The sequence below is a fragment of the Cupressus sempervirens genome, chromosome 5, assembly GCF_028749045.1.
Source record: "Cupressus sempervirens isolate cs-2001-9-10 chromosome 5, ASM2874904v1, whole genome shotgun sequence".
Taxonomy (NCBI): domain Eukaryota; kingdom Viridiplantae; phylum Streptophyta; class Pinopsida; order Cupressales; family Cupressaceae; genus Cupressus; species Cupressus sempervirens.
In genome coordinates, this window is record NC_143122.1 from 872,827,901 (window position 1) to 872,899,989 (window position 72,089).

General features: G+C 36.6%; 1 protein-coding gene across 3 annotated transcripts; it reads left to right on the plus strand.

The window, feature by feature from the left end:
* Positions 1 to 8,061: 8,061 nt before the first annotated feature.
* Positions 8,062 to 59,332, plus strand: LOC149558706 (GCN5-related N-acetyltransferase 5, chloroplastic-like). 3 transcript variants are annotated; one of them, XM_089832805.1, is made up of 3 exons: positions 8,062 to 8,860; positions 9,421 to 9,574; positions 58,915 to 59,332. In XM_089832805.1, the coding sequence occupies exons 1-3, from the start codon at positions 8,152 to 8,154 to the stop codon at positions 59,138 to 59,140; spliced, it is 1,089 nt and encodes a 362-aa protein (XP_089688931.1). In that variant the 5' UTR covers positions 8,062 to 8,151; the 3' UTR covers positions 59,141 to 59,332. The 3 variants fall into 3 exon arrangements, with proteins under 3 accessions (XP_089688931.1, XP_089688932.1, XP_089688933.1); XM_089832806.1 differs by lacking the exon at positions 58,915 to 59,332 and adding an exon at positions 14,360 to 15,100 and having other exon boundaries at positions 8,065 to 8,860; XM_089832807.1 differs by lacking the exon at positions 58,915 to 59,332 and adding an exon at positions 57,812 to 58,754 and having other exon boundaries at positions 8,066 to 8,860.
* Positions 59,333 to 72,089: the final 12,757 nt, after the last annotated feature.

The following is a 72,089-nucleotide window of genomic DNA, read 5'->3' on the forward strand; positions in this document are numbered from 1 at the left end:
AGCATTGATGCTCAATCTACTCAGCAGGGAAGAGAGATAAGGACAGTTGTCCTTAGAAGTTTGATGAGCCATAGGATTGAAATTTTAAAAAATATTTCACAATAGGCTCATAATTTTTACATTGCTTTACAAAGTGCTAAGCAATTTTGCAATGAGGCACTATCATGGCTATCACCCACATTTAATCTTTGGGTCCTATACATACAATTTTTTGAGAGGCTCATTGTACTAATGGAAAAAAAGCCAATTTGCCTAATCGAAAATAATTATAGTGAAGTAGGCTTTGGAAATTTTCAAAGAGTTGATTGGTTTCTTCACTGGAAAGTTACAAATTATACAAGGAAAGTTAAAGCTTTTATCTCAGGGAATATAGCCCTGTATACCATCAATTTTGGATGTTGCTAGCACAATCATAGATTGGCAAGAATGGTCCAATTCCTTTGGTGCCATTTTAACTCAGGAGGCTACAGTGTCAATTTTTGAAGATACTTCTGATATCCCATATTATAACTTAATTGATTCCCTTTTTAAGGCAGAAACAAATTTGAATAAATTTATTGTTGAATTGAAAGAAGTTATGGATGCCAAGTGGACCAAAGCAACTCAAGACTTACAAGAGGTCAAAACTACAGAGTGGCCCACAAAAAGGGAAATTTATGTTTGGGAGGCAGTAGAAGAGATTAAAGCTCTGTTGGTAGGAGATAGTTGAGATATATCTCATAAAGGACAAGTGAAGGACAATATGGAGAAAAATCAAAAGCATGATATAAATGTTCCTTTACTATCTCAACTACTTTTCTTTTGTTGATCGATATTTTGGAGGAATGTTCTATATACCTTTTTGTTCCCATCTTCCAAAGTTTTTTGTATCCATTCTTATTTTGACATGTGTCCTCCTCTCATCTGTAGCTTGTTGCAATCCTATATATGGATTTCCAAGATGGAGAGTAGAGGTCGGTTATCTATAGATTTTTCTCTTTGTCATGTATTATTTTGTAGTATGTTTAGATATTTTGTGGTTATGTGAATGAGTTTAGTTATTGTATACTTGAATACAAAAAGTGAACATTTGTTTCCCATGGCTTGTCTTTGAGTTATATTATGAGTTTTTTTTAGCATCATAAAAATCTTAAGAAGAAGGATTTCTATTAATTATCATTATATTTGAGTTTTGTCTCCTTTCTCACAAATTCATAATCTTCGAACTAATAAGAACAAGTTTCATTCAGTTTAATTCAATTTACACAGATTGTATATCTCTTATTGATTTGTTGCTAATTCAAAGAGTCAGATAAATGATTTCTATAATGGATAAGCTTTAGGGTTTATGAAAGGGATATGACAAGAATGAGACTTGAAGTTAAATGTTGACAGTTTTAATCACAAGTTGATTAAAAAGGTCCAAATATGCTCATCTTTGACTCTATATCCCATTGGATAAGACACTAGTCCATTTGAAAGTTCAAGAATATACTAATGATTCACTTAATTGTATAATATTTGCAATAACAAAGCAATTTACCATTTCATGTATCAAGAGATGAAAGTGCTGGTCATTACTTATTTGCATCTACTTTTTGGTCATAAGTTAGCTACTATGCTCAAGAGGTTTATTGGCAAATCATAGAAGAATGTTGACCATTTTTGCTATAGGGAACAATCTTTTAAGAAAATAGTATCAAGTTAGCAAGATAGATCGCTAAGGTGTGCTCACCTTGGCCCTGTAGAGCCTAAAGTGAAGTGAGTTTTGCTAACTTTGTTAATGTTGGTCCAGAACTAAGATATAGCCTTGCTAAATTTAAGATTTAGCTCATCCTTAGGCTTGTCCCTATCTTATGCTTCCTGGTATTAGGTTTAAACCCACCTAATATGTTCCTTACTAAAAAGAACTCCAACAATGTCCAATAATGGAAATGAATCAAATATAAATACTGTAGTGCGACATCGTGCATGCGTACTATAGCAACCAAAATCTATTCTCCAATTTAAGCACAAATAGAACTCCAGAGTGAAACTCTCTTGAATACCAAATTTAGTGGATATTCCACCACCTCAAATGGTTTCAACACTGAAGAGTTGACATTCTCCAATGGCTGCCTAAAATTAGAAACCTTAGTTTTTTCTCCCAAGTTCTTATCAAATGCAATTCACAATAATCAAATGATAAACAATGAAGCTCTCCCCTCTACTTATTCTTTTCTTTCACCCTTCTAGAAAGAAATAAAATATTATTTAATTGCATTCTCTAGAAGTTTCCCCCTTTCCAATAATTAATGCACTCTCTAGAAGCTTCTCCCTTGCAATACAATAATTAATTGTGTTTCTAGAAAATTAAATTACTAGAAACTTCCCCCTTCCAATAATTAATGCACCCTCTAGAAGCTTCTCCCTTGCAATATAATAATTAATTGTGCTTCTAAAAAATTAAATTACTATAGGCTTCCCCCTTTCCAATAATTAATGCACTCTCTAGAAGCTTGTCCCTCGCCATACAATAATTAATTGTGCTTCTAGAAAATTAATTACTAGAGGGTTCCCCCTTTCCAATAATTAATGCACTCTCTAGAAGTTTCTCCCTTGCAATATAATAATAAATTATACTTCTAGAAAATTAAATTAATTTAATATAAAGTCACCTTTTAATTTTAATTTATTTAATGACTTTATAAGAAATTAATTTAATCAATTTCTCCTTATTTCTCCACTTAGCCTTCGGAGAACGTAAAGGCTAAAAACTCCACTAAGTTGCTAAAAAGATAGGGACATTACAGCCCGCCCTCCCTAAAATTGTTTGTCCTCAAGAAATCAAGCAACACAATGAACTCCAACCTCCACCTAGATCCCAAATGAAGTAGTATGTGACATCCCTGTGGACATTAAACCAACTACAAACCAACATCATCAGGACCAACCGCATGTCCTATAGCCTAGCACCCAAAACTTGTATTGATGATGCATAAGTCAAAATGTTACCAGAAGACAACTCCATAGAAGATCTATGAAACCTCTTCTTCCTTGTATCCACCCACATAAGATATATTGGACAAAAATCCTGATCATCACCAACATGCATTGAAAAAGATGTAGCAATAGATGAACCATATGCACTTATGCCAATTGTATCAACAATAGGTGTAGCCACATCAAAATATATGGACATTGAAACATTACCAACTACTACAACACAAAACTAAATCTTTGTAGATGGTGAAAACTGAGCCCAACTCCACTCAAGTGAGTGATCAACATCAATATCAAACATTAGATTTTTATAAGACAATGTTGCATCCATGTTGAACATAGTACTACCCAAGAAGTGAACATCAACACTTTTTTGATCGATAGTATAACATGACTCTATCACTATATCACTCACGTCATCAACAATAACAAGTGCACTATCATTAGAGCACGCATCTACAACTGCATGCATACTACTAAACTCCTCATTAGATGGTTCAACTAACACAGAAGTGGCTATTGATATGAAATCATCATCGCATGCTCCTACTTCCACTATTGTTGCCTCACCATCAAATACATGATTTGGGGAACTCATGCCAACAACTGTATCATCTGACTTAACCTGACATGAACTCTTATCACCTTCCACCTTAATTGTGCCCAACTCATGGAGTACCTTATCATAAATGTTCTGCAAATATGAAGCCACAACTATGTCATCACATTTCACTCTTTGAAAAAATGATATCACACTTTGCTCAAATTTTAGATTCAAAATTAGATGGGTCATCCGTTTGTGATTTTGATTCATCTCATTCACTAGCACATCCAACTATTTCACAATACCTTTTTATCTCAAAACTTCAACCCTTGACAGAGAAGTATGCCCTCTACGGGCATAATGAATGCCAAACCTTCTATCACCATCCATAACACTAAAAACCAGGTACTCTAGCTGTGGGTCAAAAGAAAAGTGATGAGCACTCCTCATAGTGTAATCTTGATAAAAAATCTTGATCTTATCATCATCAAACTGGGAATTAGAAGATGGCTCCACTTTCTAACTCTGAACTATTGGTTGGGCAAGATCCTGAGCAACCCTCTCAACCACAAAATCCCTATTGGGAAGCATTGTAGCCAAGGTCTCTACAATCTTTTTCACCAATCATCATATAGCATGAGAGCCTCAAATGAGAGTTCCCTCAAATATACTGTATGAAACCTCCAACAAATCCAAGCTCTCAAGCAAATACTCCATGAATGACTAAGTACAGTAGAAATTATATGTGGACGTATCAATCTGCTCCCCTGCAATCCATAGTTGATCCCTCTTAAAATGTGACAATGCCAACTATACAATGCTACCAGTTGTATGAAAAGAAGAAATAGATTCACTTCCAATAGAAGGAAACAAACCGCCATGAGATCTCATCTCCACTGATGCTCTCACCTCCTCTATACATACTACACTCATATCCTGGATGAATGTGTTTGTCACATCATCACATCCCTCATCCTCAACTGTAGAAGCAAACTCACCACCAACACAATATGCAATTAAATAAGATCTGGGGCTGGTGTCGACTTTACTCATTCTAACTCTATGGTAACCTTATCCAACTGTGACTATGACTCCCAAAGAACCAATTGAGTATATTGGAGAGAGAGAGTCCACCATCACATCAAGCTCCTGGGTGAGCTCAACCACCTCCTCCTCTTTTCCTAACAACATCTCATAATAGGTTCTACCCCACTCTAGAAGGTAATCCCTATCAGCAACTAACTAAGAGTAACTATGCTTCAAGATCCTAACAGCCTCTCGAAGCGCATGAACCTCTGCTAGAGAAAGAGTATTATCACCATGCTCATCAAACATAGGAGCACCCCAACTAGATGTAGCTAACATCTGACAGATATTTTCATAATGCTCAAGAGCTAAAGAAATATTACTATCGCTCACCTTTAGCTAACAAGTCACGTGATACCTCTGTAATCCCTGACTCCTATGCAAGCTCTCCATCTCACTAACTACACTGAGATAGGAGATTGAATCGAGCCTCTCCACCACAAGATTTCTCATACATGTGTTATCTTCCTTGTACAATTCTGCATCTGGCATACAACTTCCATGTATCTCAACCAACTCCTTATCCAAAGAAATGGAAACCCTTTTCGTATCAATCTCGTCGCATGTCTCAACTTCCACCTCAATAGTAAGATCCTATAAGCATCGATCTTGGGACCCATCCAAAACCTCCTCAGAGTCATCACCCAATATCAAATAAGGGGTGTCATACCCAGTACATCTCATAGCATCATCAAATGGATCATCAAATGTGTCCATACTAACTGCATTGACATCTCTTGACAAAGCCTCAATCATGGACTCCTGACTCTGCACACATGACTCAACACCAAGTTGTGAATCAATAATACTAGAGCATAAACCCATATCTACCGACTCTGCTGAAACACCCACATCACCAACATCATAGCTGAGTGACTCTATACATGCCTCTATCCCACCTGAGGAAGCAACTGCCTCCAACACTATAGCAACACCTTGAGATCTCACATACAAATCTTCAATAATAATCCTATCCTTGAGAGAGCCGAAAGTATCAGTGGTAACAACTGCATCAACTGTCTTTGCACTAACTATAACGACAGCTCTAGGAGCATTAACCTGTTGAAGCTTGGTGATGCTAAGTCCATCATCAACACTACAAATAGGACTAGTAGGTGTCATACCAAACATAGGTACATCTGCATTAGGGACTCCTGTCGGAGAAAACTCAAGCTTCCTTCCATGCAACCTCGATGTTGGCCTTCTAAAGGCAGAAACCATACACATTGCTGCCCTTTCAATTGTCTTTGGATTTGATAAGCTCTCCCTCAATCTCTATCGATGAAACTTAAGTTTCTCCATACTCTCTTGCAAAGCATTCATCTTCACGCTAACTTTCTCATTACTCAACCGACTTCTAGAACTGTCAGTCCTCCTATGTCTATCCATGGCTAGAAAATGTTGAAGTGTTGGTTGCTCCAAATGCAATAGCAAATCTGATAATAATTAACATTTTCCTACCCTACAGGATGACAGGAAATCGCTATGATACCAATGTAGTAACCCCAACCGATTATAACTTCGACAAATACCAAATTCTTTACTAATTCAATTGTTTGACATTTTTGTCAAACACTTTGCAAGCAAGCTCTGATATCAATTTAATAACCGAACTAGTTATAACTTCAACAAATACCAAATTCTTTACTAATTCAATTGTTTGACATTTTGTCAAACACTTTGCAAGCAAACTCTAATACCAATGTAATATCCCTTGCCCAAACTAACCGAATTTAGCTCAAGGAGTATTGTCAACACTTGTATACTACTTCTCTAAGCTAAGAAATTTAGAATGATATTACAATGCCTCTTCCAATGAACTAATATGCAAGTGTAGTTCTTTTGGTATTTTCAATGCATATACATGGAAACTAGATATTGAATGCATACCTACAATCAACTGACATTTTGACAAACAATTGACATACAACTATTATGCTAATCATATATGCTATTAGATGGACATTTCGTCAAACAAATGGCATGCAACATGTATCTCCATTATTGAATTCATTCTTATGGGCTTGCAATAATGACTACAATAATGCCAAAATTTGATTCTGAATTATCATAGCAAAATCATATGTCTAAAAATTACAATGCTAACTACTAATAGTTGCAAGAGGAACCTGATAATAGTGATGCCAAATAATGGAAATGAATCAAACATAAATACTATAGCACAACATCATGCATGCGTACTGTAGCAGCCAAAATCTATTCTCTAATTTAAGCACAAATAGAACTCCAAAATGAAGCTCTCCCAAATAACAAATTTAGTGGATATTTCACCACCTCAAATGGTTGAAACGCTGAAGAGTTGACGTTCTCCAATGGTTGAATGAAATTAGAAACCTTGGTTTCTTCTCCCAAGTTCTTATCAAATGCAATTCATAATAATTGGATGATGAACAATGAAGCTATCCCTTCTATTTATTATTTTCCTTCATCCTTCTAGAAAGAAATAACATATTATTTAATTGCATTCTCTAGAAGTTTCCGCTTTTCCAATAATTAATGCACTCTCTAGAAGCTTCTCCCTTGCAATACAATAATTAATTATGCTTCCAGAAAATTAAATTACTAGAGGCTCCCCCCTTTCCAATAATTAATGCACTCTCTAGAAGCTTCTCCCTTACAATACAATAATTAATTGTGATTCTAGAAAATTAAATTAGTTAAATATAAAGTCACCTTTTAATTTTAATTTATTTAATAACTTTATAAGAAATTAATTTAATCAATTTCTCTTTATTTCTCCACTTAGCCTTCGAAGAACATAAAGGCTAAAAACTCCACTGAGTTGCTAAAAAGATGGGGACATTACAACGCAATGCCACCACACTAACTGTTACCTTTCCCCCCAATAACCACCCAAAAAACCCTCGGTACATGCACACAAACAAGTCAAAACAAATCACCATGAACACCAATCATCATTTTTATTTTTTTCATTTTCTTGATTTGTGAATTGTTCATATGTCCAAAAGTACTATAACGACTATTAGGGGAATCTTAGTGACAGTTATTGGGCAAACGTCTTAAAATGACACTCTACGAATTCTACAAAGAGCTCTGTAAATGCGAGAAAATCGAAAGATTAGCTTTAAGCTCTTTCCTCACCTACAGAAGTTCATCGAAAAAATTGAAAAATTTTGATTTTTGAATTTAAAGTTGTAGATGCACAAAATTAGCCTAAACTCTTTTTTGATGAATAGTTGTCTTATCTACTGCTCTATTGCGTACTGACCGAGTGAACTTGCGAACCCTATTTTTATGAATATGTATCTTTAATAATTAAATAATAAGAAAAGTCTATTCATAAATTATTATTTAATAAAACAAAACAAAACAAAACAAATCTGATAGTGGGTCGTTACCCTGTATATTACTTTGGGCATGAGTTTCGCACCTCTCTTTGGTGCAAATGGAAGTATTAATATTAATCAAGTTCGTACACTACAAGGGTATCTTTAAAACAGCGAGTAAAAGAGGGTGGTAGAAGTGCAGGGTATGTACTATTCAACCTTCGAAAGGATTAGAGAAGCTTGAAATTGCCCATGCTCAAACAAGATGAAATAGCGCTTCCTCTAGACAAGAAGAAGGGGGAGAACTTCCGCCCCTCATTTCCCCCAGTAATTTCGATGATGAGCTCCCTAAAAGTTAATTCACATCCTTCAGCTACATTCGCCTTCACGATGTTCTCAGATTGTTGCTTTGGACTGACTTCCCATGCACATTCCTTTGTTGTTGCTGGCGCTAAATTGCGGGCGAATATCTTGAAAAATGGGGTCCTCAAAAGCAGCAACAGAACCAGATTACACTTCAACAGCTGCAGTAGTTCTGATGAAAACGGTACAGCTTGCATTGAAATTGGAAATGGGTATGCGTTAAACGAAGGAATACGAAGCTCGTCTGAGAATAATACTGAAAAGGTTCCATCATTCAACGAAGTAATTGGAAAAGCATTGAGTTCATCCAGCTTTGATTCAGTCAAGCTCAAGGAGGACAAAGAGTTGCTAGACGATGAAGAGCTAGAACAGTTGAAATATTTGGAAAATTTTGTTTACGAGCATAGGTTTGATCATGGTTGTTTGGTAATTAAAGCTATGGGTAATGAACACTTGGAGGATACATCAGAACTTCTGACAGATTGCTTAGCAGAAATTGTGTGGAGACCTCTGAAATATAGGCCTTTGTTGAAGTTTTCAATCAGGGAGTATATGAGGGAGAGGACGGCTCGTATTCCTCATGTTGTCACACTTATAGGTAGGCTATGATACAGTTATTCGTATAATTAGAATTCCTTCATTTCAATTGAAAGAGTGCAATGAATTATATTTTAATTCAATTTTAGCATTTAATTATGTTTTCTTGGGATTTGCATTTGAACATCGTTATTGGATTAGAACTTTCATATTAGTTTGTTGTATAATTTAATCACGTCATAATATATAATCATGTTTCACTGGGATTTAAATCTCGAGTCTATTTTTGCAGTTGAAGTTTGGATTAAGAATTGCTTTTTGGAATGGAATCTTTATATTTACACTACTGGGTTGTCATAATAGACTTCAAAATTTCAGTCCGTAAAAATAAAAGACGAACAAAATTTTCGAAAAGCTACATCAAACAAATTTATAGAGTTCTTATATTATTAAGATTACTTTTACTGAAGAAAAATGGTTGAGATATTTGCTTCAAGGAAGAGAGATGGATTCTCATTTCCTAAGCATATATTTCCAGTCTTGCCCCATTTTTTTTTCATTTTATATTTTTCTTTATTTTTGAGTTTCTAATTCGTTATATATTTCTTTGTGTATATTAAGGCCTGTATTCGGAAAGAGAGGGAGAGTGGACCTTTGGGGGCACTGCAGAGGTTACCTTCAATTCTAAGGGAGTTTCTGAGTTTCAAGCCACACCGGCTCCTCCAAAGGATTCTCCATATCTCTGCAACATGGCAGTGAGTAGAGATCTTCGCAGGTACTATATGAAATCTTTTAAAGATCACAGTTCTCTAATTTCTTTTAAAAGTTCTTTCCGTTTAAGAATTGGATCGTTTATTACGTAACAGGACAACAGAGAGACCTATCTAACAATAGGGTTACAACCAAAGTCTCTTCACAGAAAAGCTACAAGTGGCTGCGCCCCTATAGGCATTATTAGTAACTCTACCGCTATATAGAAACACTTAAAGTTAGCTTTGACAAGTACCACTTCCTCATTGAGCATTCATACTTCCTTATAAGTCCTCGACTGAAGCAGTCTCACACCTTTTACTTCCCAAAGAATTCAATGTTAACCAAACCTAGCTGTGAGCCATAAAACCTTTTCAATGTCCTCGATCATATCAATATATTTCCAAAGAGAGTGTTTTCATGAAAGAGTGGCACCTAAGCAATATAAGCTCAGCTCGAAATTATGTTCAAAAACGTCTCAGCAGAAGAGAATCTTCAAATAATATGAACACCAGTTCCCTTTCTACACCAGCCCATAATATGATTTGATTCCTATGATTGTTGAAAATCTTCAGTAAACATTTTAATTCCGTAAAAGTTACACCAGTTTATACATTATAATGCTCCAACACTTCTCTCATTTTAGGAGGCGTTAGCCACCTTACCTTAAACTTATCAGGCTTGATTACATTATGGCCATTATATTTTAACTGTCTTGATTGGAAGTTCATTCTTTGGAAATGTTTGTCATGCCAGTACATCTGTTATTTTTGCATCACTTCTGTTGCCCGTTGTGCCAGTATTCTTCTATCTTGTTTTCCCCTCAGGAGGATGTTTTTGTCTTCCCTTTCTGTATCCACTGCTCGATTGGAAGCATTGACATAGGTCGAGGGTGGCATTACTTTCATCTTTTTCCTTAGCCACTGTTATGCTCCTAGGGTTTATGTTTTTCCCTAAAGAGTCTAAAGAGGAATGCAATCTTCACAAGACAATTACAAAAAGAAATATGCAGTGATAAACTTTACTAGTTTCAAATTAATAGTTAGTTCCAAAAGAGATTCTCAAACACAGGAACATGCACACTTGCAAATCTGACAAAATGTATGATTCAGATTTGAGCTCAAACAACTTAATCCTTAGGAAAAAATTACAGTTGCTGGTTACGAATTGGTGATCTGATCTGATTTCTGTTCCTGAAAATGCCTGTTTATAACGGGTTTTGGGAGGCAGTTGGATAACCTCCAGTGCCAAACCTAGGTCTTGATCTCTTGATTTTTTTGCCAGGGACTATTTGGAGTTCTTAATTCATGGTTAATCTTTCTGATTTCATTTCCATCCAGTTGATGGTAGCAGCACTAGGATCATATTTCTAGTGCCCAGTTGAGGATTGGCTGTAGTCTTCAGGCAAGGATGACTCCCGCCTTCTCTCCATTTTGGATTATTTTTTAGGTTTGAGGTCCGCTGTCCCTTAATTCAGTGCCCAGGTTGATAAAATTTTACTCTTATGAAGAGTACAGGAATAATAGTAACTTCTGGCCTTGATGTGCACTGCAGACTACCTTTCAAGTTTGTTAATGTAGGCAGGAATTAAGTGTAGGGTATCCGAGATCAACAAAAAATAGTCTAGATCCAATTTTCCACCCTTCAATAAGCCCTATGCTGATTGCTGCAGGTTGTAGGGCTCGGTGTAGTGCTCAATCTTGTGTACTTGGCAGGCTATAAATGTTCCTTTTACCAGATTTATTGGATGATAGTAAGGCCTACAATGGCAGACTACAAAATCAGTGAACCTTGAAGCCCAGCTTTGTGTAATAGACAGAAAATGCAGGTGGAGGGAGTTCGTCCTCTCCCAACAAACTCTTGAATAGAGGTTTCCGTCCTTGTCTGAGCACTGAATTCAGTCGTCGCAACAGCTAAAAACAGTAATCCAAAAACATACCCAAAATGTACCTCCAACACTCTTCTATAGCTACTTGTGGAAGTTAAAAAGGCGTAGATTAGCCTAGTAATAAAAACAGACCAAGAGGGCCTAGAATAGATTTGTTGCTTTTAAAAAACTGAATATTGTTATTATTGAACTAATCAATATGTCAATAATAGTACTAATATGGAGGGGACATGGTAGTGAAGGAGGTAGCCCTTCACTGAACCATCACTTTTTTAAACCATTGACTGGTTGATTTTCCAATTTCACTAGGAGTTCTTTGAGCCTAGGAATTTAAGCTTATCATTTTCATGCTTACCCTACTTTTATTGTAGATTTCTACTACGATCTCATTCTCATTCCAGAAAATGTTTGAAATTTTCTTTTTATGCTCTCCTTAACTAGTCCGATGTAGCTTCAGAGGTTGCTTCGAGGTATGTATATCAATCTATTGCTATTTCCCTCAAGGTTGCTGAAAAGTAAGATCTATTGTCCTGGCCATTAGCTATCCATATGGTTTCACATGTTTTTCAATATTGAATAAGATCCTCAAATCAGTTAGTTATGAATTTCGGGGGTTTCATCCTCTGCACGTTTTAACTTGCTAAGGGTAGTTGTTGTGAGGTTTTCACACCATTGCCTCATTGCAAATGGGGACCCCTTCTTTTTGCTTTAGCAATAGTAGTTGTCTTAGGTGGTTTTAGTTGGTAATTTCAAGTCTCCTAGCCAAGGAAGTGAGTTTCTGCAATTTGTGTCTCCTAGGAAGTAATTTATGTCTGGGGTGTGAGCAAGAATTGAGCTAAGTTTGTTAGGAATATAGAGTTGAAACCAAGGGATTTGGGATGAAGTGAGTTAGAATCATTAGAGAATCCTTGTTCCAGCTTCATTTGACCTTAGAAGGCTAAGCTAGAGTATGGGAAGTAACACTGCCAAAGGCATGTTGAATCCTAAAATTTGGCGAGGTCTAGAATTTTTGAACTCCCAAAATCTAGATTCTTTATTATAACTCCTAAGAAGTTGAAACCTATCTCAAACAGCCTGACAATATTTATACAAATGAAACTTAAGTATAAGAAAGGAATAAATGTAACTTAAACTTTACATTTGTACAAATCACCTCTTGAACTGAAAATGGACTTTCTTTGTGAAAAGGGTATGAGAGTTGGCAAGGATTCCTTTGTCAGAGAAATTTCCACCCATAAAATTCCTTTGGATCTCAAAAATCTGCCTAAGCACGAGGTTGCTGATCTTGATGGAATTGAAGTGATAAGAAAAGAGAGCAAACAGTCAGCATCAAAATGTTGAAATGAGGAAGTTGGATGAGATGTTTTGTCGAGGACAAAGTACACTGCTGTATTAGTGGCGGAGATTCCTCTGTTAAAGGAATTTCCACCCATAGCATCCTCTCTTCCTAAAATTTCTGCCTTCTTTTAGAGCCAGGATTGGATCAAGTTTGAGGGTCGAATAATCACAAGGCAGTAAATTGAGTAAAATTTCATTAAGTGATGGGGCAAGTGAGGTAAGGAACACCTTTTTTATGATGAAACTAAGGGATAGAAGTTTTTGGCAGAGATTCCTCTGTGAAAGGAATTTCTGCCCATAAATTCCTCTCATGACAAAATCTCCGCCCCTCCATTTTAAACTGAATCTAATCTCAAATAGGGGTTGGGGACTGCAAGATGACAATGTGAGGGCAATTTTGAAGGGAAGAAGTAATCATTAGGCCAAGACATGCTTAGCAGAGAATCCTCTGTTAGAGGAATTTTCGCCACTCCATTCCTCAAAGGACTGAAATTTCCACCCCCTACTCTAAGAGAAGCCCATCAACAAATGAAGTTAGTAAGATAAATGGATGAATTTGGTGAAGCCAAGATGTGGATTTGAAGAAGTAAGGTTATTGTCATTTTGAAAGTAAAAGGTATTCATGAAGCCAAAACAAGCTGGTGGGTATTCCTCTGTCTGAGGAATCTCTGCCATCAGCATTCCTCTAACACCTAAAAGTCCCGCCCTCCCCTTTGAATGCAACTATTACCAAATGGGGTTAGACAAAAGAAGCAACTAGTTTGAGTAGAAAGGAAATGATGAGTTGAAAAGTTTGAAAATTATGACTAGAGAAGCCTAGCGGGGATTCCTGTATCAAAGGAATTTCCAACCAGTCTTCTTCCTGCAAGGCTGGGTGATTTCCTTAAAGACTTCATTTCAGGTTCAATTGTTTTTGTGCAAAGTCAGCCTGGAGAGGCCTGAAATGTAAACAAAATAAAGCATTATTTAGGGCAGGTCAACCCTATAGGGGGTCAGTCCCTTTCATTACCTCATATGCCTATATAAAGGGGGGAAGTGAGGGGCATTTCAATTGTTAACATCAAACAAATCCAATTTGCCTCTGCTTTTTGGCAATGAATCTTGCCCAGAATTAGCAGCAGTCTTTCATCTATTTTAGCAACAATCTCCCACCTACTTTAGCAGAAAATTTAATCAAAGTTGCAGGCCTTCCAAACCCAGTATACTCATCTGCCTTTAGTACTTAACTTCTCATCATTAAGGCAGTAAATTCTTAGTAAGACTGTGACTTCTTGCAAGCAAGCACAATCTTCTTCTAACAAAATTAGAACTGAAGGTTTAAAGGAAATAGTGGAAATATGGGCGTGGTGTATTGAAGTCTGCTTATTTTCCAGATTTGTATAGATTTTATTTTGTTTTAGATCAAGGAAAGGATCCTCAAATCTGGAAAAAGGTTTGATTGTGGATGGGGAGAATTCTATTTCATTTTGCTTTCATGTTAATGCATTATGTCATGAGCTTGCAGATTTCTTCTTGCTGTTGTACTCATTAGTTTTACGAAGTTTAATGCCTTCCTTTTCTTTTGTCTTCAAGGTGATCATTCAGTAAGGAGAAGTTGGGAGATGGAAACTTCAAATGAATGCTAAAAATTCAAGCTCAAGGATTGCAAATGAGAGGAAAAGTTTCAAATCGGATTCAGTGATCAAGGTGGAACCCAAGTTTGTCTTGAAAAGGATACAACCTCATGAGGGCATCATTGAGAAGCTCAAGATAGATCAAAGTCAAACCAAAATCATAAGTCCTAAATACAAATTCAAGTCAAGGCCATTAGAGAATTTTTAAAGGATGGAGAAGATCTCAATTGTTGAGAGTTGCTTGCTAACAATTGAGCAAGACACGTTTGTAGTTGTATCAAATATCTTCTCAAGCCAAGACTCCAAGCATAGTTTGTGAGGTGGCACTAAATTGTCTCCTCAGAAAATTCCAATTTCAAGCACAACCAATCTAATCATGCCACATGTCCAATTTTCTCATTGGTTATCATATCATTGTAATTTTCTCATTTGCCCATGAATTGGTGCCCTCATATAATTGGTTGTAAATTTGACAAACTAATTAGGGGTTGTGGGCTTAAATCCTGGCCCTTGTTCTCCAATTGAATCTTGGCCCTTTATTATAATGGAACCACTATAAAAGGCCAAGGTGTTCTCATTTGTAAGAGCTTAGAAAGTAAGATTCATTAGTCAATAGAGAGCTAGGAGATTAGAGTAGGTTAGGTAAGAGAAGGACTTGATCAAATTGTTGCTATGATGCTTTTGAAGTTATGGATATTCATTGTTTGTTCTTCATGGTGAATTGCTAATATTGCTTTGAATGTTGCATGGCTTCGTCAGTCTTTCACTTGGAGTAGATTTCTTTTCATGTTGAAGTAATTGAGTTGAATGAAAGTGATTGTGGAAACTTACTTGACAAATCTGGACCACTAGCCTCTTGCTTATGGTAGGAGTGCATTGTGTGGTAAGTCAATCATTGAAATCAATTAACATAAATTGATAATAAATCTTTAGTTTGCATCCATTTGATGGGATCAAAGAGGAGATATTGACATGAAAACCATTTGAGTACTCCTTAGAAGCTTACACTAGGTGGGTGGAATCGTTGATGAAACCGTATCTAGTAGAGTCCAAGTCATCCATGATTCCTTGCATTCATAGTTAGAATTAGTAGTAGAAGTAAGTTTAAGTTGGAGTGGATGTTCAAAGATCGAAACTATAATTTCATTGTACATTGTCAAATTAAATCTTTAGAAGTGCAAACAGTTGATGTTCGTTGAATGAATAACGCAGGTCCCCCAGTGGGTACCAACACATCACATTATTTCATTGAGAGAGTAACCATACTTAAGGAACCTTGAAGTCATTTCATGATCTTACTTTTGCAAGCTTAGCATGAGAGATGATCTTATATTAAGAGAGGATTGAGTGTTTGATGGTTCACCTCGAAACATTAAGTGTTTATTTCTGTATGTTATAGTGAAACAAAACTCACATCAACAGGAATCTCAATATTAATTCCCCAATGCAACCTTTGTGATTGGAACCTTGTTGGGAGTTTTGATTCATATGTTATAGTGCTTCTTTTTTACTCTCCTTCACTAAGATTCCTCTACACAACCTGCCTCAACATTTTGTACTCATAAACTGCCTTGATATCCTTCCTCTACTCCCTTTGTCCTTGAGCTTGAGGCTCAAAAATTCTGACTAGTGGCTTTGTAAGTAATAGTTCTAAGCTCTTTTGTAAGTAACGAATTTGGTACAGCTTTCTTTCATCTTGATTCCTAATGATGGATCATAGAGTATGATCCCAAATGTTGGTGCAAATAAAGTGTACATAGCTGAATCCAAAAGCGCACTCACTAAGAAATCATTCTTCAATGCATCAAATGTTCTCATGTATATTTTTGACATTTTTTCTGTGGACCCTTCTTCCCACTCTTCTTCCTTTGCTGATATATGTTTTGATGAGTTTTTGAATTGATTGACAAGATGAGTGCACACTTCATTAGGGAGTGGTAAGTGCCTTGCTATTTATTTCCACTCAACCTTGGAATATTCTCTTATTATGAAGTATTTTTATCTTCCTGACTAGGACTTCGACTTACACTTTGGCTTTTACATTGTTCTTGGGACGGACTTGGGATTTCTGTCAAAAGCCTGCTGGTTTCTTCAACTATTCCCTTCAATCTTCTCGTTCCTTACCTTTGTTCCCTCATTCTTAGGGACTGTCTAACTTTTTGTTCTAATGGTTTGTGACTGCCTTGTAATCTTTTCCCTTCCCTCTTTAGATATAAGGGCATTAGTTCCAGTTAGTGTGATCTTCTTGTCAATTCCTGTCTTCGTAGCGTTGGAATGTCTGCTGACAATGTTGTTCTTATTCTTCTTCTGCATGTAGATCTTGTAAAATTACAAAAATATTCTGCAAGGAGTCTTGGAAGTAGGTTCAAGAGATGATCTTCTTCTTTGTTTAGTTGCAAGTTATCCCAAATGGCTTCTTGTGGTATTTGTCTCCTCACAACTTCCTTCCTGTGCTCCTTGACAAATATGTCCCACAAATTTATGAGATGTTGTGCAACGTTCTCTTCTCTTCCTTTGTCAGATTGTACAATTTCCTCTGCTGGTCACCCCATTTATATTGCCATTTTCACCTACCTGACTTCATACTATACCCAACTTCTTGTAAGCAATGGTGCTAAATGTTTACTACCTATTCCATTATGGCTTGAATATAACTGAGTAAATAGAAAAAGATAAGACCATTAACTATAAAAAAATCACAAAAGAAATTTGCGTGAATATATACCTATGTATTTATTCATATGCACTTATGTAAGTTCAGTTCAAGGAACATTCCTGTTATGCAGTCCCCTTTTTCATATACAATAGAAGTATATTAAGTTGCCAACAGTTGTTGAGAACTTCCAACCGTCAGCAACTACCAAGGGCAACTGCTTATATCTGAGAAACTAATTATGCCTACTATCAAAAACTAATAGAATTTTTTTATCTGCTGTCATTTCCCCTTTTTAGATTAAAATAACTAATTATTTATTTTAATTTGGGCCCAGTAATTTCTATAAGGCAACCTAATAATATTATTGTAATTACAATTAATGTGTTTTCAAATACTAGGACTAAAATATAAATATAAATAATTTTTAAATGCTAATATTAAAATAAATCCATTTTATAAATGCTAAATACAATAATCAAAGGTAATATAAAATGCTTGGATTTGGTCTAAAGGCCCATTATTTAATACTGTAAAAGGAGACTTCCATCTTCATTTGAAATTCAATCATTTATCCTATCTTTTGGCATCCGATTTTTAGATTTGAGCACTTTGTTCAATCTAAGCCTTAAGGCAATAAGAATGACGACTCAAGCTTCCATTTTTAGGTGATTCCATTTGGGAATCACAACTGTGCTGATTTGGGGAGATTTTGGAGATAGTTTTAATTTGCTACAGTATTTTTTGCAAACAAATATAATTATTTCATTGTTGAAATCTACATGTGGATTTATATTTAGATCCTCAGATTCTTGGATTTGCAAGCATCATATGGAGCTCGATCTGAGTTGTTTCAGTCAAACCTGGCTGAGTGCTGCCGCATTGGCAGGGAAATTTAGTCATTTTCAATGCTAGATCAGTCATATCAGTTTCTGTTTGTATCATTTCAGTTATGATTCGTCAGAAAAATAGAGATAAAGTCATATTTTAATATGTTGTTGATGTTTCCAAGACAAATTTGAATTTATCTGCACATTTTAACAGTTTTGCAAGGGCTATGAGGGCAGATCAGACTTAAGTAGCCAGCATATAACTTGAGTCAGCTGTCGTACCATCTAGAGTTTCAAAGAAAATTCATGTTATTTATGGCAGTTCCCAGCAACAAACCAAAGAATCATAGCAACTTTGACATTTTGCAGCAGCTTATGTCTGTCCTAGGCCGTACTGCATCTGTGAGTTATAAAAAAATCGGTAAAAAAATATTCCCGGGGTTTATGGTTTAAAGATATCATCAAAATAAGGGTTTAAAAACTGTAATCTATCTGTGTACTTGCAGTTTGGATTGATGAAAATCAGATAAGTATAACAAAATATTGCATGCGTTTGATTGGGAAGATTACATAACACATTTTTACATCTCCATTATAATCATTTGGGGAAATAACCCCATAAATGCACACTAAGGTGAAATATCAAGCACTCTTAGACCATACAATAGAGCTGCGATATGTGGAAATGGGTTCCTAGCCTATGGATGCAAACTAAGATCTCAATCGTCCACACATGACCATTGGGAACATATGTTATACATAGGTTCATCTACGGTCCTAATAGAGAGCTGAACGCTTGGATCTGTGTTCCTTTTGGAATTTGCACTGGAATTGAGTTGAATGTACATATCATGTAAGTTTAAATTTTAATGATAGAAAAAATATCGACTTTCAGAAATAACAACAGATCACACAATAAAAAGCTAACGCAGAATACCAAATCTGGAAATAAGACTTAGGAATGAACTAGGATCTGCAAACTTAGGTTGAAAGTGTTGGACTAATGCACTGGGTGCCTCAGTCCGAGGTGTTTGAATTGACATAAAGGAACATAAAGGAGCATAATTGCATTCTGCAGGTTTTGTAGGTCCATCTCTCAGAGATTCAGCTAAAAACAGTTGGACACATATGCTAGGTGCCCTAGTCCAGGTGTTCTCGCCTGTCCAAAAGTCATCACAACATGTGACAGTCTGCTCTGTGTCTTGTAACACTCTGTTGTTGGACCTAAAGTTGCACAGGAAAAACAGGGAAGAAGGGTTGTGCTGTATAGGGGCTTGCCCACATCAAAATTAGGATATAGTAATGCTTCTTTAGCCATTATCTTAGTTAGTTTTTAGTTTATTAATTTCTATTTTTGGTGTTAATAACTGAGTGTTTCAATTATAACATCTTTGTAAATCTATGTAAGGAGACTTTGTCTCTATTGTTTAATATATCAAACTATTAAATTTTGAAACATGGTATCAGACCCAGTCAATGGGGCCTTTTAGAATATGACAATTTTTTTTAAATTCACAACCACTTGCTTTTGTATGACTTTTAAAAAAATTCATGGGGTCTTGTTTTCTGATTTTTCGTGCATTGATTTTCTCTATAAAATTATGTCGAGTGAATTTTTTTTTGAGGGTCTCTCACAATGTGTTTGCAGCTTCCACATCCATTCAATGATATTTTTCTCTGCAAAGGGCATTGTTTCTGTGTTTCTGCCCAGGCTTTTTGCATCTCTGATGTGTTTCTCATTCAGACCTCCATTCTTCAAGTTCAATATGTTGATGTCTTGTAGCTTTAGTCGGATAAATCTATTTCACACACACACACACACACACACACACACACACACACACTATATATATATATATATATACGAGATACAAACTTATATATATTTAAGTATTAAAATGTGAGAGAATTTAATATAATAATGATTCATGGAATATATATATATATATATAATTAAAATTTCTCATTATATTAATTTCCTAATAATGGGACATATCTCTTCTTGAATTATTTTTCAATATAAATACTAAGGATCGCTGCTATTAAAAAATTCAAAATACATACCATAGAGGCAGTACTATTACATTTGGAGTGATCCTAAACATAAAATAACATGGTATCACAGCTAGGCCAGGCTGCAAATGTAAGGAAGTGATTAAAGATCAATCATAAACTCAGTTCTTGGATCAATAGTATTCCACTGGAATAATTCAATTTAGAACTCATTTCCTATAAGAGGCCTTAAAACATGGATGCACTGTGAGAAGACTTTACATCAGCACCGACACTAGGATCTACGATCCCTCATGGAGATAATAACAGGGAGAATATAGAAAGAAATTACCTTATCAATGATAATTTTTTTTGTTACCACACAACTCACTCTCGCTTGCGTTCTAGCTGTCACACTTGCCTTGCCGAGAATGGTAAAGAAATGAACTCATTGGCCAATATCAGACGGGTTCAATCAGAATATGATTTGGAGAGCTTGGTCAACCGAGAATCCCACTTTCCAAGAAAGGGTTCTGCTGAAATGTCTGATAAGTTTATTCTCATTTCATTAAACAAGCCATGGTCTAGAAAGTCATCTGCCAAGAGATTGCTTTCTCTTTAATGCATCATTTTTGTTGTACTATAATGAAAAGAAGGAAGTAGATAACTACAAAATCTTGAAAAATAATGTGATGCTTTTGAATCAAATATTTCAGAAGTTAACTTTGGACATGGGTAAAATCAGTGTGATCAACCTTGCTATATCTGGAAATGAAGAGGAAATATTTATGGCTCGAGGAACTTGGTTTGATGTGGTGAAGCCTTCACATGGGAAGTGGAAGAAGGGATGTAAGTTCTCCTCTCGAAAGAATTCCCAACAACACTGGAGGAGATGAATGTGATTAGAGAATGCAGGAAATGATGCATCAAATATGATCAAAGAATATGCCGTTGTTATCAACAACCATAGTGACATTGATGTTTGATTGAGGCAATCAATAGACTACGAATAGGAAAATCATGATGGCTCATGAACACTGGAACAAGGTCTTTCAAATATAGAATTCACGACAAAATTAACTATCATTTCTTTGAATATTGCAAGTTGCTACCTGTCATTGCGATACAATGGGAAGAAACATGAACTCCTCCACATCATTTTACTTTGTTGGTGTTAGTAAACAGATCTGTCTTCTCTGAAAATCCTTCACAAATAACTCTTAAATGCCTAAATTGAAAGACAAACTCTAAAACCAACAGTTGAGTCACTTGCAATTATTTTGTCAAGTGCTCTCTGAATTTTAAAATGAAGCTACAGCTCCCTCCTTTTGATTTATAGTAAATAATTTTCTGATATGCCTTTAACCAGAAGGCAATGAAGGAACACTAACATCCATTCATCAACATGATATGAATGTGAACTTTGATTTAAATAACTTAAGAAGAAAATCAAATATATAGTGCACAAGCTATCTAATCAATCTTCCCGTTTATAGAGAACCAAAAGGGAGATTTGATATTCATTGCATATATGGTGCATAAAACCTCAAGATTTCATGAGACACAAGACCCTTGATAAATGAGCAAGATAATATTTTGAACATGGCTAGAATAACCACAAGATTATTTCCAACCAAAGAAACGTAAATTCAAACCATAGGATCTAAAAGTAAATTTCCTTTCATTCCAAATATGTAAACAAAACAACCGCATGATCATTTTATCCTTGCACCATAAACAAGTTTGCAAGTAAAAGGTAATTCCTTTCCTTCCTCTCTCTATCAAAATTTTGAAAACTAAAAATGTCTTCCCTTTCCTTCAAAAATGCACAAGCATGTGAAACTGGAGAAGAACCCTGTTATACTAGACTTTCCCCCTTTTAAAGAATTTCCACCCGAGTAGTTCCCAACTACCCATAACTCCCTCTTATTAAAATCCATTTCCCAAGAGTTTCTCCTCGTACAAATTCTCCACAAATGCCTAATGTTACAATAATAATTAATCTTTAAAAGAATTAATTATTTCAAATTCTTTAAAAGAATTAATTATTTCAAATTCTTTTTTTTCACTTTAACTTAACCCCATTAATTCACCCAATTTCATTGTTTTTATATTACAATAATGATCATTAATTCTTAGTAGAATTAATTATATGAGAAATTAGTGTGACCTATGAATGGTTTAATATTCAATTATTTTGCATTTAAATTGAATGATATTTAATTCTTTAAAGAATTAAATAAATGCAAGATAATTTGTAAATTTTAAAAGTTGCTAATCTCTCACATTATTGAGTGAAGAGGGGATACTTAGGGTTTCAAAACCCTAGGTAACAGTCGACAAGATAAAATATTGGGTGTATATGAACTTATCAGGCTCATCATAAGTCTTGGCAAATGACGTCAACACACTGTCATAATAACAAAAGAAAACACTGATGGAAATTATCGGGTTCTAATATGTCTAACAAAATGAGAAAGGAATCCAATATTGAACAAAGACAAGTATTAGCAGAACAATCTCACACAATGATGGATTTAATGTGTATGTCATGTGTGAACTATGGATAGGCCACGATTGTGTTTGAAATGGAAATGCAGAAATGAGTGCTAATTTGAAACAATGACCAACATTGTGAATCATATATGATGGACCATGGGGATTAAATGTGGAAAACATGGAAAAGGAACCAACATTACTAGACACGTGTTCTAATGCCATGGTGGACAGTGGTTGAATTGGTTAACTTCTGGAAGATTCTTCACCTCTTCTAGTCTTCTATTTATATATGAGGATTATCTCCATTGCAACATAAATATGTCAATATCAATCGCTGTTGTAGTGAAGTATGATTCCAAATAGAGAAACAGATCCCACAAATTCAATGCCACAATTATAAATGGGAAGAAGACATATTGGTTATATCAAAAGCAGTTTATAACATTCCATCTCAGACCCTTATTGTAATTACCACAAATAATATTATTGGCAAAGCTCAAATATGAAAGCACTAGTATGTGGATTCCATAATCGATAAGAAGATGGTTACTCTAATTATATAAGCGAGTTATCCTAGAAACAAGTAGTCTCAGCACTAACATACAATCTCTGTTGGTACAATGGATAGTATTCATCAAGTTTTGTCCAACGGACTGGTAAACAAGAATATTACTAGTGTAAATCTTTCTACAAGCCATCTTTTTGGTTGTATATACATTCAGGAGAGTTGAACGTTACAATAGATGTTAAGCACTAAAGCATGGGATATGAATAGATTAAGGTTAATGTTGAATTACGAAAGGCTGCAAAGGCTATTATGTTTTTAAAAAGAGATTTTCCTTGAGAAGATTGTCCATCTTGGGAAGATATAAGATGTAGAGATGTGTGAATGAGTTAGAGTGAGTGTAGTGTGTGTGGAATGCAAAAAGATTAGTGGAGCCCGAAACACACTAGAATCACAACATAAAATGGAAATACATGGACAAATTGGCTTAAGGAAATGTTGCAAAGGGATAGGATGAATCGATTGGAGATCACTCTAAGGACGTGCGTAAATATTTTCATGAAAGGAAGTGTATGTGATGTAAAATAGAATACTACATCAGCAAGGGATAACAATCTAGTTACTAGAAAGAGATCCCAAAAGGAGAATAAATCAAGATGATTTGATTATGTGGAATTTTTAAAAACACATTAGAAAGAGCCAAAGCATCTTATCAAGCTATCAATATGGCTAGTCTCTCATTCTACATCTTGTGTCATTAACCCTTGTTGACATGTATGCCACTTGTGGGAGTTTGGCAAATACTTATGAAATCCTTGCATAGCCATTGGAGTTCAAAGTTTGGACTGTGAATCGATTCCTTTTGCTGCACAATGGAGCCTGAATGGACATCATTATTGGAGTAATATAGAGATCAACTATTAGCATTCACTGGACTCTTCAACAATATAAGAGTGGGAATTTTATATTGTGGAGGGGAATAATAATCAACATGTCATTTCCATCCTTAGAGGGGAGATATCTTTCAAACAATTGAGAAATCTCTCAAAAAATTGAGAATGGGAGCATAGACAATTTACTCACATTGTTTGGCAAATGCTTATATGGAGGCATTATTTGATTTGATGCATATGAGATAAGTATTTATTATCCTTTAGTATTACATTTATCTACTCAATATAGTCTCTCTCTTATCTGCATTTCTATACATACTCTAAAGAGCTATTTGCTTTGATCTCTTCCTTTGTCTATGGGGGTGCTCGTGTAGGAAAGGAAGGTTGGTACGTTAGGCCTGCTACCAAATATTGTGCAGGACTCAATCTTATGACAGTAGCTCCAAAGAAGTTTTGATCTAGGATTCAATAGTCATTTGATGATCATGCTAGATAAAGTGAAACTCTTGCAGAGAATATCTTTGATGATTGAGATTATGAAGTATCCTTCTATATTAAGAGGGAGTCTGACAGTTCACTAAAGGCAACCTTGGATAAAGAGAGGGAGCAGATAGATGATATGATGTAAAACTTTTGATCTTGTTTGTATTGAATCTTGATTCAGAGGGAGTAGACCATGTTGAGATGGATTCTCCTATGATTAGAAACTATAGCAGTTAGAGGAGTATGATTCATGGGATAATTTATGTATGTAGGCTAGAAGGCCTTATGCTACCAATAGACTTGTTAAACTAGGGAAGCATGACACGACTTGCTGCTAGGAGGTCAGAAGGATGATCATATTCAGAGGGAGTCTAACACTTCAATAGAGACAACCTTGTACTAAGAGGTCAGAAAAGTTGATATTAGGCTCAAAGGGAGTTTTGACACTTCATCAGTAACCTTGACAAGGAGGTCAAAAGGTTAGTGTTTTTTCGAAAAGAAGTTCCAGCAGCAATCCCTTGTAATACGTTTTTGTCTATGAGAGATAAGTTTGAGGTGAAAACCTTATTCGCTGATACAATTCATGGTAGATGTCATGACAACACCACATGGTAGTATTTGTAGTGACTTAATGCAAACTTTTGATGTCATGTGTGTATGGGCCATCCCCCTGCGTACATCATGGGGAAGTGACGACTTTTGGATGATCATAACTTGTATTTGCAAAAGTTATTGGAAGGTCACGATCTTACAATAACTTAAATCATGATATACATTTTATGTAAATTTTGAAACAAATTATGATGGATTATATCTTGTAAATCAACAGCTAAGTATTAGATGTCATTCAATTGACAGTCTATGAGTTGTTTGTGTAGATATATCATAGGTATTTGGTGAGTATCATGTGACGTGATATTCAGGAAGCCATTACGTTATTGATTACTTGGTGAATAGCATGTGTTGATATTTAGGAGGCCAATACTCATGATATCAAAATGGTGGAGACTTCTGATCAAAGGTATCCTTAAAATTTGTCATTTCCTAATATTACCAATGGTGTAATATCTATCCTGTGTTGATCCTCCCTAGCTAAGAGAGTGTTGATGTTTTGTAGCTTCAGCCTGATACACCTATGAGATAATACTATTTGAGATATATAAGTATTATAATGTGGGAGAATTCAATATAATAATGATTCATGGAAATTATATGTATGTGTATATATATATATATATATATATATATATATATATATATATATATATATATATATATATAACTATAATTAAAATTTCTCATTATATTAATTTCCTAATAATGAATAGACATGGGATGGGACATGTCTCTTCTTGAATTATTTTTCAATATACATACTAAGGATGGCTACCATTGGAAAACATATACCATAGAGGCAGTACTATTACATTTGTAGCGATCCTAAAAAAAATAACAAATGACTCCATTTCAATTTGGGTGTGATGACTTTGAGCCACATTTTTCATATGCTCTCTTTTTTTATGGCCTCTGTGGATGGTGACCTACACTTTTTTGTTTTCACATGGGTTCTATCTCATTTACTATTTTGCGTGATGCCTCAGAGATCACAATGACTAGGGTTTGAGCTCCTAAAGGATTTTGCCCTGCAGTTATCTTCCGCCCATAGTAGGGTTTTGTAGATGTCCTTTTTGCTATGAGCTCCATATTTTTGTTGGACTTGTAATTTTGTCCTATAAAAATTTATTAGGTGGGGTTTTAATAAAAATTTCCTTAAATTTCTTTTGTTGGGTTTTAAATAATTTCTTCTCTTTAAAAATAATGTAGGGTTTTAAACTTTTTCCCCTAAAAATAAAATCCATTGGGTTTTCATTAATTTTTCCCCTAAATTTGTAGATGGTTTTCTAATATTTTGTCCACAAAAGGTTATTCTAGGTTTTATTTGATTTTGTCCTCAAAAATTGATTCTAGGGTTTGTAATTTTAGTGAAATTGCTTCTTCATGTGGGATTTTATGTTAGGTGTATTTGTTTTAGGGTTTTTACTATTTTTTCCCCAAAAAATAATGATTTGAAATCTTGGGTTTGGAAATTTTTTCCTTAAAAACGGTGTCATTTTGCAAATGTTTGGAGGGATTCCCAGTATTCCTCAAAATTGAGCAGTTGTTCTCAATGTGTCCTTGGCTACAGTGAGGGACAACTCTGTTATCCAACATCATGTTGGACATTTTGTGATGAATTTTGGTTAGGACTTTTGTAGATTTTGGGAGGGTTGGTAGAAGACTCTTCTTAATGGAAGTCAATGGCAAGATCAAAGTAGGGAAGTGGTCTAATTTCTTATCAAAGTTGCAGAGCAGAATTATTGCTACAAAATTGTGGTTTATGGATAATCTTCACTAGACGTACATTGCCAAGAGTGAGTCGATCTCTCGTGTTGAGGAATAATTTATTGTTTCAGGTTTAAGTGTGAGCTGAATTTAATACCTGATCCAAATCCATAGTTGGGAGACTATTGGAAGTACTGCACATGCCATATTAGCTAGCCAGTCCCTTTAGACATGCTCTAAATTTGCTAGCTGGTCGCACAGTTCATAATAATAGTTGACATCAGCCATTTCAGTGCAATTTGCAGTAGATCATAACTTATTAAAGTATTTGTATTCTAGAATTCTCAAAGTCAATCAACGATCAAAGTTTGGGTTGTAGAATTTCATCATCATTCATTTCTTAGTGTAATTCAATCTTGGGATGGATTTCATATTCTCATTTTGGTTGAAAAATAAAGTTTGATTTATCGAGTTGGTATGCCTTGGATTTCTTAATATAAATTGGGTTTGAGCCTAGCTTGGACCAAGAGTGGAGACAAAAAGGATCCCACGTCCCTATCGAGAGAATGATAGCCAACAACAAACCTTTCAACAAGTTATAATCTTAGGAATTGCTCATTTTACCATTTTTGAATGTGAATGCAATGCCATATCATATACTTCTTTATTTGCCTTCTTGTCCCTCTTGCCTTAACTACTTGCCATCTTTCCTCCAATCTTGTAGCTTCCTTTTTTCGTTTAAAGGGCTCATCCACATGGATCCCAACCTACCCATCTCGGCCTTGAGAGAAAACATCTAAGGGCATGTCTACATTTTCACATCTGCCACTAGTCATGACATCGGCCTTTTCCATTGTGTTCGGAACCCTTGAGTCATCAAGGTTTGAACCACATCTCTTCTTGATTTTTCCCGTTTTGTTCAAAAGGGTGCCTTACAGGAGACGAGTTGCCAATCATTTTATCCCTTTTAGTTGATGTATTGCTACTCCATCCCGTATGACCATTTTCCTCCCACATCCATATTCTCTTTTCTTGTGGCTTCGTGATCTAAACCCTCCTTGGGATTTGGAATATCATCACGTTCCTCAAATGGTTCTTCAACCCTCTCTTTCTCTAGTCGAATACTTCTTTCTTTGCCTTCTTGTCCTCTTGCCTTCACTACTTGCCATCTTTCCTCCAATTTTGTAGCTTCCTTCAGCCATTTCAGGGGCTCATCCAAATGGATCCCAACCTAACCATCTAGGCCTTGAGAGAAAACATCCAAGGTTGTGTCTTAATTTTCACACCTCTCACAAGTTGTGACATTGGTCTTTTCCAATGTAATCGTAGCCCTTGAACTTGAAGAATCAAGGTTTGAACCACATCTCTCTTCTTGATTTCTCGTGTTTTTCTCAAAAGGATGTCCTACATGAGACGATTCGCCAATTATTTTATCACTTTTAGTTGATGTATTGCAACCCCATCCCTTATGAACATTTTCTGCCTGACACCCACATCCTCTTTTCATGTGGCTTCATGATCTAAACCCTCCTTGGGATTTGGAACATCATTACATTTCTCAAATGCTTCTTCAATCCTCTCTTTTCCGATGTGTAAAACTGATGGGAGACATCTTTCCACCACAAGACCTGTTTAAGAATTCTCTTCTTAACAATCTATAGCCACATTTTTAGTCTGGAAACATCTTTTACATCGAAAAAAGGAATTCTTTCCTAGTCTATAGGTTGAAGCCACTCACCACTTAAGAGTTTAAGAGATAGGTCCATTGGGAGAGCATCGTTAAGTCCATCTCAACTAAAATACAAGCAAAGGTAGAATGATTAAAAAACTAGGAACCCTCATTCACCTCTAGAAATGTTTCCAAAGAGTTCCAATGATTTTTATAAAAAAGATTTGAACCAAAATTGAAGTGGGAAGTCTTACCCAAACAGGAACCTTGTCAAAAAACTTTGTGGCTGGATTGAAGGCTGAATGCTACGGTTTTCACATGTATCTATCCTCCTTGCTTCAGTGATAATTACATAAGATTGTCTTCATATGCTCCTCATTATCGAACAAAACCACAAAAAAACCTGTGCACCAGGATAGATCTGAATATTACCATCCAAAATGGGACCCCATGTCTCAAATACACATCTATGGAGCTCATCAAGATTGGTCTAGAAAACTGTAAATCTCCCTATTAGACCCGTCTCCTTGAAAATATTTGCATTTTCTTCTATTTCTGCAATGTCATCTTCAATACTGACAGTCAGCTTGTCTGCAAGGGGCTGCACTCATTTCGTATTTGAAGCTTCTCCAAGGTTTTGTGAAGATAAATAGCTCTGTAACACAATTGGAAATGGATATACGACATGCAGACAAAGAAATGAATTGTTGTGCAATTTTGCACAAAGGAGCCTGTTACCATACAATTGTTTGTTTGATATATCTTAGGCCAACATTTACTAATTGTCTCTTGTTTGGGAGACCCAATTATATCCTCAGGACAAACACAATATTAATTCAGATTACTTCTTATGGTAGAGGACATTCTAAGCATTAGATTTGGCAGTGCAACCCCTAAGCATACTGTGATCTTATTACAAGTTCTTTCCATCCCAAGATCGAGATCAACCTTATAAGATATTTTCAAGTCCTAGCTAAGACCATGACAATTGTATTCTGCGTGTAATCAATGATAACGCGATCACAAGCAATTATTGCAAGTCATATTTGCAATCGTCAATTTAATCGTAGTTCCCTTTGACTTGGAATACAAAAATTTCATTCATATTCAGTGGTTCCACAAATATCGACTTTCCTTTCTCCTTTTGTCTGTAACACATTTGAAGTAAAGGAGGGGTGAAAATTAATTCAAGCTGAAAGAGAAACTAGTACAAACAGAGAAAGGGCATCAAATAGCCCTATCAAGATCAACCAAGTGATCAAGTTGATTGGACAAGCCCATCGGAAGTTGAGTTTTATCAACAATGTTCCAATTACACATATGTTCAGAAGCCCACTTCGCCAAAGAATCAGCAACACTATTCCATTCCTTGGGAATATGAGTGAAAGTAACAGACTCTAAAGAAGTAGACAAATTATGAATCTGGTCCGCAATCAAAGCTAACTTCCAACTAACAACTTCAGAGTGTTGCTGATTCAATAGACGTATCACCACTTGTGAATCAAATTCACAGATAAGCCTTCTCCAACCAAGGTCACAAGCATTCTTCATAACTTACAAAATAGCTATGGCCTCCATCAGGTTGTTAGTGTGAAGACCTTTATAAATAGAAAACACAAATTGGATATCCCCCTTACTATCTCTACCAACACCACCAATGCCAGAAGGCCTGGATTTCCCTTGGAATACCCATCTGTATTGATTTTAAGAATACCCTGCGGGGGGGCACTCCACTTCCCCACCCTATTTATCTTTCGCAAGGGATGTCTACACATCTTTCTTAGTAGATTTCCATGTGAGGGGGGTATATTTAGACGATTTTTGAAAATATCCTCCCCTGGTTCCATGGCCTCAGAAGTGTCACATTTTGTAGAAATAGTTTCCCTCAAAGAATGGAGAATTTTCCAACATAAGTGAAAAACCTCTAAAAACTCATCCTTAAAGATACAACGGTTCCTTTCCAACTAGATATGCCAAATAATAATGGAGGGTCCAAGAGTCCAGGCAACTTGAAGAAATAAAGTCTTGACAAGAGCCTTACCCCAGCAAGCAAAGAATTCTACCAATGAGGAAACATGCCAACAGGATTGGTTCCACACATTCCAAATATGTCTACTGAAAGAGCATTGGAAAAAGAGATGAGAGATATTTTCTTCACTATTCCGGCATAGAACACACATTGAGTGCCAAATATCTACTGAAAGAGCATTGGAAAAAGAGATGAGAGATATTTTCTTCACTATTCCGGCATAGAACACACATTGAGGGTCCTTGGAAGCCACGCTTGCATAAATTATCCCATGTAAGACATCGGCTATGGACCACTAACTACATAAAAAAATTACATTTGGGCCAAGAAAACTTGTACTAGACTTGCTTCCACCAAGGCATTTGAATGTCCCCCAATGTCTGTCGAAGAAGCGCAACATATCTTGCAGATACTGAAAATTTTCGAGACAAATCTTTGCTCTCCCAAGCAAGAACATCATTACCAACCAAAGTAGTACACTCATGAGATTGGAAAATCTGAAACAACTCCTTCCTATCCTCCTCAGATCCTCCTGGAGGCCATTTAGGAGGGTATTTTCGATGAAAGGAAGGAGCCAAACCTCTAACACACCCTATCTTATAAAAATTAATTGTGTCCCAACCAGCAGCACTAAAATTTTGATAGAGGGCATGTAGATGAGGATGAGTGGTAAGCATAGGAGGGTGCCCATCCCAAGAGTCAAGCCAAAATAAAGCTTGTGATCCGGAATGACAAATCCAAAAGAGACCATCTTTAACCAACTGAGCTCCAAACTTTAGCGTATTCCAAATCATGGATCCTCTCCCTTCTAGAGGAAAGCGGTGAACTTCAACCACATCAATATCTAGAAAATACTTATGGGTGAGAATACGAGCCTAAAGTCGATGTTGGTTAGTACACCAATGCCAATAAAGTTTTGCTGCGAGAACTCGTCCATTTAACATAGCTGATCGTAAGCCAAGACCACCCTCCTTCTGGGGTCTACACACTTTCCCATTTAACAAGACTCCATTTAGAAGTTGAAAGGTTCCCACTCTGAAGGAATTGACAGGACAGAGCATCAAATTTCTGAAGAAAGTACATTGGAGCAGCTTGAACAAAACACCTATAAATAGGAAGGGCTTGAATAACCGATTTTAATAGAGTCAGGTGAGCAGCAGTTGATAGCCATCGATGAGTCCAATGATTAACCTTTTGCCACAGTTTATCAAGCAAAACTTTCCAGGAAGATCTAGGATGTCTACCACCAGTAAGAGGAATACCTAAATAAACAAAGGGAAGAGATCCAATCTGAAACCTTAGAATAGCAGCAATACGCCTCTGAATAGCCTGGGAGAATTGAAGAAAAAAATGGAGGATTTGTTCTCATTAACTTTTTGTCCTGAAGTTGCAAGATACACATCCAAAGCATACCTAAAAGAAGTAACTTCCTGAAGATGGGCCTGCCCCATAAATGAAGTATCATCCACAAACTGAAGATGTGAAATACGAAGCAAGCCAGCACCCCATTTCCACCCATGAATCAAACCCTGGTGAGTACGAAGCTTAGGAAAGCGGTCCAAATCCTCAGCTAGAATGATAAAGAGATAAGGTGAAATAGGATCCCCTTGCCGAAGTCCTCTAGAGGCAGCAAAGGGCTCTAAAGGAACACCATTCACCAGGACAGAAAAAGAAGCTAAAGTAACACAACTCATAATCCAATTCGCCCACTGTTGGCAGAAACCAAAGGCCAAGAGGATCTTTTGGAGAAAACTCCATTTGACTCTATCATAAGCCTTAGCCATATCCAACTTAATGAACATAGCTCGCTTGTTTGATATATGCATAGAGTGAATAACTTCAGAAGCAATAACAATTCCATCAAGAATTTTCTTACCGGCCACAAAAGTGCCTTGGTCCTCTGAAATCACAACTGGAAGGCATATCTTGAGTCTAGCAGCAATCAATTTGGTGATAATTTTGTACACAACATTACAAAGAGCAATGGGATGAAAGGAGTCAAGATTGTCAGCACCTTCTTTCTTAGGGATAAGAGTCAGTAAAGTACAGTTCAATTCATGAAGCATTTGCTTATTCTGAAGGGATTGCTTAACCACTTCCAAGAGATCCATAATAATAATTTCTCAAAATTCCTGAAAGAATTCCACAGGGAAGCCATTTGGGCATGGAGCTTTACCTTTATTCATCCCAAACACAACCTTTTCAAGTTCAGATATCAAAATTGGATGAAGAAGAGAATCATTCATAGCATTGGTGATAAGAGAAGGAATGCATGAAAGAATTAAGTTCTCCTCAGCTGTAGGCTAAGAATCCTTAGTAAAAAGGTTAGAATAAAATTGAAGTGCTTCCTTGGTCACAGCAGATTGAGAAGAAATCTTAAGTCCTTCAGTAGTAACAAGAGAAGAAATATACCCTTTATTACGACGAGCTTGAACAGAATGATGAAAAAAAGCAGTATTTCTATCCCCTTCCTGCATCCAATCAATGCGAGCCTTTTGCTTCAATAAATCTCTTCCCGAAGTTCCCATTCTTCCACATCCCACATAGCCTCCGATTCTGCCCTGCCAAGAGCCTCTGTAAGCCCAAAATCCTTGTTTGGCGAGTAATCACTGCAAGATGAACTAGAGCATTCCTCTTTCTAGATTGAAGGTTTCCAAAGCAAGAAGTATTCCACCTCTTAAGATGATATTTGATATATTTTTAAGTTTCGTCTCAAAGACAAACATAGCCGTGCCATAAGCTGGGCCACCCTCTCTCCACCACTTAGCCACCAGATCAGAAAGGGACGAGTCTCAGAGCCACATAAGCTGGAATCTAAAAGAAAGGTTCTTAGGGAGTGCAACAGGAGAAGAAGAGAACTTAATCGGCCAATGATCAGAACCTCTCCAATCAAGAATTTCAGAATTCGTAAATAGGCCACTGCCAACCCAATAACATGAAACAAGAAACCTATCCAAACGTTCTGAAATAGCTTCCTGACCACTCCGTCTATTATTCCAAGTGAAAACCCCATTTGAAGGCTTAACATCAATAACAGAAAAAACATCCACTTGGGCATGAAAAAGATTAGAAGTAGGGCCAAGCCTAGGCCAACCTCCTCTTTTCTCCTCAAGACTTAAAATAGAATTAAAATCGCCTCCTAAAATCCAAGGAAAATAAGGAGCACAAGAACCCACATACTTAATGTGATCCCAGAGATGAATCTTCCCACAAATGTCAATAGGGGCATAAACATTTGTCACTAGAATAGTCTCACCAGAGTCCAAGGCAGTAGCCACCATAAAGATTGAGTAATGACTAGAAATCCAGGGAAGGGGAGAAATCTTACGAGGGTCCCAGAACAGAGCCAAACCTCCAAAATTCCCTTGTGAACGAATACTTTGACAATGACCAGCATACCAAATGCATGGAGCAAGCTGATGCATAACCTCAACAAAAACCTTAGTCTCTTGAACACAAAAGACATCTGGAGAATGAATTGCAATCAAATCATGAATAGCTTTTTGACAACAAGTGCTATTCAAACCCCTCACATTCCAAGAGAGAATGATCATTGAGGGGTTTGAGAAAAGTGAGCATCAATAGGTTTAACAAACCCAGATTCCACCAATAGATCTCTAGTCATTTTTATTTTTTCAAGGTCTATCTTTCGCCCTTTTGAGGAGCTATCAGTGGGACTTTTCTTAAGGGGTCGTTGTTGCACTCTCAATCTATGAGATGAAACCTTATTATTTTGAGATGAAACTAAAACTTCTCTAGCTAAATCCGCCAATACAATGTCATCCTCTATGGAATTATTTAAAGTCCCCTGAGCCACTTGCTCTTGAATAGCTTGAATTGGTTCTAGTTCAGGAGCTGGTACAACCTCCATACTGACCCTAACACAATTAGAAGTGACCACATGCTGGACCCTTTCTTCCAAAGCTAAATTCTCCAGCACCTCAAACCTATTAAAGCTTCCACCTATCTGTCTATCCTTGAATGGCCTCTTCTGACAGCATCCTTTAGCCTTAGTTTTAATAGGTACAAATCCTTCCGTGTCCTTTCCCTGAGGTTTAGCCATCATGGGAGCTTTCCCTTTGTCCTCTTTACCCAGAGAAGGAGGTGTCGAAGAAGGGGAGTCAACATCCTTACGAACTTTAGGGCAATGTCGCAGGAGATGGCCATACTCATGACAAAACTGACATCAAAAAGGTAGAGATTCATAATCTAACTACTGAATCCATGATGAAGATCCCAAACAAATTTCCATCGAATCCGGCAGGGGATTACTTAGATCTATTTCAACACAAATCCGAGCAAAAGAAATCACCTTTTTATCAAGGGTTTGTGTAGCAACTGCCACAGGCTTTCCCTAGAGACTAGCAATTTTATGTAAAATGTCTTCTCGCCAAAACTCCAGGGGGAGGTGAGGTAGATGGACCCAAACAGGAACTCGAGAAGGCAACTCTTCAGCTGAATTAAAACCTGCATGCCATGGCTTAATAAATAATCCAACTTGATTATAAAAATATGGGCCACCTTCAAAAACTCTATTACGATCTGCAATATTCGAGAAAATAACCATAAAATAGATATTTTCCGCAAGCATAATGTCCATATCTCCTTCAACCTGCCGGGAACGCCGGATCTAAGCCTCAAGAGTGGAAAAAGGAATACGAATACCAAGAAACTTACAGATTAGAGTATGCCTACTCCAATATGAGACATCTTCTTCCACCAAATTAGGAGGAATGACCAAAACTGGGCGATCCTAAGCTCTAGGAAGACACCCATCAATCTTCTTCATATTAGGGCCAACACTCGTATAAAATGTATCTGCTTGCTGAGCAGACATGCTTGATGAGCCTTGTCCATGTGAGAAAGATCCACAACTGATGCCATAGAGATCTCTGCCATGCAAAGATTGAAACCAAGAAAACAAACAAAAACTAGAACAGCTGCTAGCAAACTGAAATGCCAAAGAAAAACAACACCCATTGCAATAAACAATAAACTACTCTACTACTAAAACGATTCCACAGAACCCACACATGCAAACCTGTAACCAAACTAGGGCACCTCCATCTCTCCTCGCTCATATTTTTTTCATCATCCTTCATCGTCTATAACATCATCACCAACTCGTTGGCATTCTTTCCACTATATTTAGGTTTCTTCGACAGATTTTTATTCTCATCAAATCCACTTGATTGGCCACTTGTATATTGATTTTCGGTGTTCTACCTACCTCCACATAGTAGTTTGCACTCAAAGCCAAAGTTTTAAATAAGAAAAGTAAAGATATGTAAGCTGAAAGATACCACACACCGTCCTATACAAAATGGTCCCAGCTCCACCCTCATGAACAGTTGATCACATCCTTATAATTTCAAGGAGAGACTCCCTGTATATATACCAGTGATACATCCTATTGGATATCACCAACTCAATCAAATTATTGCAGAATATTCAGCTTAATAAGGAATCTGATCCGATATAATTCCAGAAGGCCATACAAATGTTCAATACCAATGAACCAATTGATATTCCGAATTAATTCACCATTGAAGACTGCATCGACATATTAAGAGATACCAGTAATGCTAATCAGAGGTTTGACATTGTCATGAAATTGATAATCAGGATCAAGGATCAAAATGAATATATTGTATAATAGCATCCTTTAGTCCAGGTTTGCAATCATAAACAACACTCATTTACATTATCTCAGATGTCTACTACGTATAGAACTTGTAAACTGAACTGATTTTATGATCAATACATATTTATCCTCACTTGTGTGATTATTCCGAATGTGTGGTCAATACATTTAAGTTTAATGACAATGGCAAATAAAAAAATCTCTATATATCACATAACAATATAATTAACTCCCAAGTTATATTCCAATGCTTTACGTCGTCCCCATCTTATTTCCTTCATAGGTGGAAATTATTATTGTGTCACCCTTAATTCAGACCAACCTTGCATCACACTGTTGATAACGATATAATACATGAATTGATGTATACTCTATTGATAGTTTGATCTCCATAGTTCGGCAACATTATTATTTAGGAATCACAATGTTTCATCACATAACAATATTTAGAATTTCTGATTATCTTTCCCTTCTTGTTGTTTCGTGCCACCCCGATCCATGTGAAACCACACCACCTATTACTTTCTAGGTCAATGATAACGTTTGGTTGTCAGATTGTTAGATGGTCGTACTACTAGGCACCAATAATATAAAAATCACCTTCCAATAGCAATAGCCCCTGCAGTCTATAGACTTCATTGTGTGTGTCATGTCAAGTCTCAACTCCTTTGTCTACTGCTTCAATCTTCCAAGGCAATATCCACTACATTGAGACTATGGATGCACACAAGTGCCCCAACTTACGGTGACATGCGTAATCTCCTCCATTGCTATGAAATCCTCTTCCCATGACAATGGAGATATAATGCAATTGCATATCCATAACTTATTTGATGTATCTTCCTTTTTCTTCACTAACCCATCTTTCTCTTTGTATTTGAATACTGAATGCACACCACTTGTTCTATTGGTGAAGTGAACTTTTTAGAGTTACAGGGTTGGGAGGGAACTTGCTCTGATACCATTTAAAAATTCTAATTATTTGCAGATTATCTGTTACATCTTCATGTACCTTTTTTGTAGAATGAGATCATATATCTTATATATATGTGATAGGAGAATTTTCACCAAGGGTTACCACATTTCACATGTTGCCCCATAAATTGATAGTTATATTAGTATTATAATATTATAAATACAATACATCAAATTATAATATAGTTATGTATAATGATAATTATTATCAAATATAACATAATAATAATTATATTGTGATATTTCTATCAAGATTGAATTGTGTATTTTTTTTTTTTTGAGTCAAATTGACCCATGTATCGTGAGTAGGGATTTCCACAAATCCACCTCTCATGACAATGAATAGAACTCTTAACTCTCATTCGATCTAGGTAATGCTCACAGAAGTGAAGCACTGGGACTTCCCAGGAGGTCACCAATCCTAGTGCTACTCTAGCCAAATGCGCTTAACTATGGAGTTTCCTCCATTGTTAAACCCATTCTACTTGCAACCCCATTTGAAAAACGTTCACCAAGTGTTGTGTGGTGTACCTTATAAACTATTCATTATAAAGCCCCTTGAGCTCATTAATTGATAAGTAGGAGATATCACACTACACTGTTGAATCCGGAGAGCAATATCACAATTTGACTTGCTGTGGAAAATATCCTTAGTTGCCAATTCGAGATACAAATACGATTCAAGCACGTGAATCAAATCTGTGGATTCATGATTTTTTTTCCAATTATGATTTGTAAGGATTCGTGTATATTTGTATATTTGTATATATGTATACACACACACACACAACTGATTTGGGTTCAGGGATAGATTCCGGTTCGAGGTTTGGGTTCGTGGGTTCGGGCAAAAAGAAATTTCCCATTTGGGTTCGTGAGTATCTATGTTTGTGTGTGTGCAAAAAAAAAGAGAAACATGCATAGTTGTAAAACTAACTTACTAAGTCATTTCATAGTATGAATATATAAATGTTACTTGGTCATTGATCAATGTCAAAGATAAACATTAAATACTCGCTCATTAATCTATGTTAACATTGTAAAGAAAATCATACATTAAATTACTAAAATGCAAAATGAAATCTCAAAACATAGACTAGTTCATCAAATTGACATATAATAAAGTTTGAAACATAATGATAAATGACAAATGTTTAATAGTTTATCAATGATCATAGACTCATAGTATCAAACATGCAAATGTCCTTCAAGGGTCAAATGGGTCATCAAAAAATGAGGGATCAATGGCTTCATCCCCATCTATATCAACATCCTCATCATTGGAACCCAAACCAGTTCCACTAGCCCCAAATGCAGTCACATCCTCCTCCTCGTCCTCCTCAACATCTAGCAAGGCAATTCTAGATAGATCTTAGATGGTCATATCCAAGTCAACAGTCTCGGGTAATACATCCCCCAACTTCTCTTGCCCCTTCTTATATCTTGGATCCTTGCGTGACAGGAGGTGCCAGTTGTGAATAAATACCAAGTCCTCTGCTTTCTTCGAACCCAACCAGTTATGCTTCACTGAGTGGATAAAAGTGTGCGTACTCCAATTCCGCTTAGCAACAGAAGGGCTCGCAACCTAGAGAGACAACCAACACAATTTACAAAAATTATAAATTGTAATTTACAATACAATAGGAATTTAAGAGTGCTAATTCTACAAGCTAAGTGGCCTTAAGAAAAGGAATAAAATACTTAAATACTTACTTGTGACAAGATCTTAATGTCAAGAGGTTGGAGGTACATTTAATCTTGCCCATGCAAGTACCACCATCCAATGACATCCATTCTACTTTGGTCATTGATTGCATCAGGGTCTGCATTTTTGCCTGAGACAAAATCTGCAAACTCTCTCCTAACATTTGATGCCACATCAAGATTGTTAAAGAGCCTGCTAAATGCCCTCTTATACCCACTAGCAACCTCAAGATCTCTGTATGGTGCCACTCTACTGGGAATAGAAAGTTTCTCACTGTTATAATACTTGGGAAAAAGTGCATATGCCAGGAGGTGTAAAGGTGTAGTAATCTTGTTTCAACAATGTAGAACAATTTTCTTCTCTTGATTGTACAAGGTTTCCTCAGGATCCCATTCTCTCCTCTAAATGACATGGGATGTCAAATGATGTTCATGTAAGTTATCTTGATGTAGTGTTAATAACTTAATTAAAATTAAAAATTAAAATCTCTCAATAAACAAGGATAAAGTATCGTATAAAAAATTAAACTTACTAATTTCACTCTTTCTAGCATGGAGTCCATGGCATCATACATGTCCCCCAAACAAGGCTCATTTGTGTCAGCAAACCGAAGCATAGACATACTGGGCTCGGTGAATTCTAATACATATTCCACCCTATTCCAAAAATCATCACTCAAGATCATATTCTTTACAGTTTAGGCCTTTCTATATCTGTTTTCTTCCATCCACCCCATTAGTTGCTAATAACCATTTGGGACAATGCTTCTTTCACCCTCACAAATCGACTAAGGACAATTGTGTGTGAAGCAAACCTTGTTTCAGCAACCTAATACCATGTCAATTCAAATTGCAAGTTAATATAATAACACATTTCAAATATCAAATATGTAAACAACACAAAAAACTAAAAAGTTAAAAACATTTAATTCAATTATGCAAAGTATGACACAAAATTATAAATGAAACTAAATAAAGTTTAAAATTTACCTTCAATAATTCCAAGCGGTAGAAAGTTCTGAAAAAGATTATGACAAATGGTGGTTTGTCACAAACATTTGGATCTCCTCACCCTCCTCATACACTTTTTTCACCCATTCAATTTGGGTGCCAATTGCTTTCATCACCAAGTTCAAGGAGTGTACGATGCATGGTGTCCAAAAGATATGACTATATTGTGCTTCTACCAAAGCACTTGCAACCCTACAAACTTTAGGACAAACTTTAGGATTGTTCTTTATTACTTGGACAACATTGTCAACTCCCACGGATTCTATGGATTAAATGAGAAGTTGGGCTATAAATTTGCATCCTTTACCTGGCCTTCATAATCATTCGCCCTCAAAAACTTTACCCCCTTGAGGGAGACAACAATCACATTTATTAATGGATGGTTTTTGTAATCTTTCTATCCATCAGAGACAATGCTCAACCTCGTTTGGATCCAAGAATCTCTTATTGTTTTGAGGAGGTTTTCTACATTCTCTCTCATTATGCAATATGGTGGTTCTGAACTTTTCATATCCAAGGGCTCGGTAGCCACAAGGTGCTTCATTTACTACTTGCACCATCTCTCTCCAATAAGGTGATCTCACTAGATTGAATGGAACACCATTTGTAATGAGTCAACGCCCAACCTTTATGTCAGCAATTTCTCTCAATTCATTTTGAAATGCCTTATCTAATGAGCCTCTCTTGCGAGATGAGAGTGTTTCTATTTCATCTTCATCTATAAATAGGGTAGGTAGGAAGGGATGTTGTCTAGTGGTTGTTTGAGAGGGTGGTGTTGGTGGTTTTTTCTTTGATCTATCTTTTTTCCCCTTTGACACTAACCTATTAGTCTCTTGTTGTTCTTTTAACATGCTTGTTGTTTGAGAAGCCGACAACCCCTTTTTACCTCCATCTGGGGGCCCCTCACACATGCTAATCCCTTGACCTGGTGGGCTTATGAAATGATGTTTAATGCAGTAAGATGAGATTCTATATTGGGTTTGGCAAAAATTACATTTCCATATATACCCTCCCCCTCCAACACATTGCTCAATTCTTGTATACTTCCACAAAGGAGAACTTTTATCAATTTTAAATCTTTGGGATCCTTCCCCACCCACTGAACTTCAACTACATATTCCATGATTCTCGCAATCTATAACAAAAATAGAATAAAAGATATTTTAGAACTTATACAATACTTGATAAAAATTTAGAACAATAAAAAAACTAAAAACAAACTATGAAAGAAGCAAAATCAAGGGTCAAATGCATACTTGGGATACTCAACACTGATTATAGGAAGGATTTGAGACTCCACAAACAATCTCTACAACCTTCTCTTCAAACTTGCAAAATGGCCACACCAAAATGAGAGAGCAAAATGAGAAAGAAAATAATAGATTAGATGAATGAAAAGTATCTTATTTGCCTTCCTTTAGGGTTAGAATCAAAAAATATATTTAAAAAATCATGTTTTAATGTTATTTGGACCACTTTTATGGCCTCACGTGCCGCAGGTCCACCCGGATTCGCCTGGGTCCACAGTGGGTCCGAGCAGGGTCCCTGATTGGGATTATCAGTCTACCCAAGTCCATGCATCAAGACTATGGGTCCACTTGGGTCTGCGATTGACAAAGAAAATAAGAGATTAGATGAATGAAAAGTATCTTATTTGCCTTCCTTTAGGGTTAGAAGCAAAAAATTAAAATTAAAATTTCATATTTTAATGTTATGTAGACCACTTTTATGGCCCCATGCACCACGGGTCCACCCGGATTCGTCTGGGTCCATGGTGGGTGTGGGCAAGGTCCCTGATTGGGACTGTTGGTCTGCCCAGGTCTGTGCATTGGGACTATGGGTCTGCACAAGCCAGGTGGACCCACAGTCCTAATCAGGGACCTTGCTTGGACCTAAGCTCGAATCTAAACCCCGACAAATTTGGTTCTGGAACCAAGCTCCAGGGTCCAAACCCAATAACGTAGATATATACACTAAAAATAAGAGAAATATAGATAAATCTAAAACTAAATCATTTCATATTATGAATCTATGATTCTAGTATACTTGATCATTGATCTATTTTCACGATTAGAAAGAAAATCAACACGTTCACATTGAATTATTGAATTACAAAATGAAATTATGAAAATTCAAAGTATGGGTCATTAGACTTAAAGTTCGTAACTTGATTCACTCATAAAAGAGGCAAGAATAAAGTTTTTGATTTCAATCATCAAATGGATTTTCAAGAAAATCCACATCAAAGGGGTACTGATGAGCTGCAAGTGTCATATCTACATCACCAGAGGAACCCAAACCATTTCCACTTTGTGAACTCATAATCCTCCTCATCATCCACATCAGCCAAAGTGGCTCTAGCAAGATCCCAGATGGTCATATCTAAATCACGAGTCTCGGGTTCTACATCCCAAAGCTTCTGAGGCCCCTTCTTGTACTTGGGATCCTTTCGTACCAATATGCACAAATTGTTGTGAATGAACACAAGGTCTTCTTCTTTTTGGAAGGCAATTGGTTACATTTGGCCGAGTGGATAAAGGAGTAAGTACTCCAATTCAGCGCAGCTCCAAAAGAGCTCATAACATAGGGAGGAGTTAAAAATTACAAGGATCAAGATAATTCAAGGAATCAACAATGTTAACTTTAAAAAATTGACTTTAAGTGCTAAATTTTACAAACTTACTTGGGATAGGATCTTTATGGTAGGAGCTTGGAGGTATATGTAGTCTTGCCCGTGAAGGTGCCACCATCTAATGGCATCCATCCTGCTTTGGTGTGCTATAACAAGTAGGTGGAAATCATTTCCTAAGATGAAGACAACAAATTCATTCCTCACATTCACCTCAATTTTTCGATCTTGAAAGATTTTAACTAGTGCCCTCTTGTACTCGTTTGCAACCCCCGCATCTCTAAATGGTGCCACTCTACCTGGAAGGCAAAGTACTTTTGCACTTTAGTACGTGGGGGATAACGTAATACAATTGCTTGCACCTTTTTGTAAAAGGTGGATCACTCTCACTCTTTTGTATGACTTGGGATATGAGATATGAATAATATTTATCATTAGTGATTATGCTAATTTTAATTTTAGAATCTAGATATCTCTCAAATAAATGGTAGAAGAATTTGGAACTTACCATTTTAATCTTTTCCAATATAGTGTCCATAGAATCATAAATATCCTTGAGGCATGACTCATTAGTGTCCGCAAAGCGAAGCATTGCTATGATTGGATTGATGAATTCCAACACATAATCCACAGGTTCCCACCAATTATCTAGTATCATTGCTTCCACTTTTTGGGCCTTTGCTCTATTGGAATTCTTCGAAATGACCCATTAGGGGCTAATGATCATCTGTGCCAATGCATACTTTACCCTCACAAGTCATCTCAAGACAATTGTGCAAGAGGAAAAGCGGGTTTCAGCAACCTGAGTACATTTTAAACTCAAGTTAGTAATACATTTAAAATATGGTAATTTAAACAACACAAAAAGTAATACTATGTAATCCAATAATATATATAAATTAAATTTTAAATTTATAAATTTACCTTCAATAATTCCAAGTTTTAGAAACTCCTAAAAATTGCTTGTGACATGTGGTGATTTCTCACAAACATTCAAATCTTTTTAGCCTTCTCATATATCTGTTCCACCCAGTATATTTGGGTGCCAATTGATTTCATCACCAAATTGAGGGAGTGGATGGTACATGGTGTCCAAAAGATATGATCATATCTAGACTCTAGCAATAACCCTATAGCCTTGCATATTGTTGCATTATTTATGACCACTTGGACAACATTATCAACATCCACTATCTCTATGGCATCAATGAGAATGCGGGAAATAAATTATGCATATTTGACTTGCCCTTCACAATCAATTACCTTCAAGAACATTGCCCCTTTGGGGCATACAACAATAACATTGATCAATGGATGTTTTTTACAATCTTTCCATCCATCTGAAATAATAGACACACCTATTTGAACCCAGGAATCTCTTATTGGTTGAAGTTGGGCCTCTACATTTTTTCTCTCATCATATATTATGGTGGTGTGCAACTTTTTCATAACTAGGTGCTTTGTAACAAGAAGGTGCTTCATTTATTGCTTGCATCATCACCCTCCAATAAGGTGATCTTACTAGATTGAAACACCATTTGCAAATAAACATCCAACTTTATGATCAGCAAAATCTCTCAATTCATTTTGGAATGCCCTAATCTAATGGGCCTCTCTTGTGGGTGAGTGGAGTTTGGTCTGCAACCTCATCATCCATAGATGGCAGAGGCAAAAAGGATGTGTTCTTGTGCTTGGTTGATTGGATGGTGGTGTTGGTTTATTTTTTTGTTTGGAAGCACTATGTTTTCCTTTTGCAAGTGCTCTATCTACATCTTCTTGCTCTTTTGCTAAAGTTTCTATTTGTGCAGCTAGTAATCCCCTCTTATCTTTCTCACTACCCTCACACGTTAATTCCTTGACCACTAGGACCCAAAAAATGTAGTTTCACTCAGGAATAGGAGCTTCAATATTGTACATGGAAATAATTACATTTCTATATGTATGCCGCACCACGAGGACATTGTGTCAGTCTTGTTGTGTGTCTCCATAAAGGAGACCCCTTATCAATTTTAAATTTTGGTGATCCTGCCCCACCCATTGAGCCTTGACTACTCATTGTATGATTCTTGCAATCTAGAAAAAAATGAAAGAAAACCATGCTTCAATATTTATACAAAAACTTGAAAAAAATTACAAGTTTTGAAAAACTTGAAATTAATCAATAATCTATGAAAGAACTAAAGAAAATGGTTGAAATGCATACCTTAATCACTTCTTGCAAGGTATTTGTAGCTCCACAATTGATCTCCTTTGAATCCAAGCACTTCACTTCAAACTTTCAACAATGAGAGAGCAAAATAGAGAGCAAATGTGAGGTCAAATGTATTAGGATGTTGAATAACAAAATCGTTTTTAGGCTTAGGAGACAAACAAAATAATTTAAAAACTCATATTTTGCTAGTTGGGCCCACTAAAAAACCACCCTTGCCCGTGAATTCCCTTAGACCCGCGTGGATTCATGTTGGATCCTCAGGGATTAACAAAGATCTATGCGAGATTCGTCCAAATCTGCAAACTGCAGATCCATAGTCCAAATCATTGGCCCTGGCCAGATCCAGATGGATCCAAGCATGAATCCAGTTCCAGATTGAACCCAGAACCGAATCCAACCTATTTTAGATAAATTTGGTAACTATGAAAATATCTCCTACTTACCAATTGATGAGCTTAAGGGACTCTCTAATGTTCGTAAGGCACAATAGTTGGTGAAGGTTTTGCAATAGGGTTGCAAGTAGAGTGGGTTTAACAATGAAGGAAACTTTGTAGTTAAGCACGCTCATGCTAGAGCAGTACTGGGATGGGTGATCGCCCGAGAAGTCCCGGTTCTTCACCTCTATGAGCATCACCTAGATCCAATGAGTGTGTTAAGTGTTCTATTCATTGTCGTGAGAAATGGGTTTGTGTAAATCATACTCATGAAACATGGGTCAATGAGTTTGACTCAAAAAAAAGCTACACAATTGGATCCTAATAACAATATCACAACTTGACTTGTTGTGGAAAATATCTCCTACTTATCAATAATTATATTATATCATATTATCTCACAATAATAATATAAATATGATCTATGTTGGCTTATGGATTATGACCACAAGTACAATAAAATCGACAATCCGTACTCGTATCATTTATTTATGAAAATCAATACAAGTTCGTGTCATTTAATTTGGGATTTAAGAATTGAACTTAAATTACTAGGGGATGTGTATATTATGTGTCTACTTTGTGTATGCTTTATGTCTTTATACATTAATGGGTATACTTTGTGTTTTCAATGTGTATGCTTCATCTCTTAATGCATTAGAGTGTATGCTTTGTGTCTTCACATATACATATTCATGCATATGCTTTCAAAGGTATATTTTATTTGGTTGATCTAAAATACTAAGACTCCAAGATAGGAATTGTCAAATTAATAACCTAATTGCACTATTACTTGCAATGAAAGACTTGTAAAATTTAAATTTACTTGAGGACAAGCAATTTTGAAGAGCGAAAGATTGTGATGTCCTTGCTTTGATATAGAATTTAATAACAAATTATTTTAAAATAGTAAACTTCTATTAAATAAATAATAATCACAAAGAAAGATTCAATTAGTAAATTAATTTCAAAGATAAATAAATAGAATATGATTATAATAGTATATTTTCAAATGTATATTTTATTTGGTTGATCTAGAATAGTAAGACTCAAAAAGATATGAATTTTCAAATTAATAACAGAGTTGCACAACTACTTTGTTGTGATAGATTTGTAAAATTAAGATTACTTGAGGACAAACAATTTTGGGTAGGCTCAAATTGTGATGTCGCTATTTCAATATAGAATTTAATAATAAATAATTTTAAAATAGTATAATTTTATTAAATAAATAATAATCACAAAAGAATGATTAAATAAGTAAATAATATTTAAAAGATAAATAAATATAATTATAATGTAATAGATAAATAAATAATAAATAATAGTATCATGATAATTAATAATTAATAAAAAGCAATGGGCCTTACATAGGGAAAGATTCTCTCGTTTTACAATCAACACTTCTGATAATAAGACAATTTGTCTTATTCAAAAAACTAAAGTATATTTGTCTTATCCCTATTTTGTTCTATCTTCATATAGAATTGGTGCAATAGAGTTCTCTTAAGGCAATCATTCATAAAGGGTCTGAACTTGAGATGTTATTAGTAAGCCTTCAAAAGATAAATTAAAATAATAAACACAAGATTCATTAGAAGGTCTATATTGTATTAAACAAGAAGCATTTGGATTAATGGTATCTGACATGTTAGTATTATAAGTACAACCAGTGAATATACTCAGAGTATTTGATATGCCAGAATTAAGAAATCAATTATAATTCATGAACAATAAAATAAATGAAAAATAAATTCTATTTAGCGATTATGTATGAAAATATAATGTAACCATATATGAGGGAATGGTGATTAGCTATGTCAATAGTCATTGATTATAAGTAAGTGCAATCTCTCCAGATTTTAAATGTAATAATTAAATTAAATTAATTAATTGGTCCTAGACTTTAAATTATAGAATAAAAGAACCTTTAATTAATTACTTTAATTACTAAATATGGGGCCCAAATTACTAAAATAAAATAATTTGTATTTGGGGTTCCAATTGATTAATGTATACCTTGGGCCCATTTTTTATTTTGGTCACAAGTGTTTGTTGTTGTTTTGGCACTCGTTGTGCACCTTCGGAGTTTTCCTCCAACAGGTTATATAGGACTAGTGGGTAGGATGTTTTTGGGTATGCGATTTGAATTATTTGTATTGTTGAGCGAATTCTAGTGGGATTTGCTTGTTACACCATTTCAAAAGTGAAAGACCACCCTTATTTGGCTATTGTAGTCTTTGTAAGATTTTGGCCTATCCTATTATGCTTGTTTTACATTGCTTAAATATGGCAAATCCAAGTGCCCTCTTTTTTTGTGCAGATACTTTTGTGTTTCAGCAACATATTGTATATATCTCTATTTGGCATTCACCTCTATGTTTGGCATTTCTAGTAATTATATGTATGTTTGGTATTAACCAAATTTCCATTTGATCGTCCACTAGTTAAATCTTGACATTGTCATCTCTGTACACCATTGTCCCATTATCACTATACGACATCCAAATACATCCTGCCAAAGGCAACAAGGAAGCTATCAAGATTGATTAGGATTTTGAAGGAACGATGTTGGAGTCTGTTTGGAGGTCTAGGATACTATACAAGATTTATCTAAGGGTCATTTGCTAGTCCAAAACATTACAATGGTATTGGGGCTAGTGAAGTTGCTAGCTTGTTGGGATGATTGAGAATTTTTGGGATTTGGATCAGGCTATAGCACCCAACAATGATGGAAAGTGGTGGTTGAAGGCACTACAAAAGATAGGCAAAGAATTTAGCCAGGGTGTTGAAATACCATTAGATATATTGGAAGCAAGTTTGTGTAAGGTGGACCAATTACCTTCAAATTTAATATAGAGGATCCTTTCTCCCATTAAGGATGCTTTAAGTCAACCCAGGCTTTTCAAACACCATGTCAAGGAAATAAAGTTGACAATTGCAGCATGTCTCAGTGAGATCTTGAGAATCTCGGCTCCTAGAGCACCATATGATGATAACACCATGATAAAGATATTGCATTTGATCGTTGACTTTTTTTCAAAGCCTTGATGTCATCAGTAGTGATCCTTTTGGCAAGAGATCTACAATATTGGAGAATTGTGCTAATTTCAAAGTAACCTTCTCTTAGATCTAGAGTTGCAAGACTTGATCCATTATATGTTTCATCACTACTTAGTCACCATTAAGGAAGATCATTATACTAAGGTTTCAATTGCTATGGAGAACCTTATGATTTCATGCATTCAAGAAATGGATGAAATATCCCAACCTATCTTATCTAGTTGTGGGATTCTAATAATCTAAAATGTGTCCCTTCTACAATAGCATGTAGATTGGTCAATAATGTATTCAAACATTGTAAAGAAAAACTAGTACCTCATTTGCACAAGTGGGAGAATGTAGATGACAACAATAAGGGCAATGCATTACATGAGGAGGATGAAGGTATAATTATAGGGCTTCTCTAGGAGCATCTTCTAAATCTTGCTACTACACCTGCATGTGGAGAACACTTGAACAATGAAGAGGTGGCTTGCATAGATCTTGCCAAGACAACATGGACAAATCAAGGTGACATAAGCTCTGCCACTACTTTGTTTCATGAGCCAGGATTTCAGTTTGTTGAGTATGGATCCCTTATGTTCTACAAACTATGTTTGCTGCCAAGGCTGTGTTCGTCATCGAGGCTATGTCTGTGTCTATAGTTTTGTTTGTGGATAAGTTTGTGTCATTGTTAGCTTTCGTGTTTGTGGTCGTCCCTAAAGAGATTGTTGAACGTGATGGTGTGAAGGATTTCATGGGCCAAGCTTCAATTCATTGAGTATGGAGCCCTTACGTGCAGTAAACTATATTATACATTGAAGTTGTGCCTATCGTCGAGGCTATCTATGTCCATCGTTGTATCTGTGGTTGTGGTCGTGTCCATGGCTAAGTTTGTGTCATCATCAATGTTTGAGTTTGTGGCCATACCTAAAGAGATTGTTCAACATGATGGTGTGAAAGATTTCATGGGTTGGCATTGTTGGGATCCTGCTGAAGGACACAACAATGTTTATATCAAAGTGGCGCAGCAAAAGTCTGACGACAATGTGGTACAGGGGAGTTTTGATGACAATTCACTCAATTTGCTTGCGCGCTTGGTTTAGGATCTTGGAGTTGGAGTGTTGGGATGACTGATTGGTCAAGGACAAGCAATCTTTAGGTGGCAAGGATTTGTGATGTCCCCAATTTTTAAATGTAATAATTTAAGTAAATTAATTGGTCCTAGAATTTAAATTATAAAATAAAAGGACCTTTAAGTCATCACTTTAATTAATAAATATGCGGGTCTTTGTATTTGGGGTTCTGATTGATTTATATATATCTCTGGCCCATCTTTTATTTCAATCACAAGTGTTTGTTGCTGCGTTGTAATGACCCTGCTCAAATCTGATCTCAAAGTGCTGATAAGGAACTCAAGGAATATCATCAAACAATTCACTTGCAACCTCCCAGCTTGCTGTTTTATGTGATCAGACTGGTACAAATGCTTGTAGAAGAAACCAAAGTACTCCAAACGTTTAGAAATCAAACTACAATGCATACAATCTAACCTAGAAGCATCAATGACTCAATTTCATCTTTAACAATGCTCATATATGACTTCTAAATGCAAACCATGCACCTACAGCCAACTAGTAATTTTAGCAAACTGTTGGTATGCGACCTATATGTTGATAAGAACATCTATAGCCATTGACATTTTGTCAAATAGTTGGCATACATTTTCATATCACATTCAAATGAACATTGCAACCCTGTGAGACTTCCCAAAGATGATGTCTTATTGAAATGCAATTGCCTACACAAGTTTTCATGGAAATGCCAAGACTCTTGGCTTACAACATGACCCAACTGAAAATGCCAAAGTCTACTTACATCGTCTACCTACAGCAGCTCTATAAAATGCATCTAAATGACACATAGATAGCATGAAATCTTCAAGGAACCTGTAGCTTGAAGTTGACTTGAGTCTCCAATGGTGAAGCAAGCATTATCTTAGAAGATGAAGACCTCATGAACCCAAATTGAGCCACCTATGTTGTCGCCCCTGTTTCTAAAGCAATGGCAGGTATAAAATAATATGCAGCCTCTTGGTTGCCAACAAAGCCTCCAACAAGATCTCCTAGACATCTAATATGAAGTGCCTCCACTCCTAGATGAAATTGTCCCAAGATGAAGTGTCTATGAGCAAAATCGAACCTCTCACACAAGCTGATATGAAGACAGAAATTCTGGAAAATCTGAGCATGCAATCAAACTCCTTCATGCCAAACTTGCGGAAGACTCAACACCAAAATGTCTCCACAAAGCCCTAAATCAAATCATACAAAAACTTGGCTAAAGGCCACTAAGTTTTAACAATGGAGCTCAAATAGAAAGTCTGTAGTAACTTTGTCCCAGCTGCAATAATTCAAGTGATATTTTACACCCACAAAATTGCGCACCAATTGAGAGTTTTCGTTTTCAAAGGCCAAAAAAACTGCAGAAACCCTCCAAAACGGGGACATTACAGTCCGCCCCTCCTGAAATTGCTTGTCCTCAAGCAATTTACCACCTAGATCCCACAAGAAGAATTGCATAGTGTCCCTATCATCACCAAACAACTCCTGCAACATTTGCTCAAACCATCTGTCATTTTGTTGTACCAACTCGATACCATCACCAAGTGCCGCAGAAGTATAGGCCTCAAGTGGAAGCAAGCCAAGAGACTGATCATCCTTGCCTCCAAACCTCACGCAAGATAAACTATCATCCCAACTATTCAGCACATGCGCTCCTGAATTATGCATCATGAATAGGTCATGTACATGTGAATCAAAAATGAAGCTGTGAGCATTCCTCACCATGTACACCTCTAAAATCTCCTTTGTGAGCCCCGTTTGCAATCCCAATGCACTAGTAGGATCACAAATATTATCAACAATGCTCATCTCAAGACTAGAATGAAGAGAGCTATCATCATCCAAGCCATATAGTGGATTGTCATGTGACCAAGCAGCTTCTACTTCGAACAATGGATTGAGAATCATCTCATGTTTCTCCTGAATCACCTTTTTCTTTCTCTTACTATCCAACCCTCTGATACAATGCAAGCCTCCATCCATAATACCCCTCAATAAATGCCTCCTACCATCAACCTCAAAAGACATTTCCATCTTAGGTACATTTAGGGTAAATACTCCCAAGTCCTGGAGCCACTTCATTCCCAGAACTATGTCCATCTCTCCCATGTTGAACACATAAAAATCTGATGTAACTCTTAGTTGTTCAATCTCAACGTTAGATTAGCAACCTTTTTGGTGCATGCAAGAGTATATCCATCTGCTACTCGAACTCTGAATCCATCAAAATCCTCAACCTGAAGTGTCGCACTAGTATCAAGCATAGCAATGCAATGCTGTTCATCAACTATCCCTGTGAACTTGAATGTAGTCTCATCCTGAACATTGGCAATATATGCCATGGGAGTAGAAGTCGCCTCACCTTGATCAAGTTCTGAAGCAACCTGCTGATCAACTTCATCAGAATCAGAGTCCTCAAAGTATACCCACATGAAATGGTTTGCCTTGCTCTTTGGCCTCAAAGGGCAATCATGATCCTTGTTGTAAGGCTCCTTGCACCATTAGCATAATTTCTTCTTCCTCAACTCTTCTCGTGTCTCCTCATCCATCATAGTTACTGATTTCTTTTTCTTGTCTGATTGTTGGGGAGTCTCATTGCTTGTTGAAGGGATTTCCTTATGCAAGCTCTTGCTCTTTGGTGCTGCAAACTCCATGCTCCTAGCCTTCTTCATTACCTCCTGAAGAGTAGGAGGATCAAAGGCTTTTATCCATCCTCTCATAGGCTCCAATAAGCCCTCCATGAATAACACTACCAGCCATCTCTCTGAGATGTTGGAAACCATCACTAATAATCTCTGAAATTCTCCAACGTAACTCTTCAAACTCCCAACTTGCTTGAGTTGAGCCAAATCTCTGAAGTATGATTCTGGGTCTTTCTTGTCAAAGCGTTCCACCAATCTATCCACAAACTCTTGATAAGATGTGATCTGATTATGCTGCAAAGTAACTAACCCATGATACCACCATTCATGTGCTACTCCTTCCAGGTGCAAAGTGGCAAACTTGATGGCTTCCTCTTTTGTCATGGGTCGAAGAGCCAAGAAAGTATCCAACTTATGAATCCATGATTGTGCAGTAGATTTGCCACTTCCATCAAACATAGGTAATGTAAGCTTATTAGTAGCCTGCTTGAGATCCTTATTCTGATTCTGAGGTCTGCTCTCCTGTCAGGACCTGTAGTAGTCCATCCTTGTTTGTACAAAATGATCAAAATGCATGAGCTCTCGAGCTCCTGGTGTCAATCGTTGCCATTCATCATGAGCAGCCATATATACATCAGCAAAGGTAGGCTCCTCAACATCTTCAACATTCTCTTCTACTACATGTTCTTCCCTCAAGAAGGTGGGTCGTGTAGGTCTATCTGTTGTTCTGGAAAGAGTTCTATGAACTCTAGGTGATCCCACTGCACTCCTGTTATCCCCTTGCTCCTAATTCCGTCTATCCTATGTGTTCATGCGGTCAACCATGGTAGTAAGTGCCTGCAAAGCCTCAACCATCCGCTCTTGTCCTGTAACCATTGCTCTGAAAAATTCTCTTGTTTCCTGATCCTCATTCCTATTGTCTCTTGGTGGGCTACGCTTTTGCCTGTCACTCATGGTGTCTAGCGGCCTGTCAAACCCAGCTCACCTGCAAGTGTAAAATCTATGAGAGTCAACACCAAGTGTCTACATGTGATTGCTAAACCCTCAAGATGGCAGGAATTTAGCTTTGATACCACTATAATGACCCTGCTCAAATCTGATCTCAAAGTGTTGATAAGGAACTCGAGGAATATCGTCAAACAATTCACTTGCAACCTCCTAGCTTGCTGGTTTATGTGATCAGACTGATATAAATGCTTGTAGAAGAAACCAAAGTACTCCAAACGCTTAGAAATCAAACTACAATGCATAAACTCTAATCTAGAAGCATCAATGACTCAATTTCATCGTTAACAATGTTCATATATGACTTCTAAATGCAAAACATGCACCTACAGCCAACTGGTAATTTTAGCAAACAGTTGGTATGTAACCTATATGTTGATAAGAACATCTACAGCCATTGACATTTTGTCAAATAGTTGGCATACATCTTCATATCACATTCAAATGAACATTACTACCATGTGAGACTTCCCAAAGATGATGTCTTATTGAAATGCAATTGCCTACACAAGTTTTCATGGAAATGCCAAGACTCTTGGCTTACAACATGACCCAACTAAAAATGCCAAAGTCTGATCACATCGTCTACCTACAACAGCTCTATAAAATGCATCTAAATGACATGTAGATAGTATGAAATCTTCAAGGAACCTGTAGCTTGAAGTTGACTTGAGTCTCCAATGGTGAAGCAAGCATTATCTTAGAAGATGAAGACCTCATGAACCCAAATTGAGCCACCTATGCTGCCGCCCCTGTTTCTGAAGCAATGGTGGATATAAAATAATATGCAGCCTCTTGGTTGCCAACAAAGCCTCCAACAAGATCACCTAGACCTCTAATATGAAGCGCCTCCACTCCTAGATGAAATTGTCCCAAGATGAAGTGTCTATGAGCAAAATCGAAGCTCTCACATAAGCTGATATGAAGACAGAAATTCTGGAAAATCTGAGCATGCAATCGAACTCCTTCATGCCAAACTTGCAGAAGACTTAACACCAAAATGTCTCCACAAAGCCCTAAATCGAATCATACAAAAACTTGGCCAAGGGCCCCTAAGTTTTAATAATGGAGCTCAAATAGAAAGTCTGTAGTAACTTTCTCCCAGCTGCAATAATTCAAGTGATAGTTCACACCCTCAAAATTGCGCACCAATTGAGAGTTTTCATTCTCAAAGGCCAAAGACAACTGCAGAAACCCTCCAAAATGGGGACATTACATGCGTCAACACTTGTTGTGCACCTCCGGAGTTTACAATCAATAGGGTATCTATCACCAATGCGTAGGATGTTTTTAGGTATGTGACTTGAATTTTTTTTATTGTTTTGTGAATTCTAGGGGGAGTTTTGCTTGTTGCGCCATTTTGGAAGTAAAAGCCCTTTATTTGGCTATTGTAGTTTTAGTAGGATTCTAGTCTACCCTATTCTACTTGTTTCACTTTGCTTGGATCTAGAAAATCTAAGCGCCATCCTTGTCTGTGAGGATACTTCCGTGTTTCGGCAACATATTGCATATTTCTCTGTGTTATCCATTCACCTCTATGTTTGGCATTTCTAGTAATCATATATGTATGTCTGGTATTAATCAAGTTTCCATTTGATTGTCTATTGGTGAAATCTTGACATTGTCATCTTTGTATGCTATTGTCTCATATCACCGTACAGCATCCAAATACACTTGTCGAGGTTCTATCCAACTCTATTTGCAATCTAAACAACCTTGAAATGATTGTGAGAGGTTTGTATAACAATTTCTAGCCTTCGGAATGATCTTAGTTGGCCTTAAAATCGTGTAAATTTTAATTCCTTGTGAAACATGTAATAGTCAAAATGTGTAGAGGAATCTTTTGGAATGAATGCGGTAATGATAGCCTTGTGTCCTAGGTCATGTAAGTATATGCTATTTAGTTATGCATGCTAATGGATCAGAACTTGATATATGCCTTTGTGGTGATTAGAATCTCCTAAAAATTGTGTGTGGCATTGATAGATTAATGTAGAGCATGTGTTCACACCGATGAGGTGGAATTTGAAAATGCAATGAAATGTGTTAGGATCTGTGGTGGCTAATAGATGACTAGAATAGAAATGAAAAATTTGCAATCAAATAAGTAGGGAACAAAAAATATTTTTTTGGGTGATGCAAGATTGCTTTTTCAGCTTGAAATGCTTTTGCATCAACTAGGAATTGATAATTTTTTGCAAACTAATTGGGAAGAATGGAGTTTGAATTGACACAAGATTAGGTATCAAAAGATGACAAATTGATGAACAATGCTTACGAAGCTGAGTTTCGTATGGGTAGCAGCAAGCTTAATGCCAAGGATAATTATGAAAGATGATTTCCTTGTATAAGTTTGTGCTTATTAGAATGACAATTAAAAGCTTATATATTTCCAAGTTAAGGGGTTACAAGCTAGATTCCTTAACCACTTGAAGAACTGACATTTCCTATGCTAGTGTCTCACTTGGCTTACTACTGTTGTTTTGTTTCATTTTCTTTAGTTTCTTTGTGATAGTATAGTTACACTTTTGTTATGTAATCATTGCTTCCCTTTTAGAGATAGGTAGAAGTTTTCCCTTTTGTAATGGCTATACCTCCATGTTTTTTGATGGTTCTCACCTTGGTGAGGAATTATGTGGAAGTCTTGTGTTATTACATTTTCATAAATATATGTTTGCCTTTTTTTTTTTCTTATAATGATTTTAATACATAGTAAGTTTTCCAAGCCTATAAAGCAAGTGCCTAAATGCAATGGTAAATTGTGAGCCTCTCATCGGGGAGGTCTTGGGTTAGAATCTACTTGAGATTAACACAATAATAATAGGTGAATAATAAATAATCTACACTTCAGCTGATTACTTATCAAAAAAAAAGTTTTCATCTGTTAAACGATGTAATATCTCATAGACGATTTGGAGAACCCAATAAGGCAAACAACCTCAATATTCAGAATCATCAATGCCAATTCCTTTAGCAAAAACATAGTCTCTTGAGAAGAAATGAAATATCAAAATTGGATTACAAAGATGCAATATGCTGGCTAAGAAATCACGCCCTTTTTCAATTGTCAAACCACTGGCTTCCCCACCACGTTTAAAACTTTGGCAGCTTCGACTTTTATATTTTTCTTTTCTTTGAAATATTTGTGATATGACACGGAGAAGAGTACATAAAGCATGATCAAGGCACACTAGAGGAAAGTAAAGAGCTGATTTTATAATATGGGTTAGGGTGGGGTCCCATGGACAAGGACTTCCAAAAGAAAATATCAGTGGGTGCTGCTGAGATTTCTTAGGATTATTTTTGAGTGAGTGGTCCTATGGTTTTTGTAACTTAGTTTAAGCTCCTAAATTAATGGAAACTAGTGATCTTATAAATTCAATTATTTCGCTGGGATATTGGGTTTGGACCCTACCAACTAGGTCTGGGCCTTTCTCGGGTTTGGATTCATGGCTAGCTTGGGTAGGATCCGCGTCCCAGAACATGGGTCCTCTTGTATACCCATGAACCCATGGCACAAACCGTACGTGAACCTGCAGGGACCTGAAAGGACCATTAAGGACCCCACGTGGACCCATGGCCCGAGGCCAAAAAGTATGTTAAAAACATGAAAAACTATATTTTTCTATTATTTTATTATGGTACTATATATATATATAGTTGGCAGTGGACCAACAATCCTCCTAGAGTTTGCAATATGGCTTAACCACCTCCTACAGTTCTATAAGACTAATGGTTGTATTGAGCATTGATGGGTCGATCTTTCGGTGCAATGACAACACTATCTATTCTAACAAGTGGTATTGGAGCTTGGTCACAGGTTTGAATCTACGCAAGCCACGGCGAGTGACACTGGGAGCGGGATTGTTGGTAGTGGGCCAGCGTCCCTTGCGGGGTTTGCGACATGGCTTAACTGCCTCCTATGGTTCTATAAGACTATTGGTTGTATTAGGCATTGATAGGTGGATATTTTGGTGCAATGACAACCCTATCCATTCTAACACACGCACACATAAATATATTCAAGCCCACTATTAATAAAATAAAAATGTGACAAGAAATATCATTAGCAATTGGATTAATCTAAATCCAACGCAAAGCTGATTTAAAATGTCCCCCCAAAATTGAACCATATATTGAAAAAATGGAAACCACGTAGGCAGTCAAGCCTAGTCCTAAATATTGTTTCTCTTATTTTTGTATATATAATGTGTGTGTGTGTGTACTCATGAAGCCGTACCTGAATCCAAGCCCATCTTTGAACCCGAACTGACAGCTTAGTTATTTTGTAATATCTAATTCAATATGGTTAATTAATATTAAAAAAATTTAAAAAAATTTGGTGGGAATTTAAAAGTTCCATACGATTGGCAAGTGGCAGAAAAAAAGCCCAAGCTGGTGGAGGAATTATAAGCCCTGCCTCAATTGCACCCACTTAAAGTTTTCAAACTAAAAACTGAGGGCTGCTATCGTTGAGGAAAAAATTCTAATTAATCCTGTAGTATTTAGTTTGTGTCAAGAGACCCCTCAATCCTTCAAGATTGATCCTGAATCCCCCATCACACGCCCTCCCAAAGGGACCCCAGCCTTAGTATTTATAGATACTATCATTTTGAGAACTTCTCTTGCTTGAACTTATCTCATATTTGATTGATGGTCCTTTTGTCATATTTTGAGTCTATTTAGTTTTATCAAGAGTCTATCATGCTATGTACATTTTATGCTCTCGTATGTAATTGTTTCATTTAATTTATATTCGAAATGTCCCATGTATGCTGATTAAGCCACATGCTTGACGTTTTGTTAATGATATTTGTCTTAAAACAGTATTTATTGGCTGAATATATGGCAGTTTGATGGTTTATTGGTTAGAGGGGGACCTCGTACATTTTCTATGGTCTTATATTTATGCTTGAATTATGTCTCAAGTGTAATCAATGCCTTTGAAACATTGCACTGGATGTGGATATTCCTATGGTTTCAGTAAAAATGTGGTGGTTGAGCCCATGGAATGAATTAATTGTTTTTGCATGTAAAGTGACATCATAAGACACAATGTTGAACTATAAACATTTGGTCGTTTTGTCTTCTATGATGACATTGACAAAACATGTTTCGTCCTAGTGCAGGAGTTGGCCGGCTTGATATACATATAGAACATATACGAATGCCCCTATGATCACAAATCAGGGTGAGGCCTAAAGTCTTTTGTCTGGTCGCTGTTACTTGCAGCATGATTTAAAATGGTAAGCAGGGAAAAGTCATAGAGTGGAAATTGGATGTTGCGAGGAGGAAATTAATGCAAGTATAGTGGTGCTAAACCCTGGCGATTGGTGTTTAGTCAATCTGGACGAGGATGATTCTGATTGACACTAGGCTGGATAGAGCTCTAAGGTGTAGATGATCACTGAAATGTTATCTAGCCATATGATGAAGCCCTGTGATACATTTTCCTGTACAATTAGATAGAAGGAAGTATGCTCTCTTATCCATGGTGATCAGCGCTGAAGGGAAGTTTAAGAGCCATTGGATTCAGGCCATATGGCATGCCCCAATATTATGAAAGTTATGTATTTGAGTAAATTATTTATATACTAGTGTTGCAAGCCAAAATCTTGACCAGAGCTCTAAGGTGTAAATGATCACTGAATGTGATATGACCATGAGGTGGATCCCTGTGAGACATTCTCCTATGAATTGAAGAAAGTTAAAGAGCTCCTGGAGTCTGGCCATATCTCATGCCCCAAAACTATGAAAGTTAATGAATTTGACAAATTATGTTGGTATGAGTGTTTTAAGTAAAATTCTTTACAAGACTTCTAAGGTGTAAATGATCACTGAATATTGTATTTCCATGAGGTGGAGCCCTCTGAGTATTCTTATGGACAATTAAATTAATGAAAGCATGCTCTCTTATCCCATTGTGTTGAGCACTGGAGGGAAGTTTAAGAACTACACGAGTCTGGCCACATGGCATGCCCGAAAAATATGATGTTAATGATTTTAACAAAATTGTTTATATACAAGTGTTGTAGTGGAAAACCTTTACTCGATAAGTAATGCATTTGTTTAGCCTTATTGTTCTATACCCATATCTAAAGAATGCTTTAGACTTAAAATACCTCAGCCAATGTGAAATTGCTAAGTAATTGTCTTGATTTAGCGTTTAGTAATTAGAAAGGCGTTTCAAGATGAATTTCATGGTCAAATTATGTTTTTTTTGGTTAATCAGGAGAGGAATTGGTTGGCAGCTCTTAAAGGCAAGTGAGAAGCTAGCAACACAAATGGGATCCAGCGAACTGTATTTACACTGTAGAATTATTGATAAAGCACCATTGAATATGTACACAAAAGCTGGTTATAAAGTTGTCCAGACCGATACAGTCAACATATTGACACTGCTTACATGGCAACGTCGTAAACATCTCATGTATAAGAAATTGCCACTTAAAAATTAGTGCACAAAGTTAAAATGAGTTTGAAGCTCCATATTGTAACATATGCTTTTTTAGATGATTTCTAGAAATTTAGCTTATTTATTTTCATGAACAAAACCACGAGGCATAATGTGAAAAGCGCAGGTATGTCTATGTCTATTGTTCAACATGATTATGAATATTTAATTTCACCATACCTAATATTTCGAATAATGACTTGTAGTTCATCTGTAATGTAGCATAAATGTCATATAACATCTTTCGTTTACTTTGTACAAAGGTTTCAGAACTACAATATTGGTACAAACTACAGACAAAATAAAAGGATGCACAACCCCATAATAAAAGTAGGAAAACTTTCCATGACAATATTTGGAACTATTAGTCTTATCACTGACCGTGTCAATATCAACAGAACTGAGATCAAAGCAAGATTCAGAAATCCTTTTACAAGGTGAATTGAAAAAATAAAATCCTCATATTCTTTGAAGTAAAATCAGCTGCATTACGCATTCTTCTAGATGTTGGCTGTTTTATTTGAGAATCAGTTTACTCTTTTCTTGAGTATGTTGAGATTCGTAATCGCATTTACAAGATATGAGATATGTGGGGACCATAGGACATGATTTAAAAAAACCAAAATTTGGCTACAAAATATAGCAGCACATACTATTTTATTTTCTTTATGAAATAAGTGCATTTTCAATGGGTAATCATAGATCCATCCAGTCTTTTGAAAAAGTAAAATACAGAATATTTTATTATATAACTTCTGATTTTACTATATAATCTCATCTTTGATGGCTACAATTAATGCATAATTATTTAGTTCTAGATTTCTAGAATAGATTGTACATTGATTTTATAATCAATATTTTGGGTCACACTCATCGATCCACCATCAGAATTAAAGGGAACTAAGAGACATCTAATAATTAATTTGTAATAGTCTTTAGCATAAAAAGATCCTAATTAATTAATTGCAAAAATGAATGATATGGAGAATAGCAAGATTTATTAACTAAAGTTAAAACAAAATCTATAAACGAATTTTAAAATTAGTTAATGTTATTTGTGATTTATTTTATAAGAACTTCATTTTTTATTGTGATTAATGATGAATTGAAGAATTCCAGTCCCTTATTTTAAAATTTGTTTTTGTAATATAAGAATGTATACTATTTTTATTTTATTTTTTGACATTACTATGATTTTTCATTTCATTTATGTATTATACTTTTATTATCAAATATATTTCTACACTATATTTTTATAATCAAATTTTCAATATTAAACATTATAACTTTAATCGACAAATACTTGTTGTAATTTTGATTTATGTTAATTATTTTTCTTTTGTAAATTCATTAAGTAGAATTTTTTTTTTAATATAAGACTGTATACTCTTAATTTATTTTTTATCATAGAATTTTTTTTTTTTTTTTCCTGAATAGTCCTTTTCAATTAATAAAATTTACTAAAATTACAATTCACAAAAAAGGGCTGAGGGATACAGGATCACCCCGCGAATGAGTTCTATTGGCCGAAGTCGGAGCAAACAACATGGCCGCAGCCAGCAACTATAAACTATTCATCAAAAAAAAAAAAAAAAAACCTCATGCTGCCAAGGCAGTACCAGCAGAGGGAGGAGGATCATCTTTATCAGGAAATCCCCACGCATCAGTGGGATTGTGAGGCGGACTAGGAACAGTCCAGCCGTCAGCAGCATCCGCAGGATTTGGGGTAGTTGCAGTCTCCGCATCCTTCTTGTCTGGCCGCGGAGGAGAAATTGCCAAGGCCAGCCGGGGAAACTTGCCAGAGTGCGCCCGTCTAGGGGAGGAGCCGGAGACCAGCCAGAAGCCCGCCCAGGGGGGGGAGTCGGGGACCAGCTAGAAGCACCACGTGGTGGGGAAGAGGAGCGGCACCTCTAACCGCCATGACCACCGCTGGGAGAGCGGTGGCGGGGACCTTGGGAGTGCGGCGTGTGCGAATGGTGGCCAGAGGACTGGCGACCGCGAGATGAGGAGGCATCAGCCGAGGCATCCGAAGGCACTCTGACAATGGTACAAGGAGCATTGCCCCAATGGTTTAACAATTCTTGTAAGTGGGCAACCTCTAGGGCAACTTTATTAGCTTGCACCTATATCTGCATAATGACATTGTTACAAATGCATGCCTTAGTGTACATTGCAATGTTAACATCCAAAAAACTGTGAGTGAATAAAATTGCATTCCTATCTTTCCATAGAGAAAACAAAATTTCCATCCTGAAAGTATGCCAAATCTGGAAAAACTTCCAAGGAAATCTGGAGGAATCACCCAGCAGGATCATGTGCCATGAAAAAAGTTCGGGCTTGAAAGGCTTGAAAAAATCATGGATCCAGTGCCAATAATTTTGAGCACGTTTGCAAAACCAAAAAATAGGCAAAAAGGACTCAGGTTGGCCACAGAAGGGGCATCTGGGATCAGGAACCCCAATGTGCTTGAGCCGAGGCCCCAGGGGAAGACCTTGGAAAGCAAGGCACCAAGCAAAGTGAGCAATCTTTGGTTCTATAATGGCACTCCAAATGGTGTCGAACCGTTTTCTCCATTGAGAAAGCGAAGAATGCAAATGCCATCGTTGATTAAGCGTGTCCACCATCGGAAGGTGGGGCAAAAGCCATCTGTATCCCATATTGGGCTTATAATTGGTAAATGGAGTGGCAGGAAACCACTTCCAATCATACTACCAAGGTTGAACAAACTGAATCCCCACTTTATGAAGTAAATGCACAGGGATGGAAGACAACAGAAGCTCATAAGTCTGGCGATCGGCACGTACAAGGCGGTATTGAACTTGCATATCCTCCCAAGACCATGAAATTCATGGTGACTCTTGAAAAAATGTCCTTAGTAGTGCGAATGCCACGTTTATAGAAACGCAGAGCACTGGCACCTTGAGTCTTGGCAAGAGGAATACCCTAGAAGGCAAACAGGGGAGACCACCAAATGTTCTGCTGATTTAAGGACAACCCATTGCGGAACTCATTACCAGCCCAACGAAGCCAAGGTTTAACAGCTTCCCAGGCTTTCTAGATGCTATTTATAATGAAAGAGCCCTATATGACCACTGGTTCTCGCATAGTGAGAAGGGTCTGAAAACCAATTCCCTTCCACGCCAGTCTGTTAGCAGGGAAGCCTGAAGAGATGCAATGCCTGACAAGAATTTTCCAGGCTTCATCGCCAGAAATAGCTCTGATAATCCATTTAGCACAGAGGGCAAGGCCCTGCTTCCGAGTGGAAAGCAGGCCGAGACCCCCAGATCCCCTTGGGAGACAACAGAAATCCCAAGCAACTCTGTGAAAACCATGATGGTCAGAACCAGAGGCCCAAAGAAAATCTCTGAGCAAACATTCTAATTTGAGATATGAAGCTTCGGAGGGAGCCCAACAAGAAGAATAAAACACATGGGTGGCAGCCAAAATCTTAGAACAAATCTGGAATTTACCAGCAAGAGAAAGCGGCTTAGTGATCCAATAATCAAGCTTTTTGGTAATCTTTGTAAGCACAGCATTCCAAAGTTCCACAGGGGAAGCCTGGAAAGCAAAGGGAATGCCAAGAAAGTGGAAAATTTCTCCATGAGTAACCCATTTCTATTGGAATTGGCTGAGCCAAGGGGGAGCTGGCAAAAAAGACTGTTGGTAACAGAGCATTTTATGCCATTGAATGGCAGAGCCAGAGGCTAAAGCATTTTTGATGTTTTCTTCATCTTCAAGAAGAGTGAGAAAAGAATCATCAGCAAAATGTCCATTAACTAACTGGGAGGAAGAATCAGGCAAGGAAATGCCACGGACCAGCCCAAAAGACACAGAGTGAGCAAGTAAATAACCAAAACCTTCCGCAGCAAGGACATAAAGCGCTGGAGCTAACGAACAACCTTTTCTGATGGAATGAAAAAGTCCAAAAGCTTCAGATTGCGAATTATTGATGGTGATGCAAGCATTAGCGTCACCAAAGAGCATCTCCACGAACTGAAGGAAACTGGGACCAAAACCCAGAGCCTGAAGCATAGCCAAAATGAAAGGCCATTCAATGCAATCATAGGCTTTAGCAAAATCTATCTTTAAAAAGATAGCCTGCTGCTTGGACTTACGGGCCCATTCCATACCTTCCTAGATAGCAATGATGTTGTCAAGAATATACCTGGATTTGATGAAGCCAGTTTGTTCAGGCCGCACAATTAGAGGAAGCATATGGTGGATTTTGAGAGAGAGCGCCTTAGCAATGATCTTATAAGACACATTCAGGAGGGTGATGGGCCTCCAGTTGCAAATGTCCTCAGGATCACCAGCTTTAGGTATGAATTTAATATTGCCTTTATTTATGATCGCTCCTAAGCTTTTAGAATGGTATGCTTCAAGATAGACTTTGTGCAGATCAGGACCAATTTGCTCCCAAAGATGTTTGTAAAATTCATAGGAAAATCCATCACACCCAGGGGATTTGTCATCCGCCATGGAGTAAGCTGCCTCTTTAAGGTCTCGGAGGGAAAGAAGTTGCTCACAGAAATCGCGTTGCTCAGCCGCGAGGCGGTTTGGAGTAACAGTAATACACTTTCTAAGAGCCTCCTCCTGAGCAACCGAATGGCCCTGCGAAGCAAAAACATTCTCATAGTGAAGAACAAAAGCTTGCAGGATGTCTGGTAGACTGGAAAGAACATTAGTTCCCTGTTTTATCTTTTTAATCCCAATATTGGTATGACGGTCTCAGAGAGCCTGGAAGAACTCCTTCGAGGCTTTGTCACCAACCTCCAACCAGTGGAGACGGGCTTTGATTTGAGCTCCTCGGGCAGCATAGTTATCAGCAGTTTGCTTTTCATGGTGAAGCTTGGCAAGCTGAAGTTGCAGATCCACATCAAAGGGGTTGAAGGTGAGCGCTTCAAAGGCTTTTTTGAGGGCAAGGGTGTTGGTTTCATAAGATCGTTTTCTGAAAATTGCCAGCTGACGCCCGTAGATGCGCAAAAAATGAGCCGTTCTGGTAATGACATCATTCCACCATTGAATCCAACCTCGATGGGAATGTGGACATGGTTCCAAATTCCAGACACGTATGTGGGAGATAGTGGAGGCATGCAATAACACAGACGTGTTGAGGAAGAATTGAGACTTAACCACTTTGGGGATAGCTGTTTGCCAAGAAATGCCAAAATAAATGGGATAGTGGTCTGACAACGTCACATCTGTCAGGGGAATGATAGGTAGATCACGATCTTCAAAAAAATAAAAAAAAGATTGCGCCGAGATCATAGCACGATCAAGACATTTTAATATGCGGTCAGGACCGACTCGAAAATTGGACCAACTGTGCCAAGCCCCATTATCATGACGGCGACTAGTATTGGGATCAAAGAGGCCCAATTTATGACGCATGTAAAACCAGGCTTCTCTTTCCCCAGCTGTCCAGAAAGGCAGAATACCATTTTTGTCAGAGGCCACTTCAACCATATTGAAGTCCCCACACAGGACCCAAGTAGCTGGCGGCAGGTTGTCAACAAGCCAAACCCACATTTGCGCCCTTTCCACAACATCATTGGAGGCATAAACATTAATGACTCCAAAAGAATGATTGTTGATGGAAAGCAAAAGCCAAATAATACGGTGTGTGGGGTCAGAACCGTGCGAAATAATAGCAGAATGAAGGCGAGGTGACAGGAGAGTAACTACACCACCTCGGCCAGCTTCATGCTGAGAAGAAAACATGATGCTATCCTGCCAAATGACGCGGCATGTAGCAGAAAGCATGAAACCAGAAATCTTAACTTCTTGCAGGCAAAGAAAATCTAAATTCTCAAGTCTATGACGAGTATCCTGGACATAGAATTTTCTGGGGAGGTCTGTAAGACCTCGAACATTCCAAGAGAGGAAGTTCATGAAAACTCTTCCATATCATCCTCGTCCTCGAGAGAGGAGTAACTATTCTGCAAAAAGGTAGAAACTGGGTGAAAGTCAGATGGTAAATCTTCTGAACTTACAACCTGTTGTTTGACCCCTGATATCTCCGCACGTCCAGGAGGACTGCAAGAACACCTTGTTGCTGGTGGTACTAGGAAGAGACTGCAAGAGGAGAACGAGCCCCAACCAAGGACGAGGTCCTGGCGGTTGCCCTAATCCCCTGCGAGCCAGCAGGGTTTGAAACCTGCAGAACCGAAACCGGTGCAACAGAAGCCGCTGGCGTCTCCATGCTAGCAGGTGCTGACACTTTGATGGAAGCAGGAGGAATCGCGGTTATGGCCGCATAGGATGGCTTGGGGGCCAAAGGATTCAAGGCGGGCTTGCCTTTGCGCCCAACAATAACCCATTCTTCTTTTTTTCCTTCGACCTGCTTGACAAGCGTCACTTTAGGCTAGGGTTTGACCATAGGCGTGGCCAAAGGGCAGTCCCTGATCTTGTGTTCCGCAGACTGGCACCTATAACAGGTGTTAGGTAGGTTCAAGTAAAGCACCTTCTGTGCGAAGGTTTGAGTGCCAATCTGGATTTCCACTGAATCCTTGAGATCTTTAGAAAGATCAACTTCAATGCAAACATGCCGCTGAGGGAAAGCATTAAAAAATTTCTCTGGCTCCTTGGTAACAACTTTGCCAACGGCTTGGGCAATAGACTCAATAAAAGGCCAGCAGGGCAAGGGTAGACCTGGGAATTCAACCCAAACAGGAACCCTAAGCTTTTTATCATCTGAGACAGAGAAGTCTCGGGACCATTTCTGAAAAACAAGCAGAGAGGAACGCACAGACCAAGGGCCGTTGGTAAAAACCGCGTCAGCTTGCGACAGGTTAGTGAAGCGAAATAAAAAAAAACCTTTGGTAAGGTTTTGCACAGCGTCAAGGCGGACGCCATGAGGAGTCCAGCTTTTGTTAACCCATTCTCTAAGCATAGCTTCAGGGGGGGTCCTACCAACAAAATACCCTATCAAGGTATGTTGTTCTAACTAGTCACATGCACCATCAAATTCTTGCAAAGGAAGGACAATATCAAGATTACCTCGTGGAAAACCTTCGGGACAAACTTGCGCGGGCGTTTGTTCGGTGGCAGCGCCATGGCAGTCCAAAGCAGCAACGTGAACACCAGAAACAACTGGTTCACCGTTGGTCAGAGCCATTATATCCTAACCTAAAGCTCCCGCAATAAATGCGGTATGACAACTGCCGACAGAAGGGGAGTGCAAGCGAAAGGCTGTACGCAAAAAAAAATTGCAAGTTCACATGAACCAAGAAAACACTCGCAGAGCGAAACTATCAAGCATCATAGAAATTGATTTAAAATAATTAACAATCAAATTAGAATTTGCTACATAAAAGGTAAAACAATTCTTTACATTGCTAAAACATTCAAATTTTAATTGTATTATATTTGGATTTCCTTATTGTCAAATGTATTTTGCCATCGATGTACTCATTGCACCTTTTTTTATGAAGCATTAGTATTACTTCATTCTCTTAGATTAGACCACTATCACAATTCCATGTAATATTTTTAAATGTACACCTAAACAATAGTTTCCTCATATTTGGGACTATTGTTTTAGCAGATCAATGTTTGTGATATCTTCGTGACCATGCTTTTACCTATTATTGGAATTTTCTTGATCAAAATGGTGAATGACTTTTGAGATTGCATGAGGGGAGGGCCAAGTTTTTGGCAACGGCTATACATGCACATATTTAGAAAATGTTGCTAAGGAAACATTGACATATTTTTGGAAAAGTGCTTTGTACAATCTTCTAAATAATGGTTGGATGGCCACAAGTCAAGTTTTTCTTTCCCAAGTTTTACATGTCTTGTTATCATGTGTAAAATTAGGAGATAATTAGTTTTTTTTGGCTCTTGTTTTTCATTAGTTTAAGAAATTAAAGATGTCTTTACTCTTGCTTTCTTTTTCTTTTACATTCACTATGTTCCATCATGATCATCTATTTTTTAATAGTTTAGAAAAAATGGTATTGAAAGCGATTATAGTTGAATGACAAACATAAGGGACATGTTGGAACTCACCCATTTTTTGTTTGGTGAGCAATGTGGAAGGTAGATCAAATACCCATAAAAGTATATATCAAGGTCATGCAACATGGGAGTGTCAACCATTTTTTAAAAATTATCCCACTTTCCTATAATTATATTGCATTTTAGGGAGTAGGAGGAAGCTTATTTAAGGTGGGAGATGGAGTGGTTATTCGGTTATGGGATGCTATCAACAAGCCCATTCTTGATTTTTTTGGGGATAACTATCGTATCTAGGGGATTGGGTGAGGGATAAGCAAATTGCATAATTGATAACACAAAAGTAGTTTCCTTGGGGTTTTTAATGGTAGAGCTCACCGAGTGATGGAATTTTTCATATGATAAACATCCAATCAAACACCAAATTTTAAGTCTCCATGCACTAGGCTAGGAAGAGAGTATTCAAGTATCGTAGTAACTAGGCTTACATATTCTAGGTTCTTTTGAATGATGTCTTTCTTATTTCTTTGAAATCCTAGCTATGGTACTTTGTAGATGTATAGTCTTACACTTGCTTTACAAGACCTTTTACCCTCCCTTTAACGATCTCATAGGTCCATGAATGCACTTGTGCTCAGAATGTTGCATGTCCTTGAGTTCCTATCCATTTTCAGCCACTTTGTTTGCATCCTCAAGGTCTTGATGCACATCTTGAGGTCGAAAATTCCCAGGGTTAGGTTGAGGTCATTCCTTACCCCCAAGTAAGGGGTAAAGTGGTCCCCAACCCCCTAAGGTGTCTTGCCTCATATCCCAAGCCAATTTTGGGTTTTTCAATTGTTTTTATCACCTAGTGTAGTCAACCCTTTAATTTTGATTTTGAAATTGTTATAAAAGAAGACTTACTTCATTTGACCATCCATGATAATCCATTACACACTCAAGCAATCCACTAGCATCCATACACAAGCTATACATGACCATTGAGCACTCAAGAGCAAGATTCATTTAAGACATTATCCATTCAAGCAAGCTTTCAAGGAGCATACAAGAGTTCAACCCTTCAAGCATTCAAGAGTATATTTACATTCATGAATCTATTATTTGGCACTTATAGACCTATTGACATTTGTGGAGACACCCTATGCCATTTCATATACAAGCATTTCTACATCTTGGTAGATAGCAAATCTAAATCTATCCATGGATATTTAACAAACAAGGTGAATACTTACATTTGTCTTGTTTTTATACCCTTTCTCATTTTAAGGTTGATTCCTCAATCAAAGCTTAACCAAGGAAAGCTCCCCCCACCCAATAAAACACCAATTCTTCTTGTGTGTGTGTAGATTTGTAGTTCTTGAGAGCAACAAACTTGAATCTTAGAATTAGGGTTTCATGATGTAGGTAGAGCTCTGGAACTCATAATTTTGTACAGATCTTCTCAAGGATAACCTCATCCCTCACCCAAGTCATCCTTGCCCTAGGCCCCCAAAATTTTCAGATTCAACATATATTAGTTCTCAGGCCTCAGATCCTTAATCATTCCTCTTTCTGATAGATTTTAACAACAATTTTTCAGATCCAAGTTGACCTCCCTCATTGGCCTTTAAGGTGAGATTTGTGCTTCATTTTTTATTTCATATCATCTATCTTCATGTCTCAAATCTGTTTAGTACATGTGCTTAGTTGTCATTCATGATCTTTCATTACTTGCATCGTAATTAGTCAATCTACTTGCACTAAATAGGAACTTATCAAATCAGCCATTAATTTAAGAGAAAGAGCATCCTACTAAAAGTAGTCCTTAGATTAAACATCTTGAAACGGATATCAGATTTAGCATTCACATCCCTTACATCCTCTATGGGTTGTGACAATCTAGTTTGAGTCCTTTGAGGGGTTATGATTAAGGGTCCCTCTTTCACTTTTCCTAATGTGACATTTAACCTAGGGGTAATCAATATACACATCTAAATTTATAGCTCACCACATTCATTGCTTCATAATCTTTATGTTATGCTTATATTACATTATTGTTTGTCCCCTTTATTTTTATGTTACATTTTGGTGAACCTAACATCTTACATCTCCATTTTGATCTTGGTGTTAGATTTACTTTCTTAGGTAGACCTACTTTGTTTTATTGTTTGCATCTAGTTAGGTTTCTTTTGTGCAATGCCTACCCCTAGTTTACTTTCATCTTTCTTGTAGGCTTATATTACATTATTGATCCTCCCCTTTATTTTTATGTTACATTTTGGTGAACCTAACATCTTACATCTCCATTTTGATCTTCGTGTTAGATTTACTTTCTTAGGTAGACCTACTTTGTTCTATTGTTTGCATCTAGTTAGGTTTCTTTTGTGTAATGCCTGCCCCTAGTTTAGTTTCATCTTTCTTGTAGGCTTCTAGGAGTAGGCCTAAGTCTAGGGGGAGTGGATATAATGCCCACCCTAGTTGACTTTTCTATTGTATTATCAAATTCTTTTAGGCCTATTTTATGTTTATGTTTATGATTATCAATACTTCATTACTAGATTAGATTAAATGTATTTTATACGCAGTTTATATATGTGATGAGTTACTTAGTTATTTCATATGTTCATGATTATTTTGATGATGATATATGTATGTTCATTTAGTGATTTCTTTTATCTCATGATGATTAGTTAGATGAATTATTTATATGCAGTTTTTATGGATACTTACACCATACTTGCATGTGTATGGTGTGCATATATGTTTTACTTTATGTATGACATTTCTGATGTGGTTGAGGGAGGGAGTTGTAGTCACTTGCTAGCCAGGATCTACACGATGCATCACTCCTCGCCATTGCCTATTTAGTTTAGAATATATGTGTATGTATATATGTGAATTTTATGCAGATTGCAGGTACCGGGTATCGACTTCCTTGAATTGCTAGGACGAGTGTATCCTATCACAGTATCTCAATGGTATAAGTGGGGACATAATTCTTGAGTCCAAATCCTAACCTAAGCCAATTGTCGCAGAATACAAGTATCTGAGTTGTTTACTTGTCTGAATTTGTCAAGTGACATGAATTCATGATTTTGACCCTGGAGTTTGATTTAGTATTCTTTTCTATATGATGGGTATTCGTATTTAGTCTTATGGGTCTGTGATGATTTTTTGTTTTAATTAAATCAAATTAAAAGATAATTTAATGATTTAATTTAATGGAAACTTCATAAGGAAAAATTAATATTTAATTATATTTAATTAATTGAAAAAATAATTAAATAAAAGATTTTTATTTTAAAAAAATTGTTAAAGTCTAATTTAGGTGTATTTATATTTATTTATTTTAATAATAATTATTCAGGAGTTTTATTTTTAATAATAAACTCTAAATAATATTATTAGTTGAATTAATAAATATATTATTAAAAAGTCTCGTAATTAATTATAGGGAGAAAGAAAATTATTTAATAAAGATATTTTAATTAATGGCAAAAAGGTTATGCATGAAATTAAAATATAATACCAATTAAAGATCAATGAGTCTTCTCGCATGATTGCACAATCGAAGCTCTAAATTTAGGAGAGAACTCTTCATTAGAGATCTAGAGCTCATTTTGCAAGAACCGGGTTTTGGAGGAGCAATTTTCGAGGAAAAGGGTTTTCGAAAGGAAAAAGGGTTCAATTTGCGAGTTTTGAGCATCTGTCGTTTTAGCATCAGATGTAGGTAGGATCTTGTGGGATTTTGTGTAGTAATTTTTTGTTCTTCGCATTCCTGTCTTCTTCGTGTTTGTAAATCTATTTTGGAAATGAAGATTGAAACCCTTGTTTGGTTTATTTATTGTTCTTCATTTCGAATATCCTCTGTAAAAAAATTTAATATCTGAAACCCATGTTTGTTAAATTTGGTATTTCATAATTGTATGTTTTGGTGTTTTCGAAATTAGATTTCTTGGGAATTAGGATGGGGTTTGAAAAAGAATACCAAAAATTGGAATCAATAAATTTGACTGTTTTAATTTTGTTTCCCTACCAAAGATCTATGGTAACTTTTTGATTAAAATATATCTATATATAAAATAATATAATTACACAGTAATTGGTAATTACTATGTAATTATATTATTTTATATATAATAAAAGAAATTCAAAAAAAATTAAAACAACATCTTATGGGAGGGCACATTTGTTGTTTTATTTAAAACTATATATATATTAGGTGGGTAGGGGCCACCACCCCCACCCCCCTTTCTTTCTTCCCCCTGGTTTCCTTTCTCTCTGGCGGCGGTCTAGTATTGTCGTTGTGCAACATGTACTGATGTGCCATCAGTCTGCTGCTATAGCACTGCTACCTAGCTGACAAGCCATCATAAACACCCTTTTTTCATATGTTATTTTTTTTATTAAAAATAGTTTTTTTTTTTAAATTTATTAAATTTTAATTAATTTAATAAGTATGTTTAAATATATTAATTTTTTATTATTTAGTAAATATTAAATGTAATTCGATAATTACTATTATTATTTTAATAGTTATTTTATTAATTATTTAATATGAGTTATTTTATTAATAAATAAAAATAACTAATATCTTTAATAATTTATTTTATTTTATTTTTTATTTTTTATTTTTTTATCGATAAACGATCGAAGCCTTTGATTATATTAAATTAATAAAAGTAAATACAATAGAGTAACTGCATTCAAATGGGCATTGGTAGGAAAGAACGGAGAAGAAAACTTTCAGTCTTGCTCGAGACCATAGTCGTATTTTATTACAAATATAAAAGAGGCATACCCTAGTTGTCAAATACATAATTTTTATGATCATTACAAGAAGAAGGATGCGAATTCTCTTCTAAATTTTGTAAACTTTGCTACTTCTTTCACTATTTTCGTTTAAATTAGTATCAGCAATGATTGAATTATCCAAAACTATGCCTCTTCTTATCTGCTTTGTTTGAGATGCTTTCCTCTTACTATCCTGCTACTTAGTTATATAGCTTAAAGTAGAT

What these genes read in the sequence shown, in the direction of transcription:
- LOC149558706 (XM_089832805.1), top strand. Translation starts at nt 8,152, where the DNA reads ATGCTCAAACAAGATGAAATAGCGCTTCCTCTAGACAAGAAGAAGGGG. An exon ending in TCATGTTGTCACACTTATAG is followed by an intron (nt 8,861 to 9,420) that starts GTAGGCTATGAT and finishes GTGTATATTAAG; the next exon opens with GCCTGTATTCGGAAAGAGAG. An exon ending in GTGAGTAGAGATCTTCGCAG is followed by an intron (nt 9,575 to 58,914) that starts GTACTATATGAA and finishes TTGGTTAATCAG; the next exon opens with GAGAGGAATTGGTTGGCAGC.